Source organism: Protopterus annectens, chromosome 9.part0 (genome assembly GCF_019279795.1).
Source record: "Protopterus annectens isolate FY-2018-M chromosome 9.part0, PAN1.0, whole genome shotgun sequence".
Classification (NCBI taxonomy): domain Eukaryota; kingdom Metazoa; phylum Chordata; order Ceratodontiformes; family Protopteridae; genus Protopterus; species Protopterus annectens.
The window spans coordinates 1,115,764,866-1,115,836,954 of record NC_056743.1 but is presented as its reverse complement, the minus strand read 5'-3'; the positions used below and the strand labels follow the sequence as shown (position 1 = coordinate 1,115,836,954).

Genomic DNA, 72,089 nt, shown 5'->3' with positions numbered 1-72,089 from the left:
AAAAGACTAGAACAGAATAAACTGGTCAGGTGGGAGACAAGACCAATAATCTTGTATAGCAATGCTTGTAGAAGACAGTTCGTACAGTAGTAGCAGGTAGTGACATTGTATACAATGAGTGCAATTATGATACTTAGTCGTATATACAGGTAGCATAGCAAACTGAAGACTTAAAATCTGATAGATATTAACAGTGAGAAAGAAAAAAAAACAACATAAGGTAGTCATATGGCTTAAATTCAGTGCTCATTACATATGCAGTTAAAATTTTAAAATCATCTAGTTCCATGGTTTGAGCTACCCATGCCCAGTACATGTACAAGTCCAGGAATTGGTGAGGTGGGCTTTAATGTGATGAGTGAATTTTTTAAGCTAGTTATACTTCTAATTTCAAGTGGTAAGGCATTCCACAGTTTAGCAATGTAGTAGGAGTATAGAGAGTCATCTGAGCTATTTTTACTCCTGGTTACTTCCATTAGAGCTTTATTAGTAGATCTTAGTAGACGGGTACTTATATGGGGTTTGAGGAGGCCTTGTAGAGCTGGTGTTTTATCAGGTTTATAGTACATTTGGTGGGTGCTAGAGAGTTGCATAAGAATGAGTTGGTGGGGGTGGTTCTAACCAAGATAGTTGTCTTAGGGCCTTACAATGATGGGTTCTAGGAGGACAGCTAGTGGCAAATTTAGCTATCTTATTATAGCAGGCATCTTGCTTGCTTAGGTCTGATTTGGAGAGGTTGGTAAGGATGGGTGAGGCTTATAGTAAAGTTGACAGAGGATGAGTTCTGGCTGTGGTTATTCTGGAGTTTGTGGTTAGGTAGTTTTTGGATCTGTATAAGGTACCTATTTTCTTGTGTACTTTTTTTACAGTCTGGACAATGTGTAAATTGAACTTCATATTTTGATCAATAACAACACTGAGAAGTAGGGTGGATGGTACTGGTTCAATCAAAGTCTTATTAATGGATGTGACGTTGAAGTAAGTGGATTGGGTTTTGAATTTAATGGAGTGGAAGAGCATGAGTTTAGTTTTATTTGGGTTCAAGATTAATTGGGCATCTGCTGACCATGATTCAATAGCATTGAAGGATGTTTGGGTTAAGTTCTGTAGTTCGGGTAGAGTTGGGGCAGAACATATGACAGTGGATTCGTCTGAATACTGTATAAGGGTGGCTAGAGTTGTAGCATTATGGAGATTATTTGTAAACAGGTTAAAAAGGAGGGAGCCAAGAATAGACCCTTGAGGCATGCCCATAGTCACTGTTAGTAAGGGAAAAAGAGCTTTGTTCCACCATACTGCTTGTTGCCGATCTATGAGGTAGTTCTGGAACCAGGCTAGAGTGGAGTAGCTTAGGTTCAGTCTGGACAAGGCAGTCAGCAGTTTGTTATGAGACACTGTATCGAAGGCTTTTGATAAGTCTAAAAAGATTGCTGATACTAGCTCACCTTTATTTCTAAGTTGACTGATGGTATTAGTGAAGCTAAATAGGGCTGTGGTAGTACTATGGTAGGGGCGAAAGCTGTGCTGAGTATTTGTAAGTAATTTATTGTCTAGGAGATGGTTAAGTATTTGGATGTGAACACACCTTTCAAGAATTTTTGATAGGGGGGATAGGATTGCTATGGGCCAATAGTTACAGAAGTCGGTGGAGGGACCTCCTTTGTGTAGGTGCATGATGTGAACAATTTTCCAGAGAGTCGGGATGCGTTGCCCGAATATGGAATGGTTAATTAGTAGGGAAACTGGATAGGAGATGGCTTCAGCTGCTATTTTTAAGTATGGTGATGGTAGGTTGTCAGCTGCCAGGGAGGTTCCTATCAGCAGACTGAAGACGCATGTTTTCAAATGCGTCTTGGTCGAACTGACAAAACTGAAACTGCAAAATATCGAAGTGGCATGTAATCGAATTCTTTCCCTGGGAAAGAATTTGCTTGGCTGCTTCGGTACTTTGCTGTTTTCGGCACTGTAGTGCAGTCTCGGAGTTGGTATATTTAAGTGGGGGGGGGGTGTGGCGGCGAAGCCCCCCACTTAATCTTATGTTTTAATGTGCTTTCTTTTTTTTTTTTGTTGGGCCTGACAGTTCGGTTTTGTAAGCTTTCGCTTACATAGGGTTGATTAATCACTGTTCGCTTACCTAAGCATTCGGTGATCTAATACAGACCCTGCCAGGGTTGTGGGTTTTAGCCTGAACAAGTATTTGTGTATGTTGTGTGTTGGGACTGGTTTTAAGGAGAATGTGTTGTTATTATCTAGTAGAGAGGTTACAAAAACAATTTAATACAGTACAGTAAGCGCTTTCGTAGGTACAGATGCTCCCACTTCTTCAGATTGAATTACAAAGTTATGAGAAACTTTTAAATACGATTCAAATAAACACATGACAATCAGCTGATCAATGAATTCCAATAAAACTTAAATAGTGACTTAAAAACATTAATTAATCAATATACATATATATATATATATATATATATATATATATATATATATATATAAAAATATATATATATTATTTCCTAAAAGATATTTCAAATTTGAACCTCTTCTAAAAACAACTGTAGGTGTTATTGGTAATCTCTTCCTTATGTTCTCATCTGCTGTTATAAGGTTCCAATTTATCTCCTTTTAGAGATCTATTCAAGTGACTGTTTAATCCTGCAGATGGATGTTTCCAAACATTTTGTTATAGAGTGGCTCTACAATAGAAAGTTAATTTTTGTTCCTAACTTTGATTTATTTGTTAGTATATACTTAACAACTACCCATATTACGAGATTGTAAAAACATTCCCACATTACATTGTTAGTAATAGTGCCTATCTCACCTTTCTTATCCTGTATTACTTGTGAGGCAAGGTCATCTTTTGCACTGAAAAGTTTCTTGACTATCGGCTGCCCGGGTCTTGCCATTTTACATAATAAGATAGCTGTTTGGGCACATGTTGGTGTTGTTGTGTCTTTTGGCTTTTCCCAGTTAGGGGTCGCCACAGTGGAACTCCGGTCCGCTAATAATTGGCAGTTGATTTTTACGTGCTGAGTTGCTGGCCCTAACACACAACCTTCAACGAAGGTACACCCATTCATGCATGTCTCCACAGAAGACGCTCTGGCTGAGAATCGAATGGGACAACGTCTTGTTGTGAGGCGACAACGCTACCATAGCACCACGCATAGTTGGAATATTCAACTGGAAGAATGGCCAAGACATTAGAAACTTCTAGATCTGGGTTAGTATTAACCATATCTAGTATGTTTGATCCTCTGGGTGGAAATGTCACATTCTGAGTATAATAGAAGTCTATTACAGCTTCTAAATATCAAATTCCGAGTGTGTTGTAATCAAAATGAGAGTTCAGTCTGTATGTGAATAATTGGAAATCTCCAGTTGTATAATTAGATAACTTTTACTTGTTGCATTGATCAAAAAACTTACAAATTTATCAAGTTTGTCAAGGGACAAATGTGGGATTTTATAAAACCCTAAAATACACTTACAATATCTCCAGTAATTTAACAAACCTGGCTATTCATCAAAATAGTATATTAAAATCTGTTACTGACATAAATAGATGGTCCCACCTCCACTAACACCAATCTTAAAAGTATGATATTCAGTAAAACCTAGCAAAGATAATCAGAAATTATTTAACCTTTTACTAAGTCTCAGTGAGAAGTAATACATCAGTATTCAACAGAATGTCACATTCTAAAATTCCCTCATCTTCCTACCAGTACGTCAGAATGGATAGTGAGCCGACTAGAGAACAGTCAAAACAAACTTCTGTTCATCTAAGAAGAAAAAAGATTTCACTGTTTAAGTCATTTTGTTATAAACTGGCCTGCTGTCCATGTACCCTAAATGATAGCAATCTCATACAAAATTCTTTACTTCAGGTATCAAAAGCAAAGTAAAAGACCAAGAAAAAAGTTTTACTGTTCTGAAACTGTAGCAAGTTTGTTACAAATGCATTTGGGCAGTTTACTACAGTTATGCAGTATTTATATGCTGTACTAATTGTCCCTTAGCAGCAGCTTCTTTCCTAGATTCAACTAAAAAAACAGTTTTGAAATCTAAAGTTTAAAATACTGTCTACTATTTTTTTAAACACCTTTATTGAATTAACACTTGTGGCAGAGGCAAGCTTACATTTATGTAAAAGTAATCAAACCATATTAAGTTCACATTTACAAACATTATACATCACATATATTGTTCTATACAATATAGTCAATCCAACATTACATAAATTGTTTAGTTCCTGCCTTCTGTTAAACCTATTCCTCCAAAATATTTTTCTAAATGTATTGTTCACGCAATTTCTTTTTTTTCTGTGTAATTTACTCCTACCCTTCTCTAAAGAGCCCACTTTCTGTTCTTTTATCTCTGTTACAATATTCAGTACACTGTGATTGGTTTAGACTTTGAGCTCCATTTCCTAGTAATTTCTTTTCTGGCAGCCATCAGAATTAAACTTAACATAGCCTTACTATGTCTAGGCAATTCAGATCCTATATCCCAGCTCAAAAAAAGAATCTCCTTGCTTACACTCATTTGCTTGCCCAGTATTCCTGACAAAGTACTCCGTAGGGAATTTTTAAAGTCTGCAAAATCATTACACTCCCAAACCATATGCTCTGAGCTACTTCTTTCTTCCCAATTACACCTCCAACATTTGCCATCTACCTGAGGAAAAAAAATCTTTGAAGTCTGCTTTGAGTATAAAAGTACCTATGCAAACACTTCCAGGCAAAATTCCTAAATCTTCTTGAATTGGTTGCATATTTGGGAGCCATACATATATCCTCCCATTGCTTCTTTGTGAATTGCTTATCCAGTCTGTCTTTTCAATCCTTTCTAACCTCCCCGGATTAATTCTTGATTCTTATAGTTATCATGCAATATTTTATGTGCCCTACTAATTATCCCTTTTTAACAGCAGCTTCTGTTCGAAACTTAACTAAACCATCAACTACTGCAAGTCTTCCACTTAGTATTCCCCTATCCCTTTCTCTTTGCCTATACTCCAAAATCAATCCTTGATAGGGAAGGCAATGTCTAACCTGCAGTCCAAATGTTTTTATGGTCTTTTCCCATTCTATTATCTTTCCCTCTCTAATTATTTGTTGTCAGTACCTTAGTTCTTTTGCCAGTTTTCTCCAGTACATTCCAGCCCTCTCTTGCTTATTCTTTGTACCCCTAATTTCAGTCACCCCTACTGTCAGAATCTCCTTTTTCCATTCTCATATTGGCTTTTCCTTAATATAATTTCTGCCACTTTCTTCTAGTTTATGAATGTAGTATTCTCTATGACTATTGTTATTCTTTATCTGCCTCCAATTGTTTTAAGTTTCATAATAGCAGTTTTAGGTGGAGTACAAATACATGCCACTGTAATCCTCATCCCTTGCCTGTAGCTCCTTACTACTACAAATCCCCACATTATTATCGTTTCCCTCTTCTATCACTATTGGAGCTCCTCTAGCAATTATATAAGTACTCCACTTTTTCCTTGTTTAACAGATGGGAAAAACTCAGTGAAAGGATATAATAACCATGAAACATTTAAATTTAAATTAAACGTTAAGGCGGGTGTATTCATACCAAGTTATGGGTTTAGGAAGCTAGCGAGCCTCAGACATTATAACTGTATGACACAGAGACTGGAATATGTATCTTCTGTTTTTATATAAGTAAGACAGAGAGGGCATTTAAAGATAGGATCTATGAGCATCTCCATGACATCAAGAAAAAGGATCAGTATAATGCTTCATGGAGGCATATAAATGAATGAGAGGGGCATTTATTTGAATTTTTTGTAATAGATGTGGAACAAGATATGAAGGGAGGACCCTGGAGGATTAAACTAGAGGTCAGGGAACTGCAATGGCAACTAAGAACACATGCCACTGGACCTTGGGGTTTAAATGATTCAGTATCTATGGCATATGTATTGAAAATGAAGTCTCTGGAGTTTTAGATATTTTTTTCTGTTGATTTGTTGGTTTGACTATACTGTGTCTTATTTATTTTCAAATTGGGGTAAGCAAGAGCCATTTTATATACATATACTTAATTTATGATATAGGTAGTGTGGATGAAACAACTATTTGTGTATGCATTTTTACATTGGGAAATTACTTTATTAGGTGTATGTAATGGGGGGGGGGTGGGATTTGTCTTTTAAAAGGAGATACTTGTAATGTTTATTGCAACTCCGATGAAGTCCATAATACAGGAAGGGCAAAAGCACTTAGTTGGTTGTAGACAGCAAAATTTGGTAAATTTTATACTTACTCCAGTGCTCTCTTCATTACTGGAGAGTTATGAGCATTGCTTCCTTAGTGGGAATTTAAGTGACAGTTTGATATTGCTTGACACGCTATGGTAGTTCTGAAGTCAAGAAAGATTTGTGAATTGTATTCCTATTTTAGTTCTTGGTGCTAATGAAAAAGGCCTTTAGCTGACTAAGTTTGTTGTCAACTGCAAGTTAGGGGCAGTCAATGAATTTGCCAATGATGGAGATATCCTTCAGAAGGGTCTGAATTAGACAAATGGTTGGTGCCAGAAACATGACCTAAAACTAAACGCAAAAAAAATGCATATTCATACCCTTTGAGAAGCCAAATACCTCTGCAAATTATAATATTAATAGCACATCCTTATGAGTGGATCAGAGGTGAGAAATCTGGGTACTGAGATAAATAGCCTGAACTTTGACCACCATGTGTCCACAGTGGTGAGGAAGCCCTTCTGTGTGGCACAGCTTATAAGTAAAGGCATGGCATCCAGACCCAAGGAAGTTATAGTCCCACTGTACTTGGCCCTCATCAGACCAATAATCAAGTACAGTGCACCTTTTGGCATGCATTTGACCAGGTACTCGCAACAGCTGGAGCAGCCTCAGAGTTTTTTTTTTCAAAAAAAGAAAAAAACACTGTGCAAACAATATGTCCTATGCAGATCAACTAAAAACCCTGTCTCCTACAAGCTATTAAGGGGTGATCTATGCCCAACTTACAAGGCGCTCTCAAATCCTGCCCTGATGGAACTGTTACACATTCACAAGACAAGCAGCACAAGGACCACTCAATCTAAGGATCTAAACCTGGGCTGTGACGTGAACAAAATGTGCTGGAGAGACAGATATGTGTCTCAGAGATTACCCTTTCTCTGGAACAGGCTTCCTATTCACATAAAGCAGAGCCCTTCCCTAACCCTATTCAAATGCAGTTTGAATCAATGGATAGGGAATCATAAATTCACTCCTGGCGTAACACCCATGTTCCTTATGGACAGGGGTAGTCTTTAAAATACTCACAGGCATAGTCACAAATCTAAGCCATCCTCTAGCCCTTAGAGATCGAAAATTGGGTAAAATTTGAGATAAAATAGCTAGGTTTGTAAGAGCTCTTGAGCCATTAGCATAGCAATCTCCTATGAACCTTTCCTTTGAACTTGAAATCCTTTCTTTATCGAAGTCACATGCTCATTTCTTTCTAAATGCGTCTCCTGTAGCATTGCTATTTGCACTCAGTAATTTTAATATAATTAAATATTCTTTCCTTTTTGTCTATACCTGTGAGAACATTCACATTCCTAGATAATATGGAAAATGTTGCTGTTATGATAAGAAGTCATTATATATGATAGATTTAAAAAAAAAATGTCTACTTCCAGCTTTTGTGATACATGCACCAACTAATGTTTGGCTAGTTGAGCATTTATACAGTTTTTTTTTCTTATCATCAACATTGGAACCTCTGCCATACATTAGAAGACTTTATGTTTTAATGAAAACCTTCCAAAAAAAGTAAAAATAAACCCACTCCCAGAACACCCCATAACCATTAATATAAACACATCAAACTGTATACATCTTGAAATAAGTTGAAGGTATCCATGCTAAGATGCATGTTGCCTGTGCTTCTACTTACACTAACTGGTGTCTATTCTTTTGTAATCTTTATTCCCTTCCCAGATGTGAAAAACAACTTGCTTGCTTTCAGAAAACATTAATGTTTAGCCTTGAAGAAACAGTGCTTTGTCTTTTGTATTGCCCTATAATCGGCTCCATGGAAATGTAAAAGAAAAAAATGTAGTCCTCAGCTGCAGGCTTATAAAGACAAGCTGAAACATTTATTGCTAAAGGAATACTTTTCTTTATATTCAGTGTTCTCTTATTTATTTGCTTCCACTTGAAACCTGTTATTAGACTAAGCCAAGGGTCTAAGTCCAGGCATTCACCTCTGTGTCCTTCCAAACATTCATCATCATCTTTCGGCTGTTCCCGTTAGGGGTCACCACAGCGGATTATCTGTTTACATTTCTTCCTGTCCTCTGCATCTTGCTCTGTCACACCAACCACCTGCATGTCCTCTCTCACCACATCCATAAACCTTATCTTAGGCCTTCCTCTTTTCCTGTTACCTGGTAGCTTCATCCTTAGCTTCTTTTTCCAATATACTCAGCATCCCTCCTCAGCACATGTCCAAACCAACTTAATCTTGCCTCTCTGGCTTTGTCTCTAAATCTTCCAACCTGGGCTGACCCTTTAATATACTTATTCCTAATCCTGTCCACCCTCATCACACCCAGTGCAAATCTTAACATCTTTAACTCTGCCACATCCAACTCTAACTCCTGCCTTTTTGTCAATGCCACTGTCTCCAACCCATATAACATAGCTGGTCTCACTACCCTCTTGTAGACCTTCTCTTTCACTCGTACTGGTACTCTTCTGTCACAAATCACTCCTGACACTCTTCTCCACCTACTCCATCCTGCCTGTACTATCTTCTTCACCTCTCTTCCATACTCACCATTACTCTGTACTATTGATCCCAAGTATTTAAGCTCATACACCTTCGCCACCTCTACTCCTTGCATCCTCACCATTCCTCTATCCTCCCTCTCATTCACACACACACATTCTGTCTTAGTCCTGCTGAACTTCATTCCTCTTCTCTCTAGAGCATATCTCCATCTTGCCAGGGTCTCCTCCACCTGTTCCCTATTCTCACTACAGATCACAATGTCATCTGCAAACATCATGGTCCACAGGGACTCCTGTCTGATCTCGACTATCAACCTGTACATCACCATTGGAAATAAGAAAGGGCTCAGAGCTGATCCTTGATGTAATCCCACCTCCACCTTAAACACATCCATCACCCTCACTGCAGACCTCACCGCTGTCACACTACCCTCGTACATATCCTGTACCACTCTTACATACTTCTCTGACACTCCTGACTTCCTCATACAATACCACAACTTCTTTCTAGGCACCAACAAAAACACAATGCAACTCCTTCTGACCTTCTCTGTACTTCTCCATCAACACTCTCAGAGCAAACATTGCATCTGTAGTGCTCTTTCCCGGCATGAAACCATACTGCTGATCACTAATCATCACGTCTCTTCTTAACCTGGCTTCAGTGTCCTTCCAAATATTAATGACATGAAATAAGGCAATTGCCTTTCAGTTCTCCACAAGTTTAACAAAGTCAACAAAAGTCCTTAATTTCCACTTTTTCTTATTCAGCCATATTTCATAAATGAAACTATTTTGCACTTTGACATTTATTCACTAATTTGCATGTTGTTGGTTTTCTTTCTGTCCATCTCCATCTCTCAACTCCAGACTCAGGTTGAAATCCAGAGTACTCCCGATTCTTCTAGTCAACTTGTCTACTTTTCTCTGTGTCTCAAGCATTTTCCTTTGGAGCAATGGAAAAGGTTTCACTTGAAAAGTCTCTTTGTGTGCTTTATTATCAGAAGAATGAGAAGGAGAGTCCCCTTCTGCTTAATGGCTCACTTTTTGTGTTTCCTCCTCAGCATGTTCTGCATCAAAAATGACTCTGATCCACTAGAAAAATATTCTGAAGACCGCTGGATACAGTACCAAATAAGGTGTAATGATTACATCCTTAGAACTGGATGCCATACCCTTTCTAATAAGCTTCAGAGTGAAGAAGGACTTTCTTACAGTAGTGGATACATGGTGATCGAAGGATGGTTAATTTCCTACATAGATTCCCAGGTCCCTCACTACTGGATTCATTTTCAGGGGTGTGTTTTCAATATGATAGTTACAGGGGATATTATGCTTGCCAAAGGATGCTATTATGCATTTTTTGGCATTTAGTTTAAGTCATATTTTGAAACTATTTTTTTTTTGGGGGGGAGCCTCCTTTTAAGTGGTAGCCTGGGGAAAAATCTCCAAGTTACAGCACAAGGGATATTATAAGGTATCACAACAATACAGAATTTAAACAATATTGCAATAAAAATGGAGAAGAACATTTTGTAATATTGAGAGAAAAGGTAGGATAAGGTATTTAAAACCATTACTATATAATAGGGTATGAGTGTAAGCAAGAACTATATATGGGTATATGCAACTGACATTTTTATAGCAAGTATAGACAACTGATTATTTTTATATGCAGTATTTACAGTAATAGGTTTAGGAGGATGAGACCAAAAGTAACAAACAAGTTGGAAAGACAGTAAGAAGAAAAAAACAGATGTTAGAGTAGGAGAAGAATGCCATTAAAAGGGAAACAGAGAAAGAGGAACATGGGAAAAAGAAGACTTAAATAGAAGAGGTTGGTAGGGGGTTAGATGAAGCCATGGGGTGTTATAAGACTGAAAGAGAGCATGGGGGTAGAGGGGATGAGATTGGTGGGGATAATTGCAGAATATGCTCTGGAACTTAAAAATGGTTTGATAAGTTGCCAACCAAATATGTGGGATGTATTTTTGACAAGAATGGGATACACCCATTATAGAGCTATTGAAGTCCATTCAGGGGGTGCCTCCTAAGAGCTGCAGTTAGTTCTAGGCTTAATTAGTTATTTTGGAAAGTTTATTCCTAAACAAAGTACAGTGTTAGTACTGTAGTATAAATTGACAAAGGATAATGGGCCAGATAGCAGATGATAATGCAGAAGGATGGGGCCGTGATTACAGTCCAGGAGACCCAGGATCAAATAGTTAACTGTTTTTCTGAGAAATCAGCTGGGGCGAAAGTGAGTGATAATTTGGTCATTTGCCTGTCATGGGGGAAGGAAGTGATTCTCAGCTAGGGCTGCAGCCTTCAGTGGAGACAGCTCTACAATAAAATATGGGGAATGCACTAGAAGATCATCTTCTATCTACAGTGGTGAGGAAGTCCTTCTATGTGGTGCAGCTTATAAGTAAAGGTATTTTATTTATTTATTTATTTTATATTTGTTGACCGGGCTAGTCTAGCTGGATACATGTCCATTTTAAGTAGAGGCCCGGGGAGAAAAGCTCCAGGCATAAGTAAATTACGGAATACAATAATTAAAAAATGACTAGATTCAAATACATTAGAGAGCAAAAATGCTTGGAAAAAAATAAAAATTGTTTTTGTGAACAATAGTACAGAGTCTTTGCATTGGTTTAAGAAACAATCAAGTACAAAGTCTTTTGTAGGTTTAAGATACAATCAAGTACAAGTTTGCACAATATTTGAAAATTATCATTCATTAAGTCAAAGAAGGAGAAAGAGAAAATGCAGGAAAACATAAGTACTAGTATAAAGTTAGCTTCTATTGATTAATGCTGCAGAGGGGCCATAGCCCAGGAGGAAGGGGTATAGCATGAAGAGAAATAAGAGGATAAGTATGATTCGGTCAGGCTTAGAGCAGGGACAAAGCCAATGTATTTTTAGATGTTCTCTGAGATGTTTCTTAAAGAGTGGTGTAGATGAGAGAGAAGTGAGCGTTTTAGGAAGCTTGTTCCAGATTCTGCCCACAACATTGGTAAAGAGTGAGTCCCCAGCTTTGTTATTAGATTTAATGTTGGAAATTAGTAGCTTATTAGCTGAGCGTAGAGTTGTAAGATTTTTATATGGGGAGAACAGGTTTAGAGAGGATAGGGGTATTATTTGGGTGATAAAGAATTTTTTGTGTGATCACAAGTTGATTAAATAGTAGTTGGTTTTGTAGTTCTGACCATCTGAGTTGTTTAAGGTTGAGACAATGGTGGGTTCTATAAGGAGAGTCAGTGGCAAATCTGACTATATTATTATAGCTAGTTTCAAGCTTGGTAAGATTGTGCTTTGATAGATTGGTATGTATGGCAGAAGCATAGAATAGGGTAGAAGTGAGATGAGTCTGGGCAATGGTGGTTCTAGCTAGCGGTGTGAGGAAGGGTATGGCATCCAGATCCAAGGAAGTTATGGTCCCACTGTACTCAGCCCTCATTAGACCAATAATTATATACAATGCACCATTTGGCACATACAATAGCTGGAACTACCTCAGATGTTCCTCACTAAGAAAATACAGGGTGTCAACAGCATGTCCTATGCAGACTATCCCTTTACTTTTGTCTTCTACCGACTATTAAGGGGTGTCCTATGCCTAATCTACAAGGCACTCACAAATCCAAACCTCATGGAGGTGTCACATATCTGCAATAGAAATAACATGAAGGTCACCAGATCTAGGGATCTAAACCTGATCTGTGACTCAAAACATGATAGAGAGACAGAGACTAAATGAAACCTCACTTGAATGTGATGCTTCAAAAGAAACAGTACTTGTAAAAGTTTCAAAATTATACAATAGGTATTGGTCGAGATTGTGTATATGTCAATATGGGAAAAATGTCCTCTTCCTGCCATCAGGTAGGTGTGGTACAGGGAGGCCTCAGTTCCTCTGCCTACTCTCTCAGAATTTCATGATATTCTCTTGTTCTTTGCAGCCCCCATCCAAGGAAAAAGCTGTTCAGTGATCACAGGAGGGAGTTGTTTAGTTATGGAGAAGGAACTTTGGGTATATGCAGGATAGGAAATGGCAGAACAAAAAAAAATCCATTCTCCTGCTTAGAGGAACTATTTTCAGATACTCAGAAAACAAGAAAGAAGAACTTGCTTTAACTTTTGTTGTAAAGAAATGTTATCTAGTGCGTCTTGTTTAGAACATTTACATTGGTTACTGACTGTAAACCTTTATTAATTTCATATTGTCAGCATGAGAGGCTGTCTATTATGACACTGGCAGGAATCCATAGACACACTGCAGTATCATCAGTTTATGGCCATCAAATAGAGTGTGGCCTTTCCAGCAGTCATGCCAGTGCTAATGGACTCTCTAGACTTTCTTTACTGGAAATTTTAGTTAATGTTACAAAAAGAATTACATAATATGCAAATTTTTTAACCGAGGAACACTCAAAGGTTAGTCCTATTAAGGAAGCTTTGATAGCAAAAGTTAGTATAACAAACCCAGAACTGTGACTGGTGTTTTAAGTTTTATGATAGAATGTTGGCCAGCAACAATCTCAGGAACACCAAATGCTGATGACAGTTTGACACCGTTTTTAAAAGAAATATTCAAACTTTCACTGGGAACAGGATGCACCTTATGGGGCACTTGAATAATAGTTCCCTATATGATGAGAAATGCTATACTGGAAGAAGTCTAAACAGGCCACCCTGATATGTAAAAAAATGTAAACACTAGCTGGAAAGGTAACCTGATGGACCAGAGGTAGCTGAAGAGATGGATATACTATGGAAGGCTTGTTGTGCACTAGGGGGGTGGGGGTTGGAGACTGGTATAATGGTTAAGGTGTTTACCTTACAGACATAAGGTACAGGGTTTGATTCTCACATGGCCTAATTAGCTAGGCTTAGCCTAGTACTAATCTATGACCCTATGAACCTATGTTTGATTGAGCATTAAATAGCTAGATCTGTATCAATGAGAATTCCTACTTGTATGCTTTAAGAATTTGCAAATTGATTTTGAGGACCATTTCTGAACAATTTATTCATGATAGTGTTGGATGCACATACAAAAAAGAAGTGTTTTATGTACCTGAAATCATATTTCAAGCTACCATTACTGGTCAGTTATGGCTTTCCTGAGCATATTGCCACTGATAAGAGAACTTGGTTTACATCAGAACCATCTCATAATTTTGTTAAGTAAAATATATTATACGAGTCCTCATTAATATTCCAAAATGTGCACGCTGATTGGTCAGCGTGCACGTTGTAAATCAGACTTATACTAATGGAAAAAGGTCTGGTCGCCCGGAATTTTTCCATTAGTATGTTTTTTTTTTTTTTTTGTTGGACAGCAACGGAGAAAGGAAGAGCTTAACATAGTGAGATATCTTAAAAAAAAGCTACAGAGATCTTCCTTTTTCCATTGCTTTTTTTTAAAGCTGTCTCGCTATGTTAAACTCTTTTAACATAGCGAGACATGTTTTTAAAAGCAACGGAGATCTTCCTTTCTCCATTGTTTCCACACACAGTTCTGATGTACTGCGTAACCATACGCATGCGCAGTACATCAGAACTGCCAAAGAATACTGGACAGCTGCAGAAGGGCAGCAAGGAGGCATTATACAATGCCATTATTTAAGAAAAGTAAGTATTTTTTTCCTTAAATAATGTCATTGTATAATAGCAATAACCCACTTTTGGGTGTGGGTAATGCTGGATTTACCCACGGTTGTCTTTGTTGGGCCACTCGGGCTTCGCCCTCATGACCAAACCACATAAACCATGGGTAAATCTAGCATTACCCACACCCAGGCGTGGGTTATTGCTTAAATAGTTAATTCCATTAGTACTCCTGGATACTCAGTAGAAAATTGGCTTCTCTGAAAGATCTGCACAACCCTCTAAGGCAGGTATGAAGAAATGATCAAATGACATGTCAGAAACTGAAAGGAAAATTTGACTTTTTCTTTTCCAATATAGAGCATCCTTGAACTGTACTGTGGGAAAGACACCTGCAGAACTGTACACCAGTAGAGATATCAGAACCAGAACGGACTTAATGATACCTCACCTGAATTGGATGGTTCAAAAGAAACAGTACTTCCAAAAGTTTCAAAATTATGAGCATACAAGGGACTGATTATTAACTGAAGAACATTCAGTTTATCATGGGAATAACACTGGTGAAAGCTAGTGTATTCCAGATCTGTTGTGAATAAAGCAGGCCCACTGAGTTCAAAGACCTAGTTCAGGGATTTCCTACAGGAGACATTTTCAACAGCTGAGATCTAGACCAGCAGTGACAAAGGACACTAACTCTTCTGATGATTCTGGAGTTTGGGACCGTCTTGATATGCCAAATGAGGAATATGAGTCTCCATTTTCCAGTCCTGAGTTGTCCTCTTGCTATATGAAAGTCTTTTGTGCAGAATAATGACTTTGATGCAATATTAAACCAAGAACCAGTTCTAGAACTGAAAAAATCTGAAAGGATTAGAAAACCTTATTGACATCTGATCTACTGAATAGTGAGGCTTATGACAAAGGTTTTAAACCTGTGCATTACTGGGACTGGTTGTGTTCCAGCATAGCCTTAGCTATCACATCTATTAATACTTTATCCCCTGTAAATTATTAATGGGGTCTGAAACAAAAATAAGGGTGGTGTAATTTAAGTATTACATGTAGCTGCGTCAACACAAGCTAGTGCACTGCTTGATAAAGTGAATGTGCTGTGCATTTGGTGTGTATCAGACTGTTTGCAATTTGTGATCAGCTTGTGCTTGGCAATAAAGTGGTTTCAAGGATGTTTCTGGTCTCCATATAAGTTTATTTATCACATAACAAGGGCAACATTTCCACTAGTAAGCAGCAACAATAATACATATTTCAGTGCAATGGGCTGGTTATACACTTAGCAAATAAGATAAACCTTTAAGATTTTACATATTGAACTGCATTCTGAAATCATGCAAGTAACAAATTGTTTGAAATGTCATATTTTATCATAAAATGTGTAAGTTATTCACACTTCTTCTGAAAGACTGCTTTAAACATAGATACTAAAATACAAATGAATGACCATTTGTACAATGCAGTAATATAGTGATCTGTGCAGACCAAGTAGGAAAACCCACATCTGTTTTGTGTCTTTCTAAGTGAGTAACACAGCAAACTGATGTCAAGTTTCCTTTTTTTGCATACATGATTCAGATTTCCAGACTGATATGTAAGGTGCTCAGATTTTTTGTCTCCATTGTCACTCCAAGATCAAGATGCCTAAAACTACATGACAGAAAATGACGTGAGCCTGATTTAATAATCTCTAAGAACTATATGAAACAGGCAGCCATAATTCTGCCTAGAAAAGGAAGCCTGGCTAATACTGTGCAAAACTGTTCTGACAGATTGCATTTCATCTAAAAACACCAAGATATAATGTATAAAATGTGTGCCTGTCTTAAATGTTATACAAACAATATTCTTAAACACGGAATGTCTTTTAAAACTATTACCGTGAGGTCGGTACAGATTATTCTTTTAGAAATCTCCTGAGTTCTTTTACAAGTACAGAGTAATGTTACTGTCTAGATCCTAGGTATACGATCGAATTTGCCTCTTTGTTGTTTTTATAGCCTGCACAGGTTAGGGATTGGTGCTTCCATGTTGTGTCTATTGGCAGGTCACATGCAGTATTATTTCTCTGTACTCAGACAGAGCTCTCTCTGGAGAACTGACCACTCTGGTAACTTACCTCAGTCTAGTTATGTTGACAGACTAGTAAATTATTTTGCTGAGGTGCTGGTAAGAATTCCATGTTGTGCTTGGAAAGCATGCCAAATACCTCTATTTCAGGATGACAACTGTTTTTAATGGCATTATTTTAAATACTTACTAAGACAATATAAGATAATCCTGTTAAAATCAGGCCTTCACTTCAGAATTGCTACTGTGTTTTTATTTCAGTTTTTTAAAAAATGTTTATTAAGGCAGAACATAAGGTGAAAAACTACTAGTAATAAAAAACTGGCATTTGTGTGTTAACTATTTTGCTGATGCACACTGACAGTACATTGTGAATTTCAACCACTACTTTCCAGGACATATATATTGCTTATATTCAGATGTGCCACTGAGGTAAGGTTAAAATAAATTAAGAACTGGAGAAGACATAAAATGCACAGATGAATACTTAAAAACTAGAATATCAAATATACATTACAGGTAAAACATTCTGAAAACAAGGATGCAGTGTTTGTTGTCTCCACTGAAGCCACCTCTGTGCCTCCTTGTTTGGAATATTGCCTAGAATTTTATATTAATAAAGGTATTCTGCACACCTTGGCAACATGCCAAGTCATTAATTTCAAATTTCTAAAAGTGTCCGTCTTCAGAAATGCTATTTTCTTTCCACCAAGAAATTATTCTTTTGGTGATGTCAGCTGTAAGTGAGGCTTTTGCAAGGCACACTTCTGTTCAGAAGTTTCATCCTGACATGCCCCAGAGCTAACAAAACCAATATTTCTAGCATACTTATAATGACAGCGTTCTGGACTGCTTTTTTTCAGTGGTCCTGTAAGGATATATCTAACTGGTACATTGCAATGTAATATTCTGTAACTGTTGCCTTTATCTCCCCACCTTTCTGTGTGTCTCTTAAACATGCACACACACATACACATACACACACAAACAAACTATGTATTGCTAAAACTGCTTTATGCTAAGGCACCACAGACTGGCTTGACATTTTTTAACAAAAGAGAGAAACCAAAGCTCATTTCTTCATATGCCATCAGAACCTTTCCAATACCACAGGCTATTCTGAAGTTCTAATAGCGCACTTACTTGATATAAATGTATTGCTTATTCCATCAGTCTTATACATAACAATAATCCTAATTTTATTCTTGGGGATATCTGCTTCAGGTTTTCATGAATTGACAATAAGTTTATAAGTTGTATAGTAGTGTTCAGGCCATATGACCATTAAAGAACACTGATTCTGGAATACTATTACCAACCACTTTTTCCCCAGACCAGGAATCCAGTCTTTGTTGTTGCAATCACTCAGTTATTGCAAAATAAATCCTTCTGGGAAGCTTATTAGTAAAAAATTAACTTAAAAATGCAAATAATACAAATGGAGCCTGGAGGCTGGTTGGCCTACCTGTTCAATTAGAACATCTGTCACGACATACTGATGTCATTATGTCTGTCATGACATACTGATGTCATTATGTCTGTCACGACATACTGATGTCATTATGGGACTACTGCTTATTTTTTTAACTGAAATGTACAGTATAGTTGCAAGCAGTTAGTTATCTGCAAATTAACAGTTTGGCAGATAACCACTTACTGTAAAAATGTTAAATACTCTTGCAGGTTTCTGCCTTTTCACATTTTGGGGGGGGGGGCACTGATGTTTCCGACATCTGAGAGAGAGAGAGCTCAGCTGATTTTTATTGATCACCAAAAGGCATCATTAACATGATCCAAATGTCCACCAGAAAAGCATGCCATAGCAGAAGTTCGAGCTTCATAGTCTAGTATTCTTGTTTTTTTAAGTTAATTTTTTGCTGAAGGAGCATGCCCCCCCCCCCCAAATAGCTAGTTTTGAAACACGACCTAAAACTAAATGCCAAAAAATGCATAATAGTATCCTTCGATAAACACAATGTTGCCTGTAACTATCATGTTGAAAACAAACCCCTGAAAATTAATCCATCGGTGAGGGACCTGAGAATCTATGTAGACAATGAATTGTCCTTCGATTGCCATGTATCCATTGTTGTAAGAAAGTCCTTCTTCACTGTGAAGCTTATTAGATAGGGTATGGCATCCAGGTCTAGGGATGTGATCATTATAATGTATTTGGCACATATTATAGGCCAATCATAGAGTATAGGTTCATAGATTCATAGGATATTACTAGGCTAATGGCTTAAGAGCCCTTATGAGCCTAGCGAATACAACTTGATTGTACCTGAAGGATTTACTTTTGCAATAATTGATTGATTGCACCCACAAAGATGAAATTAGCAGAAAGGTAAGTGTTTTTATAACATCCATTCACCACTTTAATCTCAACCTTTAAAATGTCTGCATCTGCTGTTATAGTCAAGGTTTATATCTGACAAAACCCTTTTAGTGAACTTTCTTTGCAGAGTTTCTAAATTTCTCATTTGACCCACAGTATAAATACAAAGGATGTTGTTATACTCTGAGTGGTATAAGATGGGTTTTGTATAATAATGTAAGGGCCTTCTCATTTCTTGTAGTTAGGGTTACTGTTATTTAACCTGAAGGTTATTATCTACAGATTTTTACTAAATGTCTTACATGTAGACTGTATTAAGACAGAGGTAATACTGTTAATTTGCTGAATATATTTGGAGGTGAAGAACAGTATCTGTTGAGTATGTGTCAGATGATGGTATGCAGCATATCTCTCAACTGTCCAGACTTTCACCTAATATTTTTGGTATGATCCTCATAAGATTTGTGTTTTTTGGAAAATCATTGAGGACTGAAACCAATAAATAATGACATATAGGTTTTAGACTTCATATCCTTCAGAATCAGTTTCAGACTTCATATCCTTCAGAAAAATGCATTGCTAACACAAATCCTATTATTTTAACAACTTTCTAGGATTAAAAGAGCAATATTTAAAATCTGTCTCTAGTTGTGGGCCCTTGTCTCCCCATTATTGTATGCTTTGTCCACATTTCTTGCGGTAAAAGGTTGAGAGGCATGATATGCTGGGGAGAAATATTAAGGGGGTAGCTGGACTTCCTTAATGATTTAAGTGACCAAAAGTTTGAGGTACAAACTCAAGAAATGCAGTCAAAGAAGAAAAAACTTCAATTTACCCTGTTTGACTTGTCTGACCATTAAAATCCATGTGGATATATATTGTGCTCCTACTCTCACTACAACACTATACATTTTTTTTTGTTTTGTGTGATCTATCATAGATTATAAAGAGGGACTTGCTGGTTTTGTAATTACAATTAAGCTGTGTTTAACTGAACTGCTGTTAATCAATTCACGGTCCACTGACCCTGCCTAATTGAACAAGCTCTCTTTGAAGAATTAAGTGAAGCAGTAACTGCCTCATACCACTGACATAAACTAATATAACAAACTCTGTACTCATGGTACCCTGGAGCTAGAACATTCCTTGATGTAAGCCTATTCAATTGGTAAGGCTTGACAGACTGTTGATCATTTAAGAGTGACTCATAAGTAACCATGTACTGTGAATAAATATGAGATATCAATTTTCCAATTTCTTGGTTGTCAAAATATCTTACAGAGTTTGCATCGCATTGAGTGTTTTCAGAAAATCAGAAGAATATGCAGTACATTTTCTATATTGCTATTAACAGCTTCATTACGTACCCTTTGTATAACAAGAACAATGAAACGCTCCCAAAATGGTTTAAAGAAATAAATATGACTTTTCATTTACTGAAATTTTACCTATTATAAAATCTTACCAAAATGAAGATTTTATCAAGAGGTAGAAAGACTGTTTTATGTACTTATTTGAACAAGTTTACTTGCCCTTCTGTCAGGAGACAATACCTGAAGTTGGTGGTGGGGTTAGGGTATATCACTACAGTGGTCCGAGGTGTCTGTGGTGGGAAGACAGCATGTTGGATGAGCTCTGGTCAAAGGTGTGAAAGGTATTGCTCTGTTTTGGGTGACCTCTTCAGTGGAGCACAGAAGACAAGGGCAGTACTTCTGGACTGGCAAATTTATGTGGTGGTTTCCATATTTAATGTAGAGTGTATGTTTTTTCTATGGAGGGACAATGCTGCTGAGCTTTCATCAAATACCTTGTGCCACAGTTCTTAGAGGAGATACTGGCCAGTTACTGAATTCTAAATTCATTAGGAAAAATATGCTTTTCTAGAGGCTTTGAAATTGTGAACATGCTCTTTTGTCTTGCATAATTGTGCAATTGTGTGAGGTTTGGGTAGTTTAATTTTCAAGATCATAGTTGTTTTGTGGACTAGAAAAGGTTGATGACTGTGTGTTATGGCATGCTGTGTCATTTCCGGGAGGATTACAGAGAAATATGCCATTACTACATGCTGTCCTGTCCCTGTATGCAGTGCAATGAGATTATGTCCGTATTACTGGTATTAAGTCAGATTTGTTCAGACTTTGCCAGGGATGTGTCTTGACACTACTATTTCTAATTTTCAGGGACAAAATGTCAAACTACATGAGACTATGAAGTTGTCCAATTTGGAGAACAAGAGGTCATCTCATGATGCTTGTGGATGATGATGTTCTTTGGCCTTATTCGTAGATTCATAGACTGCTACTAGGCTAATGACCTGGGGCCTTTTTAAGCCTAGTCAAGTTTTCCTGAAAGAATAATGATGTCCTGTATCCAAATAGGACATTGAGGGTCAGGCATTTATGAACTACCTCTGTCCATAAGGCGCATGGATGCCAGGCCCAGTTAAAATTTCTTATTCCCCATCCACTGGTTTAGGTTGTACTTAAATTGGGTAATAGAATAACTCAGCTTCACTTGGGCGGGAAGCCTGTTTCATAGGAGGGCCAGTCTCTGGGACAGATATCTGTTTCTTTAGCATGTTCAAATAAAGTCACAGACAAAATTCAGGTCCTTAGACCATGTATTTCTGTTACTATTTGACTTACAAATATGCAGGAGATTCATAAGTATGGGGTTTGTGAATGCCTTGTAAGCCAGGCATAGATCATCCCTCACCAGTCTATAGAATACTGAGTACAGGGAAAGGGCTTTAAGGTGCTCTGCATCAGGCAAGTTTGTTATACCTTGCATTCTCTTTGTAAGGAATCTCTGAGGTCGCTCTAATCGTTGCATATTCCTGGTCAGGTACATATTGAAGGAAGCATTGCGGTCTATGATTGGTCTGATAATGGCAGAGTGTAGTGTTTGGACCTAGTTGCTATGCCTTTAAGTTGTGCAGCATAAAATGATTTCTTCATCACTGTGGCCATGTGATGGTCGAAGATAAGGCTATTCTCTGTGTGAATACCCTGATCCCTGACCACTGGTTCACTTCTTAGGGGTGTACTCTTCTTAAGATTTCTATGGTAATTAGCTGGGATGGTTGGCTTCTCAAAGGATACAATTATGCATTTCCTAGCACTGAGTTCAAGAACATGGCTTTGGCACCATTTGTTAGAGAGAGGCCTTCTTGAAGAATGATAGTGTCTGCAGGGGAGTTGATTATAACCCCCAGCTTGAAATCATCTGCAAACCTAATCAGCCATAAACTTTCAGCATTTGCTTCCACTTCAGAGAAATTAATGCCAAAAAGGAACAGGTCCAGTACCAAGCTCTGGGGGAATCTGCTAGTGACTGGCCTCTACTAGTTTATATCAGTGAGCCAACTGGCTATCTTGAGGGTGATAAAAGGGTTTAAACCTAATTCAGTGAGCTTCTTTATAATGTCTGAATGGTATATTGCATCAAAAGCCTTGGTCAGGTCAGAGTAAGCTGTGTGCACAGTCTTGCCCTTATTCATTGCTTTGGTGACCCTCTCAAAGAAGTCCACCAGATTTAATAGGCATGACCTTCCTTTAACAAAGCTGACTGTAATGGGCCCAACGTTTGCAGGTTATCTATGTCCTCATTTATCATGTCCATTATGATTCTTTCCATGGCCTTAAATATGAGGCTGGTCAGACTTATGGGTCTGTAGTTACCCAGATTGGTGGTTGGACCTCCTTTATGCAATGAAATGATTGTAGCCATCTTGTGTTCCTTGAGCATAAAACCTGACTGAAGGCTTCAGTTGAAAAGTTATTCAAGTGGATTATGTTTCATGCTACTTAATAAGCATACCAGGCTGTTACTGAGGCCCATTGATGCAGTAGTACAAAGGCCTTGAAAAGTGCATTGAAGACCTGTTCCCTAGTAATGGTTGGGGGGATTATGGGAAGCAGTATTTCCTTTGGACTATCAGGAGGGGAGAGTGAGGGGAGAAATTAGAACTGAACCTATCAGCCATTGTACTACACAGATGTTTACACTCCACAGGGAGAGGAAGGTTTGCAGGCAGTGCGGTTTCTTGTTAAGACTTCTAGCATTGGGCAGTACCACCTTCAGATGTTCCTTTGTATGCTCAGTTGATCTGGGAGGTTTATCAGTTTGGCATTGCCTAAACAAGGTACTATGGAGGTGGAAAAGATCTTTGCCAAAATCCGAATGCCTAGAGAGGATAAGTACAGACTACCCCTCACAAAGCAGCATGGTCTATCAACCATGTCCTCCAAGGTTGTCAGATGTTTTACCCCCTTGGATTGACACCAGAAACTAAGCTGATTGTTAAAATCAGTCATTTTCTGTTGGTAATGTGGCATAATCCTTGGAGAAGGTAGAATGCTGCTTAGTGCTAGGCTCATGTCTGCATGAGACACATAATCAGCAAGATGGATCATTTCTCATTTCATATAGTCAAGGGAGGTACATCTCAGGTCACTAACACCCACATGGACTATGACAAGAGTCATATTGGTACCTGTGATTCAATGACCTGAGTGTCTGTGTTACTTGATGGATCCTAGCCCCTTAGAGACAGCTAACCCCGGCTCTTCCCTTACTCAGTGCGGTGAGGGAGACATTGGGGTACCTCACTATAGAATCACCAGTGACCAGGAAATTTGGTTGTGCACGGGTTTGCCTTAACGGCTAAGCAGCAGAGACATTGGATACAGTTTTACTATGTGTAGCTGTGGGTGGTGTTTTAATGGACTGTTTACATGATGGCTAAGGACCCGTTTTTGATAGTGGGGTTGCTGGAGGTCATAGTATTTTAGTAAAGTTAACTGTAAGCATCTCAGCATATGTAGTTTTATGTGTAGGGTCTTTACACTGTGCAGTAGGTATGGTGCAAGTCTCACTGACAACCTGTATAGGATTAGTTTGGCTGTATGAGAGAGTTTTGCCTCCAGTATTGAAATGTATTTACACCTCTCACATGCTTTATCTGTTTTATTAAGAATAAGTGAGTTGTCAGTGTACATGAGTCAGTTGCTACAGTGCCTCAGAATACACATCTCAAGCAGATTGGGCATAGAGACAGTCAGGAAATGCATATCCATGGTTCCTGATTTACTAGGGAGGAGTGAGGGAAATTTAAATATTGAATAGATCAGTAAGACAAGCAACATGATGATCAACGCTCAGCTATGTGCAAAATAGATACTCTGGTAGTTAAAAGAAATCTGTCTAGACAGTGAGGGTATTTTAAAGGACTGTTACCTCTAACAGACACTTGAGTGAGTCACTGCTGAATGTGAAGTGGACGGGATGAAAATCAGCTATCCAAACCTGTGGTCACGGTGCTGACCAGAAAACAATGCATTACTACCTCAATGAGGAGGTGGTTGCACAGCTGGCATTAGTGCAACAGTTTGAGTATTTTTGCTTTTGTTCCAAACTGATGAGGGCTGAGCATAATATTGTTAAGTGGAATTGATCAGAAAATCATTCTTACTAGTGCCAAATGGATTTATGGTGGTGACGTACAAGCTGAATTCTCTGTCAGAGTATTTAGAACCTGTTTTACTTTCTTCATTCTCATCTGTGGTTATGAGTTGTGGGCAGTGACTGAAACATAGAGATTATCAGTATAGATGGCAGAAATGAGGTTCCCTTGCCAGATCACTGAGTTTCCTTCCCTTTGAAGGATGTAGTAGTCTATAATCTGGGAGAATGGCAGCGTTAAATTCACAGCTGCAGTTGAGAGGTGTTTATGGCTTCCTAAAACAATGTCTCTCGGATAGTTCCCATTTGAGTTGTTTCAGGTATACCCCATTGGGAGAAGGATCCAGGACAATGAATGCTGGCTGGAATCATATATTTCTGCTGGCCTGGGAATGCTTGGGATGATATGGAATTTGTAAATATGGAAAATAAATTTTGTTATACCCTGTTTTGTCAGCTGCCACCAGGAGAAAATGATAAGATGTGAGTGAGCAAAGTGAGTGAAATTTGGCAGGAAGTATTGTTATGAAATTAAATATTTCAGCTACTGGTTGTGCATATTAAGTCTACCATGAAGCATCTCCAAGGTATTTATTAGGCAGCATTTATTGTGATTGCACACTGAAACACATGCTATTTATGTACAGGTGCCCCTATGGATGCAACACCATAATGGCTGAAGAAGCAAGTAAAGGCCATGCAAATTGCATTCTCAGAATATTTGTTATGTGTTGGCAATGTAAAGTTATGCTGTGTGCATACACATCAAATTTATTATGAGACCAGCTGACATGAGAGGGCCATCTCTGCATTAAGTAGGTTGCAGAAATTAGACAAAAAGTTTGAAAATGTTCTGATGGAGCAGATGAAAACCATGTGCAAAGCAACACGGTATGGCTGAGCAAATTAAATATGGGAAGTAAAGGAATTATAAGTGATTGTTGTGTCTTTCGGCTTTTCCTGGTTAGGGGTTGCCACAGCAGAACTCCGGTCTGCTAATGATTGGCCGGCCCTGATGCACAACCTTCAACGAAGGTACACCCATTCACGCATGTCTCCACACAGAAGATGCTCTAGCTGAGAATCGAACAGGACAACGTCTTACTGTGAGGCGACAATGCTACCACAGCACCACCACCACAGTGTAAAGGAATTATAAGTGATTACATATACAAAATGCAACTTAAAATCTTGAAAGGGTTGCTAGAATAAAAAATTAAAAAAAAAATGATTTTGTACTGATTTTATACATATACAGCATAATCATCCAATGTCAACATACACAAACTTTTCAAAATACATTGCCTTTGAATGAAAATAAGCTTGGACATAATTTAACAAATCACACCACACACTTGCTTGAAAGAAATGGTCACAGCCATGTATTTATTATGCCAATCAGATTGAATTATGCATCTAATCAGTACTATATCAGAAGTCAGTGCCAATCAGATCAGATCAATACCAACCAAGAATTTTCAGATGTGTGCAAAGGGTAGAACTTGGAAGGAAATAAAATTAACCAGACAATAAATATCACTGCAGTCCCTTTAAATGCTCAACCAATACCAATGGCTGAAGGGATCTGCAACCACACACTAACAGTCTCCTGTCACCAATCAGTGGATGAAGGGGATCTGCCACTTGTGGGGCCAAAATACTACATCATGGGATGGCCCACCCAGCGAAAGTCCAAGCTGTCCAAGTCTGCACCCCTCCCCACACCATGCACAGTCCTTTGCAGTTTAGCCTTCCAAGTCTGCCCTTCCACCTTCAAGCCTGCAACATCTAGCTAACCTACCTACCACTTGCTGGGGAAGGCAAAAACCTGAAAAACCCAGTGGGACAAAACAGGAAATTCCTTCCTGACCCCTAGCATGATTCCCCTTATGGGTTAGCAAGCACCTACATACTGTTATGAATCAGGCAGTGACTGAAAATTCTAATCCTATGCTGTCTACACCTCTTCATGCTTTTATGAGGAAGGGTAGGAGGGTGGGTGTTCTGCTCTATCCTCCTAAGCAGTTTGAGAAGAGATCTTGGCTTGCTACCTGTGACTTTTTAAACTCTTCCCCCACCCATTTATCTACCTTTACATGAACAACATCACCTTCTTCTTTCTAACAAACTTCCCACCTTCCTAGTCCCATCACCCCCTGCATGGTATTTACCCCATGACAATATTGCTGTGACTGTGATGCCTTTGATATACCAAATGTCTGAAACTGCAGTTCCTCTCGTACTGAGCAGGATTACTATCGCAACAGCACATCATCAGTAGGGTAAAACTAACTTGTCTCACAACGGTCTAACCCCAGCTCACATTCCCTATTAGTGGTTGAACAATCCAATGCTTGCTGAATTCTGCTTCACAATGATAGGAAGAGCTGACATGGAATGCTTGGCCACCACAAGCCAGTTATTGCTATAGCAATTTTTCTGACACCTCCTGCTTAAAATCCAAAAAGCCAGAAGGATCGCGAGGCCCCTACTTTCATGGTCTGTATTCATGCTGAAAATCAAGATTAAATGAGCTTTTGCCCTTCTGCTCCATGGGAGGTTTCTGTCCTCCCTGAGCTCGCTTTAGGACAGGGGTTCCCAAAGTGTGTGCCATGGTACCCTGAGGAGCCACGGCTTCCTCACAGGGGTGCCACAAACTAGCAGAACTGGCATAAAGTATACATATGTAAGAGACTACAGGAAGAAAATACAAAGAAAACTCTTCAAGAATGTTATTTCAAAGTCCCAACATAGATTATATATTTAAAAAAAAACGCATTAAGACTCTCCCACTACTTTGGTAATTGCTACAGAACAACAAACGGGAATTAATGTGAATGGGGATTGGCTATAACTAAGGAAGTAGTGAGTGGTACTGTTTTAGAGTCTGTGCACAAAGATGACAGCCAGTGGAGCCAGAAAACACATAACGGCTCAAATCTATTTTATACCTTTTTGCTGTGATGGTCTGAAGTCAGTTAATGTTCCCCATACAAAGCTGCAGTACCAGCAACTTACTGTATCTGTCCAATCTGAATTTTGAAGTATAATGGCTGCCTCTAAGTGTGTAAAGCTTACCGGGGCCCTGACCCAGGAGCTGCTGAAATCTGTGGACAATGTCCTGTTTGACTGTGATGGTGTACTATGGCATGTGGACTCGGCCATCGCTGGGGTGTCAGAGGTCGTTAAACTGTTAAGGAAGAAAAACAAGTGGGTATTTTTCATGACAAATAACAACACTAAGACTCAGGAGCTATACGCACAAACGTTATGTAAAATGGGGTTTGAGACCATGAAGGAGGAGGTGTTTGGCAACGCATACTGTACCACATTGCACCTCAAGCAGGTCACCTGCCTTAATGGTGGGAAAGTTTACTTGATTGGTGGAAAAGCACTGAGTGAAGAATTGGCCAAGGCTGGCATCTCATATGTTGGTCCTGACCCTGTCTTTGGTGCAATGAGCGATTGGGGTTCTGTTCCTTTGGATCCAGATGTGAAGTCCATTGTTGTGGGCTTCAGTGAACATTTCAGTTACCTTAAACTAACCAAAGTCCTGTGTTACCTGAAGCAGCGGTCCCCAACCACTGGGCCACGGACCAGTACCGGGCTGTGGAGCACTTGGAACTCTGCTGTCAGTTAAGTGAATGCCTGTATGAATGTGTGTCTGTCTGTCTGCGTGTGTGAGTGAATGCGTGCATGAAAGCAAAAGAGAGATATTGGGAGAATGAGAGCGATGTGTGAGTGAATGCAGGAATGAATGAAGAAGTGGCTGTGTGTGTGTGTGTGTGTGTGTGTGTGTGTGTGTGTGTGTGTGTGTGAGATCGGGAGAGTGAGAGCAGTATGTGAATGAATGCAGGTATGAATGAGGAAGTGACTGTGTGTGTGTGTGTGTGTGTGTGTGTGTGTGTGTGTGTGTGTGTGTGTCTGTGTGTGTGTGACAGGGGGAGAGAGTGAAGAGTGAGAGTTATCCCCAGCAGCAGCAACAATGAAGTCTGTGTAAGTCTGGACCATACCACTGGACACATGCCTGTCATCCTCTTAGATCAAAAAATCTGGACAAAGCCAAAAATAGTGGGGATACAAAGGCACAAAATAGGGACACTTTTAAGTACTGCTCTCATAAACTTAGAAGGTTGATAGAAATGCAGGTTTTGCTTTAGCATGAATTTTCTGAAGGGTATGAAGTATGAAACTCAACTGTCTGTCATTATTTTCTGACTTCAACCTCAATGATCTGCCAGTGATTTGCCAGAAATGTAACACTTTTATGAGAAAAAGACCAAAAATATGAGGCAAAAATCTGGACATTCTGCAAAAATCTATACAGTTGAGAGGTATGCTGGACAGAGCCAAATAATAGGGACAGATTTTAAATATTGCTCTTATAAACTTAAAGTTAATAAGGTTGGCATTAGGTTTGCTTACCTCTCAACCATAGTAGATTGTTATGCTGTTAAGCAGAATGTACACTTTTTTTGGTAATTGTCTTTTTATTGTACTTTTCAGCTTTTCTCCCCAGGTCTCCTAGTCCAGTCGGGCACCCTTGTTAAACAACTGTCAAATAAATAAATAAATGAAATATGCACTTTATGTGTGTCACGGGGGTGGGGGCGCCTTGGAAAAACCTGGATTCAGCAGGTGAGACAAGAATCAAAAATGTTTGGGAAACACTGCCTTAGGACATCTGCGTTACTCTGACAGGTGTACCACCCCAGTCAAACTCCCCACCTGACACTGTTCCCGGAGCTGTGCCTGTGATCCCTTGACACACTCTCAAAACAGCTGTAAAATGTACTTATTTGAAAGGGAAACTTAATGAGCAAATATTGCACTGATTATATGAAATTTCATACTCAATTGTTTTAGTTTAAAAGAGGACTAGTTGTGAGGCGTCATGTTTTAGTCAGCATACCTCTCAACTGTACAGATTTTCACAGAATGTCCAGATATTTGCCTCAAATATTTAGTCTGTTCCTTATAAAATATGTGGTCTTCTGTCAAATCATGGAGGATTGAAGTCACTAAATAATGAACAAATAATTAGAGCATGCAAAATGACTGCTCAAAAGTGAAGCTATGACACTTAAAATGTTAGACATAGCAGTATATGTGATAGTAAAAGCTGAAAGATGCATTATATTTACAGGAGTCTCTGAAGATGCCCTATATTGTAAAGGGAGAAAGCGCTTAGTACTTTTTGTTGGTCCTATGCTGTTTCATTAAAGGCTTCATGTGTGGTCTATCCTGGCTCAGTTCATCTTTACTGGTCAACTATATTCTTGTTGTTTTAATCTTAGGAACTAATAGTTGCTTCTGTTCCTCTAGACAGCAGTTTTCTAGTATCATGGTTACCCACACATTTATTTACAGATTGCAGATGTAGTTGCCTTTTGAGTATTGGGCTAAGTTAGTTTTAATAATCACATGGAACAGATGTTTTATTAGTTTTTCCTCATGATATACATTGTTCTATAAAAGCTCTTTAAGTTTTTGTTTCAATATTTTGGGTTCATTTAGTTATCATACGTCTTGTGGCATTGAGTTCTAAACTTCCAGGCCATTGGAGAAATTTTGCTGAAGGATTTTTCTCCTGTTGTAAGGTGGACTTTGGGCCTTAGGAGTCTTTGGGCCTGTTCTTTCTCTTGCAATCCATTGGTTTAATGAATATCTTTGTTATGAGAGAAAGGCAGTAAATATTCAGTAATGTAAGTCTTAGTGAGTTCGTCATCAGTGCAGTCCTTGCTGTTACTGATAGTTGTTTTATTTAATGTTATGCAGTAGTATTTTTATTATAGAATGGTGAAATAAACACTGTATTTTGCTCTTGGTTGTTTGTGTAGCAACTGCATTTTATGAGAAGAGTACAGTAGTAATAGTGAGGAAGTATTTTAGGGGTTCCTATTATTTCCTCAAAGAGGTGTTCTATCGAACACCTTTATTGAATTTTAAACCGTGAAATTTGAAAACATTGAACGTCCACATAAGCGATTTCTTTCCTTGGGAAAGAAATCCCTTGGCCATCCTCGTCAGTTTGCCATTTTCTCCACTGCTGGTATATTTAGTTAGGGGTGTGTGGGGGCATAGCCCCCCATGTTGTAGGATGTGGGGGCGAAGCCCCCCACTTTGTAGTGTTTGTGGTTATTTGTTGGTGCTTGTAGGGCAAGCAATTTCTTTCCAGCGGAGGTTCGATATTTTGAAAGTCTGCGGTTTTAGAGTCGATGAAGAGACGTTTGATTGAACACCTCGTCGAGGAAATAATATAGACCCTATTTTAGACTGGGATTTTGGTTCATCTAGCTAGTATATGTATACCTTATTTGATATATTGTTTGTGTAGAGAATTGTTCTGTGTGGGCAGATAAGGTTAGATGATAACTGAATAGTAAGCCAAAGGTACTTCTGTTGTGGTGCTATATATAGGCTTGTTTTTGGTGGATCTGCTCTGCTTATTGTTAGGGTGTTAGTTTTTTTATCAGGTTCCAAACAGAATGCTTTGTCTAAGGTTTCTGTATGGGAATAAGAAAAAATATTCTCATGCATGCCACTGACTGAAATTTACTAGCATAAGATGAGGACTTTAGGTCATCTGGTTTCAAATGCTACTTAATTAGAATATCCGTAGAGATAATGATGAGCTGCTTTCAATTTATCCACCTTCAGCGTAGTTTGAAGTAATTTTGTGGCATTCCTGCAGTCTTTAGGTGAATTCTTGGATTTCAGGAATATTACGGTATCTGTATGCATTGTTGGATTAAGTGCTGGGATGTCTTAGAAAATGTTATTAAAGATAAAACAATAGCAGACCATGGAGTGGACCTGTGGTATACCAGCTGCAAGAGTTCCTAGGTATGAGGAATTTTGCTGCATTTTCAACGTGTATTTATTTTATTTATTTATTTTACATTTGTTGACTGGGCTAGTCCAATTGGACATATGTCCATTTTCAGTAGAGGCCCGGGGAGAAAAGCTCCACAAAACACAGTGTTATTTATATTAAGTGACATTTTACAAATGCAGGTACATTACAGATTTTTGCCAGTCTTTACATTTCATTGCATTTCTGCTTACAGAATCATAGTACATATAAGATATGGTTAGTCATACAAAGATATCTCTAATAACATTAGTTTAAATATAAAAGCACACTCTCTTTATAGTTAACAGAAAAGTAACTAGCTTATACAGGTATGGTGATTAGTACCCAGAGATAAGTGAGGTAGTTAGGGTTAGCACAAAGGCATAACCAATGTGATTTAAGGTATGGTTGCAGTTTGCAAATTACTACTACACATTTCTAAAAAAAAGTCTGGCAAAGTCCTTAAGAGTAAGTCACTGTGCAAATGGGCAGAATACTGTGGGAATTCCTTCAAGCAGATAAAGGAAATGATCTTGTCAGTTGATGTGCTTACCGCTTTGAGCCTTCTCTGTAATGATGTGATTCTTCATTATACAGAATCAGTGCTGTTTGACTACATGAACTCAATAGAACTGATGCACTTGCTTTAAAGTTACTTACCAAAGCTAAATGAAACTATTTTCAGACAGAAGCCCTAATCCTCAACTGGGGAGTAAAGGAATACTTGCACAAAAAGGTTTATATTGGGTTTGGATTGATAGGTTCTGCAAAACTGAGCCCAGGAAAACATAATCCCTGTTGACTACAGTTTTCAGCAATGGTCCCCTTATGATACTGAATGCAAAGGAAAAAAAAGTAACATTGTGACACTGAGGGATGATCATGTCTACCATATGAAAGGTCCAAGGAGCTGGCAATCATGAATCCACTGAATGAATACTTCACGTCATGTGTTTAGCAGTTACCAGTGATGATTGCTGCTATAAAGAGAGAGACCAGAAATGATCCATTCCTGCCATAAGAGTATGACTTAATAATAAAAAGAGCCAAGATGCGAATCTTGAGTCAAGAGGTAACTGTTCCTGAGTCAAGGAACTTTATTGATAACTGTAACAAAGCTATATCCCAGAAAAATGAAAACTATACATGTGGAGAATCTAGAGATTAGAACGGTAATGTCCCTGCCCAAAATTTCATATGATAGCCTGGCATTAGTAGGGAGATAGGACATAGCCAGAAGCTGGTCTGAATGTCAAATGGTCTAAAATGTATCTTTGAAGACCTCTTACTTCTTTGGCGATGGCTATCTGTACCATGGAATTTTATCTATATTTACTTTGTAGGTCCATACTTGTACTCGGGGTTTCAAACTGAGTATTTGCTTACTCATACTACCTGAAGTCATTTATATAGAATCAACAGTTTTAGAGATGGCAGCATCAGTATTAAGATCCATGTTTGCCTGGCATGCTTACCTAAGCAAATTATTTAATTTATTGATTCATCCTTTGTTAACTGCATTAGCCCACTAGGCTAGCAGCCCCTTTTCTGAGGAGACTCAAGGTAATATTTTTACTACTCGAGGAAATTTGGCCAGAACTTCGGGGAACTTCCCCCACTCATAATGAGAGTGCTTGTTCTGTTCCTAATGCAGTGGTGGCTGGGAGAACAGCACTCAAGGAGCTACAAGATGGCAGATAGCACAGAGGTGTTTGAAACTCTACAAGTTTCTGAGGAGCTGTTTCAGCAGAATGTGTTTGTTTCATTGAAAGCAAATGTTCAAAACAATGATAGATGTGTTATTACAACCCCCCAGTCAGGAGGATTACAGCATGATAGTTTAGGTGACTTGTTTCAGAGTAAGACATAGAGTGGAAAAGATGTTTTATGGGGTGACATTATAGACAAGAATTAGTCAGAGGAATCGGAAGCTATTTTGAAAGAGGATTGCCAGACAAAGAAATCATATGCTGGGACTGTTAAAGAATCTGCAGGGAAAGCGATGAGAGATGAACAGAGGAAAGGAAATATCAACAATTAAAGGAAATTCATGGTGAGAATTCAGAACAAAGAAGAAAAAGAAATGGACAGGTATGACATTTGGGATAATTTAATGGTTCTATTGGGAGTGAAGGTTCAGGAGGTAAGAGCTTTTACTCTTATTCATAATGAAATATTTTCTGACATTATTTTTGAGACTTTTTCTGAAAAGTCTTTTGCGGTAGTATTTGAAGGAAAGGAACTGTAATCCAAAGAATTCTTATGTGGTTAAAGCATTTAATAGAGAAGCAAAAAAGAAAATACATATTCAGTTTCGAACTGAAGATGAAAAAGAGACTTTAAAGAGACATTTAAGCAAAGTTTGTGAAGAAGTTATGGACATTAGCTAAGTCTGTTATAACAGAGGATTATGGACATGGGATGGGACTGTCGTATTCTACTGAAATTGGAAAAAGAAAAAATGTTTATATTTTTGTATGATAAATGTAAAGGGTAACAGGTGTGTAAAATATTGGTGACAACAGAAAATGTTTTTTTTTTCCTATGGAAAATATGATCATTTGATAAGTAACTGTGATAAGAGGAAAATTATATATTTGTGACAAAACAAGTCATGATGCAACACAAATGTGAAACTGTAAAAAAAAAAAAATGGGCATTTATGGATGGCATTCATGGCTGGATTGTAATCTAGAGATAAAGACTGAAGAAGAAGAAAACAAAAGTGAGGAAGTATACAAAGGGAATAAACAGTCCCAATAAAAGATAAAGAAGGGGAGTAAAAATAAAGATAAGGGTAAAGAGAACAATGAAAGAAAGGATAACACAGAAGATGGTTCTGAAATAAGTTATGAGGAATCTATAAACTGGAAAACAGTAAAAAGAGAGACAGAAAAAGAAAGGTTAAAGGGATAAGTGTAAAAGAGAAAAAGAAAGAAAATGGATAACACAAATGTGATAAATACTTCAGATTTACACAGTGTCTGGTAAACTACAACATAGGTAAAATGGCAACTTTAGAGGGCTTTCAGTAAACCTAAATAGTACCAAAAATATAAGTAGAAGAAAAGGCATCCTAAATTTGGTGTAGTAAATGTGTTGTTAATGTAATACTATTGGAAGATGTAAGATTTTTGACACCAGAAGAGAGATTGCAGTATGGAAGGAAATAATAGTGTGGAACCTAGGAAACCCAGGAAAGGAACTATGTTCAAGCATACTTGTACTTTGTACAGGGTCAGCGAAAATATACTGAACATAACACTGGCAGCAATGCGTAGATTAACTGTTGTAAAACTCAGATGGCATAATCTGGTATAAAGAATTATATGACTATGTTACAAGTAAAAAGGGAATCATATAATTTTATATTATGTAGTAATTAATTTGAATATAATTTTAATGGGAGATTTTAATTGTGATTTGAAAGAAAAAAAAAAGGAGAGAGGAAATGACATTAAGAACATTTTTGAAGTTATAAAATGAGGCAATTTAAAGATCTGGAATAACAATTTGTGGACATACAGTCAAGGTATATATAAGATGGAAATAGATTATTTTATTAAATCACAACGTTTAAATATAGCTAAGGGAGAGACCCTTGTAACAGGCTTTTCAGATCGCTCAGTCATATGGATAAAAATACAAGAAGATGAGTATATCAAATTGGGAAAATAAATATTCATTTTCAATGCTGTTTCAATGAATGTGAGTTTCAAGGCTAGAGAAGCTTACTGCTTATACCAAGTCTGTTTTCATTGTGAGACTGTATTGTTTTGTTTAGTAAATTGCTATCAGTATTTGTGCTATAAAATTTGAAATAAAAGTTTTAAATATCTCTAATCATTGTAGAAGTAAAGAAGAAAACAGTCTGTGCACTGCCAGGTTTAAACAGTGCTTATGGTAACTGGGGAGAAATAGCCACGTAATGTGACTCTGGAATAGCTGGGGGGGGGGGCTGCATTGGGCACAGCCCTGATCTATTACCCTTCTTAGGGCCCCATTTGACCATGATCCAGCTCTGTCTCAAGCAGATGGGACTTCGGTTTAATTTCTCATCTGAAGGACAGTCAACTTAGGAGTGCATCACCTTCCCCCCTAATGGACAGCAATCCATTCACCTGGAGTGGGAAAAGAACCCACAACCTTTTAGCCTTCCAACATCTAAGAAGAGTGTGATACCTATTGTGCCACTGACATACCAGTAATGGTTCACAGTTCATATCAGGAGAAAACTGGTATTGAGCAGTTTATATCAATACTTCATTATCCAGTTTCAAATAGGCTGGATGAAAGTTTTTTATATATTTTAAAATAAGCTGTTAACTCAGTGAGCCTTGATTTCAAGCCTGCACAGCATAAGATAGATAATTTCAAAGTCAAAGTAAACTTTATTGTCATTTAGATCTGCACATAGTGCAGTTAAACAAAATTATGTTGCTTCATTCCCAGTGCAAGAAACATATATACATACATACATACATACGTAGAGTTACTATTTAGAAAACATTGGAAAGAGACTTACAGACATATATATAAAAGTGTACCATTTAGGGTATTGCACAAGTAGATATTGCACAAACTTGAATTTTCACATTGACAGGTACCTGTGAAACAAAAATATTGCATAGAATATCGCACATTCGGATTTCAGGACAGATGAAGATTTGAATATTGCACTAAAGTATAAATGGACATGAGAGTATTTCATTTACTGGATTAGACAAGAGAATATTTAGTTAACTGGTTGAAAGAGCAGAATGGCATCCCTGTTGTTAGAGTTCAGCAAGCTGGTGGATAAAGGAAAAAGCTTCTTTTGCATTTGGATGCCTTACATTGCATGCTGCAGTCACTTTTAGCTGAGAAAAGGTAGGAGAACATACCACAAGCAGGGTCAGTATAGTCATTTATCATCTTTCTAGCTTATCCAGTACATCGAGATTTGTGTAAGTCATCCCAGGATGCCAGTGGAGAGACCATGATTCTTTCCACTGCTGTTACTACTCACTGGAGATCCTTGTGATCTGAGGCATTACAGCTCCAGTACCATACAATAATGTTGTTTGACAGTACACTCTCAATGGTTCCTCTATAGAAGGCTTGGAGGATGGATTGTGACAAGTTTGCTTTCCTCAGTTTCCATAGGAAGTGCAAACATTGCTGCACAGTATGGTTGGTGTGCACTGACCAAGACAAGTCATCTGATATGTGTATAGCCAGGAAATTAGTGCTGTTGACTCTTTCTCCTGCTACTCTCTTGATTTCCAGAGGTTGATGTGCTCCCTGAGACCTCCTAATGTCCACAATCAGTTCCTTGGTCTTGCTGACATTCAATGTCAGATTGTTGCTGTCACACCAGCCTAGCAGATGTTCCACTTCACTCTTGTATGCTGTTTCCATGTCTTTCCTGACAAGACCTATAACTGTGGTGTCATCTGCAAACTTGATAATTCTGTTGGATTCATATCTGGCTACACAGCCATGTGTAAGCAAGGCGAATAGTAGAGGACTCCGGACACAGCCCTGTGGTGCACCCAGGTCAGAGTTATGCTTTTAGAGCTATTATTTCCCACACATGCCTTTTGGGGTCTGTCTGTGAGAAAGTCTAGTATCCAATTGCACAAGGGGGTGTTGATGCCCATTTGGATTAGTTTCATCACTGGGTTCTGGGGGATGACAGTATTAAAGGCGGAACTGAAGTCGATGAATAACATCCTACAAACACTCTGTGGCCCAAGCCTGGAACAAACTTCCCCTTGACATACGCTCAATCTCTCACACCCCACTATTTAAAAAGAAACTTAAGACACATTTACTCAACTCCAGAATCTGTCCCTGCTATGACCCTACATAGTTCTCGCCTCCCCCATGTTGGAATCACTCTCAGTTGATCCTTCTCACAGTCTGCACTCTGCCTCACTAGTTCTGTTACATAGTATTTTCTTGGAAAAAAAAATGTTGCTGTCATTTAACTGTTGTTAGTGTTGTTTTCTATTGTTTACTACTGTAATACTAGTTTTATTTCTATTGTTTGCTGTGCTTGTCTACTACTGTAATGTTTTATTGTACTATCTGGAGCTTTTCTCCTTGGGTCTCCACTGAAAATGGGACAAAATCCCAGTTGGACTAACCCGGTTAACAAATGTTAATAAATAAATAAATCCTGACATAACAGTCTTTATTTTCCAAGTGAGTCAAGGTTTCATGAAGTGCGAAAGAGATGCCATCTGTTGTGCAGCGATTTGACCTGTAGGCAAACTGCAATATATCTACTGTTGCAGGTATGCTTGCTGAGATGTGGTCCTTGATCTGCTGCTTGAAGCACTTCATTACTGTAAATCTTAGGGCAATAATCATTCAGACTTGCTGGTTGTGGTTTCTTGGGTAAGGGGATTATTAAAGCATCTCGGTACTATGGTTAATCACAGTGATGTATTGAAAATGTCTATGAGTACCAATGCCAGCTGTGCAGCGCAGGCCCTGGGAACCATGCCCATAATGTTATCTGGACCAGCTACTTTCCTTGGATTAACTCATCTCAAAGTTTTTAGTACATCAGCTGTGCTAAGGTATAGCATTTCCTCTTACTAACTGACAGGTAGTTTATTTGTCACAGTTTTGTTGTCTGCATTGAACCTGCTGAAGAAGTTGTCTAATTCGTGTAAGAATTCTGTACTATCATCACACTGGGCAGATGCAGGTTTGTAGTCAGTTATGGCTTGTATGCCTTTCCATTGATGTCTAGAGTCCCTTTGGTCATTAAAGTGACCCTGAATTTTTTTTCCATAGGTTATCTTTGTCTCTTTTATGTCTTTGTTTAGGTTTGGTCTGGATACCCTTAGGGCATCCTTGTCTTTAGAGCTGAATGCTGCATTATGTGCCTTTATAAGCTCATACACCTCACTGGACAGCCATGGTTTTTGGTTTGCAAGTATGGTGATGTCTTTGATAATTGAATACACCAAAAAATGATCCAACGCGTCACTGAAGGCTAAAACACACAGGTTTATTTCAAATAAACGTTAAGCGCTTTTCGTCGCTCAATGTTTGAGCGACTTCTTCAGACAAACAAATCCTTAATTGATAAGATATTTATACATTCACGTCACTAAAGTAATTATCAATGAGTGTCAATTAACAAGTTAATTATTTTTAAAAAAACAGTAAGTAAAAAAACAGTAAGTAAAAAAATAGTAAATAAAAAACACTCAACTTGCAGCAGCAATTAACCAATATGTATACAGAAGTGTTCTATGTTTGTATACGATGGAAAGTATATATACATATAGTAAATGAATTAAATTAAAATTTAGAAAAACACTTATTTGTTCATAAATCTTGATCAAACCTATTTGCGTCAATTCTGAATTCATTTGCAAGTAAAACAAGCCAACAAAAAATAAAAGTTAATTTGAAGTGTAATACGGAATACTGAAATACAGTTTGACCAAGTCAGTTGTTCATCTAAATACGGCTGACTCTAAGTGTAAATCTAAAACAAGCTTGTATATAGTAACTATGACTATATGAAATAAATCTTGATCAAACCTATTTGCATCAATTCTGAATTCGTTTACAAATAAAACAAGCCAACAAGACATAAAAAGTTAATTTAAAGTGTAATACGGAATACTAAAATACAGTCAGACCAAGTCAGTTGCTCAGCTAAATCAGACTGACTCTGAGTGTAAATCTAAAACCAGCTTGTATATAGTAACTAAAACTATATGAAAGTAATAGTTAAACTAAAACCTTTGTGGTTTGAAAATGTTGTTCAAAACTGAATATAAAGACAAGTAGTAGTTATGTGTCATGATTGTAAAAGTAAAACACTTGTTGAAAGCAATAAAAGTGAACCTAAAATGTAAACTGCTTGATATGCATATAAAGTATACCCTTATAAATATAAACATAAATATATGTGGTGAATTAATGAAAAAATGTGTGTATATAAATATGTATGTAAATAAATAAGTATGTGTAGATATGTATAAATAATGTTTAATAAATATATTGAATGTATAAAATAAATGTATGAATAAGTAGATATGTGAGTAAATATACAAGAGTTGCCAAAACTGTAATGTGTGTATATTTATATGTGTACTTCATAGATTTGATATATAAATAAAGTGTATGTTATTGTAATATTTTTTTGTTGTTTTTTATTTGTAATTATTTATCCTAAAATATAAATAAATATAAAATAAATATGCGTATCAATTAAGGATTTGAATGTCTGAAGAAGTCGCTCAAACATTGAGCGACGAAAAGCGCTTAACGTTTACTTGAAATAAACCTGTGTGTTTTAGCCTTCAGTGACGCGTTGGATCATTTTTTGGTGTATCCAGTTTGTTTAAAGTACTCAGTTTGTCTTCCATGTCTTTGATAATTGTCAAATCATCCACACATTTTAAGATGCAGGCCATAACAGATTTTGTATATTCTTCCAGGCCTATTTGATGATTCATTGTGGCTGCCTCCCTGAACATCGACCAGTCCGTGCTCTTGAAGCAGTCTTGCAGTGCTGTGACCGCACCCTCAGGCCATAACCTTATTTGCTTCCTTGATGGTTTGCCTGATTTTAGCAGTTTTTCACTTTGCTACTTAGTTTAGCCTCCATCTTATAAGGCAGGTTATCTTTTTTTCACTGTGTTACCTAGGTTATTCTTTGTTAGAAATGTATAACTTTGGCCTTGCTTAAACTAGATGCATATAGACAAGTACACAGCAAACAGTTTCAGCCAATAAGTGAGAGGACATTAAGATATTGTACAACAGACTAGCAGGTGTTAACTGGAGATTACTGTGTTGATAACTGGCATCTCGACCAAATTATAAAGGCCTGGGACTCTGTTATATACTGTTCATGTGAGATATGGTTGACAGACAAGTGATACTGACCATCAAAGAAGTCGTCAACAACCACAAGGTCTGGAGCCATGAGCTAGGTGATTTCGATTTAATAAACTACCTAATGAGCAAGGATAGATGTGGTGACAGCTCAGCAGCAAACCCTAGTCAGAATAGATAATAATCCTCCCCCCTAGAATGAGCAGTCTGTAGCCATACTCCAAGACTGATGTCTGACCAAATCCTTAACCAAAGAAGGACTGTTAAGCAAAAGTGTTCCCAGAGGGAAATAAATGAACACTGTCAGACCCTATAAGGTCTGGCTCATCAGCTCTTTGATTAAAAAAGGATAGATAATTGAGTGTTTTGTGCAGCACTGAGTGATCAGGGTGCTGGTGCATTCCCAGTAGTTGACATCGGGTCTATATTATAACAACAAAAGTTTTAAATTGTGAACACTCTAAATATCGAAAATAATGGACCTCGAACTCGCTATTGTGTGGGGCTGCTCCCCCCATACCCCCCACTAAATATCTATATACCAACTCCGAGAAAACACTACAGTGAGGAAAGGGCAAATATTCCGATCTTCACTGTACTGCGATCTCACAAAAAGCATTTTGAGGTCCGGCATTTTCAATATTTAGAGTGTTCACAATTTTAAACTTTCATTGTTATACTATAGACACATTGACATCGAGAATCGCTGATGCAGGTCACAACTCTGAGCCCATTAATGTAACTAGTATGCTCTCTGCAACAATCCACTCAGAGGCTAAATTTATGAAGCAGATGAATATATACACAATTGTAAAATTACAAGTTCTGCTGAAATGAGTATTAAAAAGTATCTTAATAATTAGCACTACTAAGCAAGATATTTATTCTGCACACTGCCATTTACAGGAAGAAAAAAGTAGTACTAAGTGCGGTAACTTACCATTATAATATCTGGGATTCAAGGGCTTTGGTTCAGAAGTTATAATGTCACCTCCAAGCTGGATATAATCTGTATCTTAGAGGCCTACAATGAAACATACAGTATGGGGCAAGAACCTTCTACTGATCTGAAAAATGCAAATGGAAGTGCATGCCTAGTGCTAACATTTTTTTTTTCTTAGTTAAAATGAAAGAGGAGGAATGAAAGAGGGCATGCATGTTGAATCTAATGTGGAACTGCATGTATCTCAGCTCTGACTCTTGACTATTAATTACTTATTGGCAGCATGACATAATGTTTTTCAAATGCACATCTATTCCTTCCTCATATATTACTTTTGACATGTTACACCCTAGTAACAGAGTACAAGAGCATTTAAGCCAGTTGGAATGATGTACAGCAGGCAGTTAGTAGAGAATTACTCTTTTTTGATTATTTTCAAAGGTGTAATAATATTCTGTGTCATTATTCATCTCCGAATTTAATACTGGTAATATCAAATTCAAAAATTAACTAATGAACTGCTTGCACTGATGAGGATTTCAGTGGCAGCAAGTTGTGAAGAGATCAAACTCATTCACTGCACTCTCTCTCTCAATGTGTGTGATCTACAGTCATATTAAGATAAGTTGAAAGGCAAAATCCTTCTAAGGTAACCAGGGTCTGCCTTGTGGCACTGTTCCAGCATGCCATGCCTAGTGTGGCAAAATCCTTCTAAGGTAAAAAGGGTCTGCCTTGCGGCACTGTTCCAGCATGCCATGCCCAGTAAAACAAAATCCTTCTAAGGTAACCAGGGTCTGCCTTGTGGCATTGTTCCAGCATGTCACACCTAGTATGCCTCCCATGGGAGGTGCCCATACCAAATCAGTTGGCTTTTCCCAGCATGGAGATGCAGTGACTATACATTGCTGATCTCTTCACTGTATCACAGAGAATAAACGCAACTGTCTTACAAAGAAATCTTAATTCTGCCACTTGTGTCCATCGTATCATTCTGTTTGTCACTATCCAAACCTCAAAACCATGGGTGAGAAGGAGGACATAAAATGACCAGCGAATTAAGTGCTTTATGTTATGACTTTGCTTTCACAGTCCTATGCAGTGGGTATGATGCCTGCAGAACTGCCAGTGCTGTACCCATCCGCTGGTCAGCCTGCCAGGCCACTGTTCCTTCACTTGTGAACAGGATCAAAAGATATCCCCACTCCTACTTACTTCTCACTCATCTCTGGAGGACAGTCTACTCTGTTCTGAGGTGAGAACCATGATTTCTGATATGGAAGTTGTGATTTTCATCTCATCTCCTTCACAATTAGCAGGAGATCACTCTGGTGCATGCTTGAAGTCACAGTGATTTGAGGCTAATATGACAACATCATCTGCAAAAAAACTACATGCCCTCCTGATCATAGCTGCACCTTGATATTCTGTTCATGAAAATCAGAACTAGAAGAGAAGACAAAAACAATCCTTGACAGAGTTTTACTTCCAGCTTGAACTTATTCAAGTTAACACTGAGAATGTGAGCACAACACTAGCTCTCTACAAATGTGGGGATTAAATGACTTGCAGCATGAAGCAGTGTCATTGAGTCCTGTACTATTGTAACATTTTCCACAAAGCATTACAGGGTATTAGGTAAACAGTCACATGCTTGCATCATCTCCACAAAACACATGTACTATCTGTGTATTGACAAAGAGCTGATCTACTATTCCACGGCCAGAATAAAATCTGCATTGATCCTTCTTATTCAAAGGCTCAACCACTGGATGAAATATCCTTTTTAGTACTCTGAATGTGCATTCTCAGTGAGGCTGAGAAATTTGGTCCATCTATAAATAGAATGCCTCCTTCTGTCCCCTTTTTAAAAATATTCAGTAAAAACTGCAAGAATGACCCTCTCAAGTACGAGTCTTCACTGTGTAATACCTTAAACCTCCTGTAATGGTGGCCCATGGAATATTTGCAAAAGCCCTTTAAAAACAGAGAGCACTACCCCAGTCTCAGTTGGAATTATTATTGTGTCCTTCACACAAAACTGACCAGTAATGAAACTTCTCACTGTTGAAATTTCAAATGTAATTACTCTGCTCTTCAAAGCAATGCCAGGCTTATTTGCAAATTCTGCATGTTTGCCTCACGTCATGTCGTAGAGATTGTAAGTACTTAATATGCAATGAATATTCTGTGTTCATTATTTTATGTATATGAATGTACATTTACTGGATGCAGAACTGGTTTTATGACTCAGTCTGTTTGCTGGAGGTACAGGATTTATTTTCTCATGTGAGATTATAAGGAGAAGCCAAAGAGTTTACAAGCATTAGTGATGAATCTATGCCTTGTCATTGCCTGCTTTTTCATGAGATCATTCTGTTTTGTCTTGAAGGCTGGCTCTGAGGTGGTAGTTTCTAGAGTCATTGAAAGCCAATTGCATGAGATAATATCCTTTCTGAATGGTTAAGATTAAGCAGAGAGACAACACCTGGATAGTCTGGAAATAGGAGCCAGCGAGTAATCAATTGCATGACTCTTCTTTATCTTATGGAAAAGGAACCAAGATTGCCACTAACAGTACAAAAGTATTATACCTAAGATGAAAACAAACCCCATTTCTACTCAAAGCCAAAGCAAATCTGGAAGGAAATCAAATAATGTGTAAGACAACTTAACAGCACCTCTGCTTTCATTAAGTCTTCTACCATTACATTACATTTTGATGAGAATAACAGACAGTTCCTTCTGTCCTCTTTACAGATAAATTCTCGTCTTTCACATTTACTTTCCAAACTCATGACATGGCCTGTTTTGCAACTACCTTTCACTTCTCTGTCACAGCAGTTAAGCAAAGCAAATTGCTGTTACTCAAATTTAACTCTACAGGTTCCAACTTCATCAAACTTCATCCTATATTCCTCAGACTTGTAGCAGAAAAAATATGCAAACTACTCAGTCACATATTTATTCTTTCTATGACCACTGGACTTGTCTACTCTGCATTTAAGCACTCTGTCATTATTCCATTGAAGAATGATCATCTCCTACCAACCCAAAGGACTACCATCCTGTATCCAGTCTATGCCCCATTACCGAGACATTTGAGAAATTACTGTATGAACAGCTATTCAAATGAGTGAGTGGTTTGCTTTGTTATCAACAACATAGCTTTTGTAATGCTTTCCGCACTACAACTACCTTTGTTACTGCTACTGATGCCTCACATAATCTAAATGAAGGACTTAGTACAAGTGGGGTCATCTTTGAAATGACTGTGACATTTAAGACAATTAATCGCACCATCCTACTGAACAAACTGACAAAGCTTAGCTTTGGTGGTAATGTACTTGTGTATTTCCAAAATTACCAAAAAGTTAGAATCTGTCATATATACTCAGATAACTGCTTTTCTACTAACTCTACCCTAATACTGGCATGCCTCAGGGTTCTGTATTTAGGCACCCTATTATCTTCCCCTTTTATCAATGACCTTTCACTGAAACATATCATTTATAATGATGACGTTCTACTGTTTGACTCTAACCATTCATGTAATACCCTACAAGCCAAACTACATGCTAACGTCATCGAAATCTGTTTCAAATAAGCTATTTGTTATTCCCCAAAAAAAATGTTATGCTCATCTCAACACCAGGCAACTTATCCTAATTGCAACATTTGACACTAATATATCATCATTCCTAATATGACAGAACAGAAATATCTTGGACGTATTCCCTTGCCTACGCTTTACATCACACACTGACAAAATTACACATTCCCCATATCGAGGACTTAGATAGCCATATTCTTAAACTTGACCAGAGTTTGCCCCTACAATGCTTCCACACAGTCCACAGCATATACAAACAGGCCAGCCAAAGGATAAAGAATCTTCTCTTTTACCTGCTTCCTGAAATAATCTGTGAAAAGAAGTATGAAATCAAAAACCTGGCAGCTTTTAAAACTGCATTAAAAGACTACCTTCAAAGGAAGTAATTTGTACCTGCTTATTTGATACTGAATGACTGTCAGTTTGGCATCCTTACTTGAAATGTATGCTTTACACATGGAGTTGTTGAACTCAACCAAGAAATAAATATTGTAGAAATATGAAGATATTTCATATGCTGTAATGCTTTATTTTATTTATTTATTTATTAAATAAATACATAAGTAAATATTGTAGAAATATAAAGATATTTCATATGCTGTAATATTTTATTTTATTTATTTATTAAATAAATAAATAAATAAATAAATAAATACATATTGTAGAAATATGTAGATATTTCGTATGCTGTAATACTTTCTACAGTATTATTGTGTTACTACCTTTCTTCTTTTATCAGTATTGTTAACAATACTTTGTACTGACACTACTAAATTGTATATCATCTGCACTCTGAGCCCAGGTCATGACAGAAAAGGTTCAGTAGACCAGCTCTCCTACCCAGTTAACAAATGAAACAAATAAATAAATAAATCTTTACTCCTGAGGATCTACCAAAATATGTAAATATTTTCTCCAAATCCTCCAATTTAAGCCAGTGCTTAATTATGAGAGTTTAACTCCTTAAAGTGATCCTTACCACAAAAGTGTCTCTCACATTCTTTTACATGAGACTGTTTTCATCCATTAATAAGAAACTTAATCATGAACTACGCAGTCATAACTTGCCCTTGTCATGCATCTCATCATCCTTTGGACCACTTTAGACATATTATGAGGACTTCATCACTGAAGATTGCATCTAAACCAGATGCTCACTATCTGTTGCCCATCTTATGGACTATACCTCAGAGGTATTGTTAATCTGAGGTTTTTGGCAGTTGAGGTAGAAACTCTGTTGGGATCTACGTTGAGTATAATTTACATTGCATTCACAGAACTGATTTCTAAGGCAATGCATTCTAAGGACATCTAGCGGTGGCTTCATCCTTGATACAAGGACTGAGGTGCACAATAATCCTTGCCTTCAGATCCGTCTTTAGATTGGTGTTTTCCATTTTGGACCTTGCCTTCCTCCCAGCAGTAGGAATAATGATAGCTTTAAAGTCAGTTATGGCACACAGCATGTTGCACCTTTTACTTCTGAGTGTCATTACACATTTTTCTAAACACTTACCAACAACTGTAGAGCCCTTTTGACACCCCTTACCTTGTTCTTGCTGCTTACTGTTGCCCAGGTTTAGGCTTATGTTTGCTGTGCTTTTGGTCATAACCGCTGAAACAAGTATTAATCAATGGACCATACACGGAGTCTCAGGTGGCACCAAAGAATGTTTAATGTGTTTTCATTAATATGCATTTAATCATTGCAACCTGAGTCCTAACTATTGTTTTTGAAAATGTTCCACTATGAGGAAATGCCATAACTTTATATGTGGACATTCGGATGATTATTGCAATCTTTCTGGTCACATCCCCAAAGTAAAAAAAAGGAATATAAGGTCACAGCTAATAATATAACACACACATCTGAATTCTGGAGTAATAAAGAAAGCAAGGAAATGATCAGCAGCAAAACTTCAAATGAATTTTATTTATTATTTATTATTTCAGCTTGATGACCAGAGAAGTCCATTGGGACTAGAAGAGCCTGTTTTCAGTGGAGGCCCAGGGAGAAAAGCTACAGTAAAAAATAAATTACAAAACACAAATATATATTACATATATATCTATATTACAATTTAACTTAAAGCATGCCGTGTATATCTGTTCAAAGTACTAAACAAGAAGAAAAAAGGACAAAGTAATGGTCAGAGTTTGTGACCAGATGCCTGGTAGAGAATTATAAGTGTTGTACTTTATAGTTCAATAACACAGGTGCAGAACACATGGACATACATATAAATGTATGTACAGTCATTTATTTGTTTGATCTCTGATAACCGCTTAACCTTATTAGGGGTCACAGAGGAGCTGAAGCCTTTTTTGGCATTCAGAGGATTTGGATTGCTATCAGGAGGCAGGGTTTTATTGCTTTAAATGCCCCTACGACTTATATAAGTTAAACTAAACGTCCAGTACAAGTATGTATATTAGAACATTTACATGATATTAAAAATGTAGCACAAGACAACCCAGTAGCTGTTCACGTTAAAGAATATCAAGCTTCTGATAAAGAATTGTTGAAATATTTTGCAATTTTCAAATTAATAATCTGGAGTTGTATTACAAAGTGTCAGAAGTTTTATTACAGAAAGAAGCCTGGTTTGTTTTTAGTTGTGGTAATTTAAATCAAAATTGACTAAATAATTAATTATTAATGAAGTACTTATTAATTTGATTGAGTCATTGTATTAGCTGTTTTTGATCTCAGCAGAAATGTACTATAAACTGAATTTTAATGATTGTTTGAATGTTTGTAAAGCAAGTAATGCCAAGGTACTAGTTCATGAATGTATTAAGTTTGAAAAATTTCCAACAGTGTGAGATAGCGCAGTAGATGTTTTTTAAGATGGCTATTTATTTATTTGGATTTGGTTATGAGGAAGGTCCATCTGGGTTAGGGAAACCCCTTTTTAGTGGTGGCCTGGTGAGAAATGTTATAGCAGACCTTGTGAGAGTACAAACATTATCTGAAGTGTAGCGATTACAGATTCAGCATAGAATAGGTGTTTAGCTGTGTGTGTGTGTGTGTGTGTGTGTGTGTGTGTGTGTGTGTGTGTGTGTGTGTGTGTGTGTATGTATGCGAATAGCAGCAGTTATCAAAGAAGGAAAAGGTAAAAAATGGGGTCTGGTTGCAGTGAAGAGGGAAGTAGTTAGGGGTACACCAGCTGTAGAAGAGTAGGAATAGGAGTACAAGATGAGGAAGAGTACAAATTACATTTTTTGTTTATTTTTGGTCCATGTTTCAAACTGACTGCTTCTTCAAACTATTTTGGCTTATTCTCATCAGATTCTTAGGAAAGCAAAATGGGATACTTAACCATTGAAATGCCCTTTCAGGGTGCTGTTAGCTTCAGAAGCAAAGGAACAGCTGCATCTTGATTTTTTTAAAAAGCAAAAAGAAAGTCAGAATGCTATTTTTCTGCTACAACATTTAGAAAAGTCTGAACATTTCATTTTTTTATGTAGAAATGCATAGTCTTTTTAGGACATTTCCAACAGCAAGGATACATACAGTTATGATTTTATGTTTTTGGCAGCTTATAGCAGTACTTTAGTTTTAAACTGAAGGTTTGAAAATCTTTCAGTTTGTCAATATCTAATGACCATTCTAAACTTAATTTAACCCTTTCAATGAATGATGTTATTTCTGTGATGATTTTTTATTTTTTTTTGTTACATTTTTAGGACAAGACAGTTGAATGTTTACTAAACATGGAATGAGCTAATAGCCTTAAAGGAAAAAAAAACAGTGTCATGAATGTGTGGCCATCAGGCTACACTTGTCATTTTTTTATTATTTGTTGTAGTAGGTAAGAAAAACTCAATTGTGATTATCTGTTTGTCAACCACAATACATGCTGTATGTATTACATGTGTTGTGAATGGAATGGCACAAAAGTAAACAGTTTAATGGCTGCATAGGTCTACTGCTGGAAGAATTATATCTTTAAAACTGCAGATTTTTGCCTAAATTCTTAGGAAAATGTCAGATGACATTCATATACTAACAGTTTAGTTGGTTATATTAAGTATAAAGGCACCGTTAATTTGTTTGGTTTGTAGTATACTGACCAGCAGATATAGTACAACATACACAGAGACTAGATGGCATAATGGCTAAGGTCCTCGCCTCCCATGTACAAGGTATAAAGTTTGATCCTGAAGTCTGGCTAATACCTGAATGGAGTTTACATGTTTCTCCTGTGACTTTGTGGGGATCCTTTCACCTTCCAAAAACATGCTGTGTATTTCCATCTCAAACTCACCAAGAATAGAGTTGAGGGTAGCAGCACAGACTCTAGATGGTGCCTTATGGGAGAAGAAGTACAGACCAACCACCCTGGGTATGATGCGCAGTATTTTATATATGGGAGAATACACATCACAGACTATGTGCCATATGGCAGGGTGAGACACTTGATGGTGTAATAATTGGCTCTCAGTGACTTGGTCTTGTTGACTAATGTCACCAAAAAATGGGGCATGGGTATTTGCAGGTGATAAGTGGGTTGAGGATCTGGCCTCCTCTGATCTACTACAGGGACCCATGCTACTGGTGGGAGGGGAGTATATGTTCCTGTTAGCACAGTGTGTGCCCACCATAATGCCCAGCAACCCTTGATCAATAAGCTACTGACCGGCCAGTGTCCGGTTGCGTAACTTGGGTTACCTGGGATAGCAATGTTGCGTGAAACCTGGATGTAAAACCAATCAACCTGCCAATCATGAGCTAAGGATTGCTGCACTCAACGTAGGTTCACTGACAGGATACAGCTTAGAAGTGGATTACATGATGGTTAGGAGGAGGATGGACATCTGATTTAGTCAGGAGACAAGATGGAATGACAGCGAGGCAAAGTCACTTGGCATGGGATCCAGAGTCTACTACTCAGGAAGTGGATGGACTAGAAATGGTGTGGGAATTTTGGTAAGACAGAGGCCTCAGAAGACAGCGAGAAATGCAATCCGACACCAGTGTAAAGATAGAGTGCATTCAGATAGAAGTTCTAGGACCTACAAGATAAATCATGATAACATGAATTGGTGCTGATAATGCATGAAATTAATGCATTGATTGGGACAAGCAGGACAGAATATGAGGACTGCCCAGGTCCACATGGGTATGACAGAAAAGAATAAGGAAGGAGAGGTCATTCTAGACTTCTGTCTGGCAAATGACTTGATGCTGAATAACACATTGTTCAGTAAGAGAGACAGTCACAAGATCACATATAAGAATGGCTAACATGCAACTGAGACTGATTCCTTCTATTAAGAAAGAGACATTGGGGTAGAATCAGTAATTCCAAAGTCATCCCCAGTGAAACATTCAGTTACAGCATAAGCTATTAGTTGCCAAAATCAGCTATAAGCAGTTGTCAGAAGTGACTCTTAGATCTGGATGTTGACTGAAGAGAAAGTACAAAAGTTCAAGAAAATACTCAGGGCTGTAGCACCTCAGGAACCATATGTTGGCTAGCATTATGTCATTTGCCAGGCAGACGTCTAGAATGGCCTCTCCTTCTTTATTCTTGTTGTCATACCCTTATGGACCCAGGCAGTCCTCATATTCTGTCCTGCTTGTCCCAGTCAATGCAGGAAAAACTGGGAGATATAAAAGACAGACTAGGCAAAGAAGAAATACTGCTTGGTAACAAAGAGGCTAAGAGAAGAGTTTCAATAGCAAAGTAGAAAGTATCAGGGGCACTCTACAGGGGCACTCTACTATCTTCTGGGAAGTGACTCACTAGCTGGCACAAAGAAACTCTATTAGACTGTAAGACAAAGACAGAAAGATAAAGAAGATAGTAAGACACCCCTCATAATGGATGCCAGCAACAAACTGCTCACCAGCCCAGAGGACATCAAAGGTAGATGGAAGGAATACTTCCAACAGTTTCTGAATAAAGAAAACCCCACAGAACTTGTACTGCCCCAAACACAGCCTACATTGAAAGATGAAGAGGAGCCCACCCTAGAAGAATTGAAAAACAGCACTAAGAAAAATGAAATTAGGGAAAGCAGCAGGCTCAAATGAGGTTACAGCAGATAATATCAAGATGTTGGGTGCGCTAGGAGAAAAATGCCTCCTGAGGGTACTCATAGCAGTATAAGAGAGAAAGGCATATCCCAGATCACTGGCATGACTGGCGAATAAGCACACTAGTGTCAGTGCACAATAACAAAGGGGGCATTCATGATTATGGGCAGTACAGAGGTATCAAACACCTGACATACTACATGAAAGTTCTGGAGAAGGTGATTAATGCATGAATATGCCTAGTCGTAGAAAGTAAGACTTGAGAAGTACAGTTCAGCTTCAGAAGAGGATGCAGCACAACTGACCCAATGTTTGACTGGGACAGAAGGTGCCCATTTTCAGCAAAGGCCCAGGAAGAAAAGATCCACAATCACAATTTTTCAAAAAGCAAGTACAGATATTTTAAATCACAAACTATCATGTTACAGTACAAAACGTAAGAGTGAAAAAATGTAATGAAAAAACATAGAACATATTGTATGTTTCATAGTAAAGTGCAATGACAAACAAAAACACGAATCGTTGAAAATATGTGAGGAAAAACTCAATAGTCACATTATTTTTTACATAGATTAGTATGTGATAAATAAGACCTGAACCAATTCTAATAAGATATTTAAAGAGATGTTATAGATAACATGATTAGAGACAGAGAGGGGAAATTGAATGATGCCTTAGTATAAGAGATGGTGTTCATATTGTAGTTATAGAAGGAAGAAGGATAGTTCCTAGAGCAGCAGAGACCAGAAAAGACAAACTTTCCAGATTCTAAGTATTTTTTCTGCATTTTCGACCTTTTGTGCCTTTCGACAACTGTTTCTGCCTATTTTATAGAGTTATTACCTGTTTTTCCTGTTTTTATAAGCCTGAATTGTTTGTTGCACTTCCTAGTTTAAGTTTGCTTAAAAGTTAAACTACAGGCTAATACTCTCAAGTGTACTAGCTTTTGATAGCATTTAATCGAAAATCAAGCATTTACTGTGTTTTCTGTCCTATCTGTGTAAAAAAACTTGAAAAAAAAACAAAAAAATATTCTTGTTTTCCATACTTTCCTGAATAGTTTGTTCCAGTGATCAGATTTTGCTGATCCCTGGGCTTTGTCTTGGTTCCTGTAATTCTCCATTTTCCTTGTTTGGTCAGGGGGAAGTTTCTTTACTCACCAGTGAGAGTGGGGAGTACTGAGCTGCTTGTTTGTCCTCAGAGGAGTGGTTTAAAACAGTAACTTGTAGTTCATTGGCCATTTTGGGTCATTTCCTGCCTTTTCCAGCCCTCTGCTATAAAGCACGCTTTGGCGGGCTTTTCTGGCTGTAGAGAACTCAGCACAGCTCCTCATGGTATCCAGCAGAGTTCCTAGAGCAGCAGAGACCAGAAAAGACAAACTTTCCAGATTCTAAGTATTTTTTTCTGCATTTTCGACCTTTTGTGCCTTTCGACGACTGTTTCTGCCTATTTTATAGAGTTATTACCTGTTTTTCCTATTTTTATAAGCCTGAATTGTTGTTGCACTTCCTAGTTTAAGTTTGCTTAAAAGTTAAACTACAGGCTAATACACTCAAGTGTACTAGCTTTTGATAGCATTTAATCGAAAATAAAGCATTTACTGTGTTTTCTGTCCTATCTGTGTAAAAAAACTTGAAAAAAAACAAAAAAATATTCTTGTTTTCCATACGTTCCTGAATAGTTTGTTCCAGTGATCAGATTTTGCTGATCCCTGGGCTTTGTCTTGGTTCCTGTAATTCTCCATTTTCCTTGTTTGGTCAGGGGGAAGTTTCGTTACTTACCAGTGAGAGTGGGGAGTACTGAGCTGCTTGTTTGTCCTCAGAGGAGTGGTTTAAAACAGTAACGTGTAGTTCATTGGCCATTTTGGGTCATTTCCTGCCTTTTCCAGCCCCCTGCTATAAAGCACGCTTTGGTGGGCTTTTCTGGCTGTAGAGAACTCAGCACAGCTCCTCGTGGTATCCAGCAGAGTTCCTAGAGCAGCAGAGACCGGAAAAGACAAACTTTCCAGATTCTAAGTATTTTTTTCTGCATTTTCGACCTTTTGTGCCTTTCGACGACTGTTTCTGCCTATTTTATAGAGTTATTACCTGTTTTTCCTGTTTTTATAAGCCTGAATTGTTTGTTGCACTTCCTAGTTTAAGTTTGCTTAAAAGTTAAACTACAGGCTAATACACTCAAGTGTACTAGCTTTTGATAGCATTTAATCGAAAATCAAGCATTTACTGTGTTTTCTGTCCTATCTGTGTAAAAAAACTTGAAAAAAACAAAAAAAATATTCTTGTTTTCCATACTTTCCTGAATAGTTTGTTCCAGTGATCAGATTTTGCTGATCCCTGGGCTTTGTCTTGGTTCCTGTAATTCTCCATTTTCCTTGTTTGGTCAGGGGGAAGTTTCTTTACTCACCAGTGAGAGTGGGGAGTACTGAGCTGCCTGTTTGTCCTCAGAGGAGTGGTTTAAAACAGTAACTTGTAGTTCATTGGCCATTTTGCGTCATTTCCTGCCTTTTCCAGCCCCCTGCTATAAAGCATGCTCTGGCGGGCTTTTCTGGCTGTAGAGAACTCAGCACAGCTCCTCATGGTATCCAGCAGAGTTCCTAGAGCAGCAGAGACCAGAAAAGACAAACTTTCCAGATTCTAAGTATTTTTTTCTGCATTTTCGACCTTTTGTGCCTTTCGACGACTGTTTCTGCCTATTTTATAGAGTTATTACCTGTTTTTCCTGTTTTTATAAGCCTGAATTGTTTGTTGCACTTCCTAGTTTAAGTTTGCTTAAAAGTTAAACTACAGGCTAATACACTCAAGTGTACTAGCTTTTGATAGCATTTAATCGAAAATAAAGCATTTACTGTGTTTTCTGTCCTGTGTAAAAAAAAACTTGAAAAAAAACCAAAAAAATATTCTTGTTTTCCATACTCTCCTGAATAGTTTGTTCCAGTGATCAGATTTTGCTGATCCCTGGGTTTTGTCTTGGTTCCTGTAATTCTCCATTTTCCTTGTTTGGTCAGGGGGAAGTTTCTTTACTCACCAGTGAGAGTGGGGAGTACTGAGCTGCCTGTTTGTCCTCAGAGGAGTGGTTTAAAACAGTAACTTGTAGTTCATTGGCCATTTGGGTCATTTCCTGCCTTTTCCAGCCCCCTGCTATAAAGCACGCTTTAAGCCAGCGATTTATGTGGAGTGCCACAGGAGCACACAAGAGCAGCGGCGGTTAATCAAGGTTAAACTATTCGGGCTATCTAAAGTCCACTCTTCATTTTTAACCTTAGAACAGCTCTTCTTGAACTGTACTGCTAATCTAACCAGCCTATTCTCTAACTAAAAAGTTCATATCTACTTGATTCCTAAGTAGACTATTCTCTACCAGTAAAGCCTAGGACTTGCTCCTAAAGTACTTTTTACTCTGATATAGCACTTTTTATTATACATAGTACCCCACCAGCCTAAAAACACCACATCCCCCGAAGTCCTTTTCAAACTCATCTACATAAAGTTTTTGTCTATTCCTTCTAGCATGGCGAGGGATCAGTTGCTAGTGTCCTCTCCTGCTCAGCTGGTGAATCTGGGAATATTGAGGCAATGTTACAATTGCCTCATGTACACAGAAACCCTCTCCTTCTCCCACAAAACACAAACACATGCGAGAGATGCAACTATATAGCCAAACTGGAGGCTGAGCTCAATCAACATAGGACTGGCAAGACCAGACAGGAGGAGAAGGTAACCACACACACCACAAACCCAGTCTCACATAGCACTATCACAACTTCAAATCATACACATAAACACACAAAGACATACTCGGGCTCTGATCAAAAATCTAGCAAAACAGCAGAGGCTACTAAAGCAGACACCCAAACCACTCCCTCCACAGAGCACCTCACATGCAACACATAGACCACCGAGTCAGTGTGCCAAACAGTCACAGCCCTTAAGGCCAAACACAATGCCAGACACACTCGTCATAGGTGACTCCATAGTCAGACACACTGACGTCCTGCTCACCAGATTGAGTAAGGAGAAGGTCACAGTAAGCTGCCTATCGGGCGCTAGGATCCACCACATAACGCAAGCACTCAGGTCACTCAACTGCAGGTACAAGTATGACTCAGTCATTGTCCATGCTGGTGTGAACGACCTGAGATGTACCTCCCTGGACTACATGAAAAGAGACATAAAGGAGCTCTCTGATCATGTAGCCCAGGCAGGTATGACCCTGACCTTGAGCAGTATCCTACCTTCACCAAGAATGATGCCACAATACAGAGACAAGATGATCAGCTTTAATAATTGGCTTAAACTATGGTGTCATTCAAAGGGGATCCAATGTCTGTCTGCCTGGGATGACATGCTGGACAAGCCACGATGCTTCGCAAGGGACGGCTTGCACCTGTCACCCCTGGGCTTCCGGATTTTGGCCAAGGCTTTTGCCACCCCCATTGTGCCTTTTTTAGGCAAGGCTCAAATTCTAAACCTACCACCCTAGAACACAATAAAGGAAAAAAACTAAGGGTAATGCTGCTCAATGCCAGAAGTCTCAACCTCAAGATGCATGCACTCAAAGCCCTTCTCAGTATGGAGAACATCAATGTTTGTGCTGTGACTGAAACCTGGTTTAAGGCTCCTGAGAGCACCCCGGCACTATCAGGTTTTACCTCATATCATGCATTCTGGCCCCAAAATCCGGACAACACCAAGAAAGGAGGGGGGGTGTCCATATTCATCAAGGACACCCTCACCTCAAGGTTGGTGGCAACGCACGATGCATTGGAAACCATCCAGGTGCAATTAACCGTAGGCAAGACTGCTCTGCAGTTTGTAGCATGTTACAGGCCACCCTCTCAAACTCAGGAACCTCACACAGCTTTCCTGAAAACACTGGAGGGGATAAATGTATCTCCAAACACCATCATACTGGGTGATTTCAGCTATCCAAATATAGACTGGGATCACTACTCAATAACACTCTAGCCCAAAGGTTCCTAGAGTTCATAAACTCAAATGCCATGGAACAGCTAGTCACAATCCCCACAAGAGGAGAAAACATACTAGATCTCATCATCACAAACATGGGGTCACAATGTTCAACACCAGAAGTATACCCATCATTGGTGAGATCAGATCATAAACTAATCTCACTGGAAGTCCTCATCCCCCCCCCCCCCCACATAAAAAAGACCACAGTGAAGAACTTCTCAAAAGCCGACTTCACACTTCTAAAGACTGGTGTGGTCTCTTTCAAGGCCCCCGAACCAGCGGAAACCATTACTCAAACCGCTGAATCACTTACAAATGCCTTCTACCAGTACCTCCAGGACTGCATGGATCAGGCAATCCCAAACAAAACAAAGACTCTTTGTACCAAAGGCAAGCGTCCAGTCTGGTGGACCCCAGCCATAAACAAGCTCTACAACAAAAGGAAGAAGCTACTACAAGATAGAGCAAAATCCGTAAAAGGGAAGACACCCTTGATCATTATAAGTAAAAAACTGAGATCTCTCATAAAAGCATCCAAGGCAAATTTTGAGAGAAAAATCGCTAAGGACTCAAAAGACAATCATAAGGCCTTTTTTAGCTATGTTAGAAACCTGGGAGGAAACTCACAGATATGCTCAGAATTAGTTCAAAATGATGTAAAAAATCACTGAACCTACAGACATTGCCAACATACTGGCTGACAGGTTCAGTGCAAATTCCCCCCCCCAAAGGAGAGATATCTATACCAGAGGATTGTAGTCCCCGAAACATCTCAAATGCTCAGGTGAGAACTGCTCTCTCCAAGGCAAAAAACACAGCATCCATGGGACCAGATGGTGTCCCCAGTTGTGTGCTCCACGAACTTAACGAGGAATTAAACCCACAGTTAGGGCAGCTGTTTAATCTTAGCCTCACCTCAGGATCATTGCCCAAGGTGGGCGTGCAGCGACAGTGGTCCCACTTCACAAAGGAGGTGCCTCCACCGACCCGATACCGTCCCATCAGCTTGACAAGCCTGATCTGCAAAGCTATGGAGAGGATCATAATGGAACTCATAAATAAAGACATAGGGGACTTGCAGACTTTGGATCTAACCCAGTTTGGCTTTGTCAAGGGCAGATCATGACTTTTAAATTTGGTTGACTTTTTCGAAACAGTCACCAAGGCCATTGACGAGGGCAAGGCAGTCCACACAGCCTACCTTGACCTGGCAAAGGCTTTCGACACAATACCCCATTCGGGTATCATTGCAAAACTCACCAGCTTAAATGTAAACCCATACGTCACAAGATGGGTTGCAAACTGGCTAAGTGACAGAACCCACAGGGTCAGAGTTGCTGGCGCCATGTCAGACTCCAAGCCTGTCACAAGTGGTGTCCCACAGGGCTCAGTCCTGGGCCTACTTTTGTTCGGCATCTACTTTTCAGAAGTACAAGCAAACACAGGAGGATTATGGCTGACAAAGTTTGCAGATGACTGCAAACTGGGCACCATAGTTGAAAACCCATCGGACACAGACATCCTTCAGAAGGGTCTCATAGAAACGGATAACTGGTGCCAGAGCCATGGCCTAAAGTTAAACGCCAAAATGCATAGTCATACCCTTCGGGAAAAACAAGGTTACCCCTAGTTACCATATAGGTGGCAATCCACTAAGCACAGAAGAGATTATCAAGGATCTGGGGACCCAGGTTGACAGTAACCTTTCGTTTGACACTCACGTTGCCAAAGTAATTAGGAAGACCTTCTACATTGCCCACCTGATCATGAAGGGATTCACATCTAGATCAAGGGAGGTCATCGTTCCCCTGTACTCATCACTCATCAGACCAATGATTGAGTACAATGCCCCATTCAGAATGTATCTGACCCGACACCTGCAGCAATTGGAAAGGCCCCAAAAGTTCCTCACCAAAAGGATAAAGGGTCTCAAAAATATGTCTTATGCTGCCCGACTGAAGGAACTCCAGCTCTATTCAGTAAACACCATCTGCTCAGAGGTGACCTGTGCCTTACATACAAGGCCATGTCCAACCCAGAATTAATGAACATGCTTCACCTCAAAAAATCGAAATCCATCAGAACTACAAGGGCAAGAGACTTAAACCTCAACACGGCTATTAATAGGATGTGCTGGAGGGACAGATTCATCACCCAGAGACTCCCTATGCTGTGGAACAAAATTCCAGTACATGTGAGGCAGAGCACCTTGCTGGCCTTGTTCAAGAGAAATCTTGACCAATGGATGGGAGATCGCAGGTATACCCCAGGGATAACCTCAGTGTCACTGCTAGACAGAGGCACAGCAAAATAGTGGGCATAGTATCCTTCAAACTAAAGGAGTGGCGAAAGCCACAAAACTCTGGGCTAAGCTTATAAATGCCCTAGGGCAGATAGCCTAGTATGAACCTATGAACCTATGAACCTAAAGGAGCTTATAAGAAGAGTGCAGTGTAGGGTGTCTTCAGGTTGCTTAGTTGAAGAGGGAAGAAAGAGAAAGGTAGAGGAAAGGTCTGCAGAAATGAAGTGGATAAGGTAAGGTACAAGGGAAAACTAAAGAAAGGAGTGGAGTTAGGAGGCTGGACAGTGTTGTGATGTGTGATCTAGGTTGAAGGGGGTGTGTAAAATATAGCAAGCAAGTTTCAGTCAGGAGTGACACAACAGCATGTCCAAAATTTTGTAACGTATCCTTTTAGGGAGCACTTAAATCTGGGTAGGTTAAAAATACTTCTGGTAGTTACAGGTAAGGAGTTCCATTTGTTTTGCTACTGAGTATGAGTATAGGCTTTCTCCTGGGGATTTATTCAGTTTATGTTGAGAAGTTGTTTGTCTTCTGATCTAAGAGTTCTTTTAGAGAAATATACATTGATTAAAGGGATGCTAGCTGTGCAGGGTAATGGTCTGTGTATGATTTTATGTATTGTTATAAGATGAATGTAGGAGAGGTGGAGGGGGAGTTCCAGCTAGCTAAGGGTATCCAGATGTTTGTAGTGATGGGTAAAGGAGGATGAATTAGTAGCATACTTCGCAATTTTGTTGTAGCAACTTTCAAGTTTGTTTTTATGGAGGATTGTAAATTGGTCAGAACTGGTGCTCCATAGAGTAGAGAGGGCAGAAGGTAAATTTTGGCTAGAGCATTTTTTTCTGAGTATGCTGAGAAAATGTTTGTTTCTGTACAGCATGCCTAGTTTTTGATGGGTTTGCTGGATATTGCTTTGGATGTGGAGATCAAATTTAAGATTGTCATCTATTATGACTCATAATAGTTTTTTATGGTGGACTAATTCAATTTCAGTGCCATTTGCTAAAAAGATTGTGAAAGATGCTTTTTTGGGGTGTGAGTTTTGGGGGTAAAGAGGAGGAGTTTCTTTTTTGGGGGGATGAGTAGCAGTTGTGATCTTTTAAGCCAGGGATCAATGGAGATGACAGCTTGTTGAGTGATTTCTTGGAGGTGACTCTACCATCATCTGCACATTGAATCAAGGTGCCTTCATAAGAAGATTAATGTATTATTGATAAAAACATTGAATAGTAGAGGGCCAAGGATGGATGCTTGTGGGACTCCTGTAGAAGTGTGAAGGTATGTAGAGATGGATCCTTGCCATTTTACAGCTTGTTGCCTGGCAAGGTGGCTAGAGAACCATTGAATAGATGGAGATTATAGACCCAGAGTGGAAAGTTGATTTAGGAGTTTACTTTGAGAAACTATGTCAAAGGCTTTTTATAGATCTAGAAATACTGCAGATACAAGTTTATTAGAGTTGTGTGCTGTAATGACAGTGTCTGTAAATAATAGCAATGCAGTGGAGGTGGTGTGGTCTGGCTGAAATCCATGTTGCGCATTGGTGATTAGCTTATTTTGTAAGTGATAGTGGAAAAATTCTTTATGTATACATTTTTCAAAGATTTCAACAAAATTCCTGCTTTTATGTATATATTCTGTATAAATAACTGTAATCACTATCTGTAACACTGTATCTACTTTTGTACCAATTAATATTTTCTGTATCTATGTTCTTGTCGGAACTTTTCCTCACAGGGCCTCCACTGAAAATGGGCTCTTTTAGGCTCAGTGGACTTTCCCGGTAAACAAATGCAATAAATAAATAAATACATTTTAGAGAGGTGAGGCAGGATGGCTATGGGATGGGAATTTGTAATGTCAGTATAATTACCTCCTTTATGTAAGGAAATAACATGCACCATTTTCCACAAGTTAGGGCTTCAGGATTCTATTATCGATCTATTACTAAGAATGCTGATTGGGTATGCTATTGCATCTGCAGATAGATATGGGTATTCTGGGGGAAGGTTGTCGGCTGAAGAGGAGCAAGGTTTTAGTTTATGTAAAAGCTTTATTATGAGAGTTATATATACTGGTTGAAAGGTAAAGTGGGTGGAGTTGTCTGTATGTGCATTGGAGAGGTCGCAATTAGGTGAGTTTTGTGAAAGAAATGTGCTGGGGTCTAAGGTAAAGGGAGTTGGCTGTGTGGAAGGGGGTGTGTTAGGTGAGTTTGAGGTTAAGTTGGCTGTGCATTCTATGAAGTATGTATTGAAACAGGTAGCTGTTTGAAGAGGGGAAAATGTCTGGGTAAGGGCTGGGAGAATTTTTTTGCTCCTGGGTTGATGACATGGGTTACCAGAATTTTTAGTGTTCTTTTTATGGCTATTTAGTAGGTGAGTATGACTGTTCTCTTTATTAACTTGTTTCTTGACTTGGTTTCACAGCTGTCCGAATAGTTGCCAAATTTTGTCATTTTTTATTCTTTTGCCAGTTAATCCATTCTTTGTCTCTGTCTTTCATAAGGAGTTTGCATTGGTTGGTGAGTCATGGGGGTATGGCTGAATTTAATTCTTTTTGTGCTTTTTTTTAAGATGCATAATTAATGTTTTTAATTATTTTTTTACTAATATTCCATTGAATTCTGGAGGATAGTAGAGGAATATGAAACGAGTCTTGACTTTTGTTTTAAAAATGCATGTAACACTCTCTGGTATAGCTGAAGTGCAAAGGCTGAAATGCATCACTTAAGGAGGTGTGCATTTCGTTTACTGCAGAAGTATCTGATTTATAGTAAGTAATGCTGAAGTAAAACAGCATGCACTGAAAATGTCTGTGCTGCTCATTCTCTTAGCAAAGTACCCCCCCCCCCTCCCCAACATGCATTCTAACTAAGGTATGGTGAATGTCATTTAAGCCAAGTTGTATGTGCAGCGAGAAATACTTATGGAGAAACAACTAAGTTAAGCAATTGTTTTTAGTTATATTTATGCATCTCTCACAAAAGTGTCTTCAAATAATATTTATCTGTTACAACTTTTTCTCTGCAATTGTAAACAATTATAAACCTAAAACTCCAACTTTTATTGTATAACTTTATTATATGTAGTCAGCAGTACTGATACTTGGACAGTAGTAAAAGATTTACATAGTTATCTATACATAATATTATTTTAATAATCTTAACTGGCATTTCTGTTTATTATTGTAACCTGTTAACACAGTACTAGTATTCCTCTTTCTTCAAAAGATGGATGTCTGATTACAGATATGCTACCCATTTTTTATGCATTTCTTAATGTCAGTACAAGTACATATTTTCAGGTATTGGTATTTGAATCTGGAAATACATGTAGTTATGCAATTTTTAATCCCTTTTTTGATTTATATATATATATATATATATATATATATATATATATATATATAGGTATCTGAATCTGGAAATACATGTAGTTATGACCCTAGCCCTGAGTTGCATCCTGCCATCACCCAGAATGATACCGCAGTACAAGGACAAAATGATTGACTTCAAAAATTGGCTAAGCTTCTGGTGTCATTCTAAGGGGATCCAGTATCTGTCTGCCTGGGATGGCATGGTCGACAGACCACGATGCTTTGCCAGAGATGGCTTGCACCTGTTGCCCCTGGGATTCCGGATACTGGCTAAGGGTCTTGCCACCCCTATAGTGCCTTTTTTAGTCAAGGTTCAAATGATAAATTCACCACCATAACAAGAACAGGCAAGCAAAAACTGTGGGTAATGCTACTCAATGCTAGAAGTCTAAATCTCAAAATGTACTCACTCGAGGCACTCCTTAAAATGGAGAACATTGATATCTGTGCAGTGACTGAGACCTGATTCAAGGCTCTAGAGAGGACCCCTACATTACCAGACTGTAACTCATACCACACTTTTCGTCCATCTAACCTGGACCAGAACACCAAAGGTGGAGGTGTGTCCATATTCATTAAGGATATCCACACCTCCGGGATAGTTGCGCAGCATAATGCATCCAAGGTTATCGAAGTGCAACTAACTCTGGGCAAAACTTCAATCTAAATTGTAGCTTGCAACAGATCCTCCACCATGCCCCAAAATTCCCACTCCTCTTTTTTTGATATACTGGAAAATATTAGGGTTCAACCAAACACCCTAATAATGGGCGATTTCAACTACCCCACCATTAACTGGGAAAACTACTCATGTACCAACTCCTTCACTCAACAGTTTCTGGAATTCATAAATTCCAATGCCCTGGATCAACTTATCCACACCCCCACCAGAGGCAACGCTATCCTAGACCTAGTCATTACCAACATGAGTGACCAGTGTTCCACACCTGAAGTCAACTCCTCATTGGTCAGATCCGACCATAAGCTAATCACCCTAGATATCTGCATCCCGCCCCCACCTACCATTAAGGAAACCATGGTAAAAAAATTTCTCCAAAGCCAACTTCATGCTTCTTAAGACAGAAGTGGCAAACTTCATGACACCCATGCAGATGGACAATACAGTTATGACTGCTGAATCCTTCCAAATGCACTCTATAAGCACTTACACAAATGCATGGATTGTGCTATCCCAAGCAGAACAAAGCCGCTATCTTTAAAAAAAAGGAAGCCAATCTGGTGGTCCCCTGCCATAAACAAACTCTACAACGGAAGGAAGAAACTGTTGCAAAAGAGAGTAAAATCCCATGAGTGGAGGAGCTCCCTGGTAGCCTCAGTAAGAAGCTGAGATCCCTTATAAGATCCTATAAAGCTAGCTGTGAAAACAAAATCACCACTGATTCTAAGGGCAAGCACAAAGCATTCTATAGCTATGTCAAGAATCTCAATGGCAGCACCCAGATCTGCTCTGAGTTACAGCACAACGGCACAAAAATTACAGAACCAACTTATATTGCCAACATCCTGGCAGATAGGTTCAGTGCTAACTTTATCCACCTCTCACCCCCTAAAGAGCCCATATCAATACAGGAAGAATGCAGAGTCCCTATAATCACATCTATGCAGGTAAAAGCTGCACTCTCTAAAACCAAAAACACAGCATCCATGGGACCGGACAACATCCCAGGCTGCGTTTTACATGAACTTCAGAACGAACTGGCTCCCCACCTAAGCACCATGTTCAATCTTTGTCTCACCTCAGGCTTTGTGCCCACTGAATGGCACACAGCAACTGTTATCCCACTCCACAAAGGGGGAGCCACCACTGATCCTGGGAACTACCGCCCTATTAGCCTGACGAGCCTGGTCTGCAAGGCCATGGAACATATCATCATGGAATTCATAAACAAAGACATTGGAACCTCCAAACTCTGGACCCCACCCATTTCGTGTTTGTGAAAGGCAGATCATGCATTCTGAAGCTGATCAACTTCTTTGAGGCAGTCATCAAAGCCATAGACGAGGGTAAGGTGGTTCACACAGCTTATCTTGACCTCACCAAGGCTTTCAACACCATCCCCCATTCTGGAATTATAGCTAAACTCACTAAACTAGGTATAAATCCCTACATCACAAGATGGGCTGCCAACTGGCTCACTGACAGAACTCACACTGTAAAATTTGCATACTCCAAATCTGACTTCAAACCAGTGACAAGTGGAGTACCACAGGGTTCAGTCCTGGGACCTCTCCTGTTTGGTATCTACTTCTCTGAAGTACAGGCTACCACAGAAGGCCTCTGGCTAACGAAGTTCGCAGATGACTGCAGACAAGAGCTATAGTCAAGTCCCCAAATGATGTGGACATCCTACAGAAGGGCCTCACTGAGACAGATGCCTGGTATCAGAGGCATGGCCTCAAGCTCAATGCCAAAAGGTGCATTGCCATCCCCTTTGGTAACAATTCAGTATTCATGAACTACCACATAAACGGCAGTCTACTTAATGCCAAATGTGTGATAAAAGACCTTGGGACCCAGGTGGACAGTAGTCTCTCCTTTGATAATCACATTGCCACAGTAGTCAGAAAATCTTTCTATGTGGCACACCTCATCACAAAAGGGTTCTCATCCAGGAAAAAAGAGGTAATTGTTCCCCTCTACTTGGCACTCATTAGACCCATTATAGAGTACAACGTCCCTTTTGGAATGTATCTCACAAGACATCTGCAGCAGCTGGAAAGGCCATACAAGTACCTCACAAAGAGGATTACTGGCCTCAAACAGATGCCCTACACTGACCATCTCAAAACAATTCCAGCTTTATTCTGTAGCATATCACCTACTCTGAGGAGACCTCTGCCTAACATATAAAGCTATGTTAAACCCAGAGCTGTTGGACATGCTACACCTAAAGAAATCCCAATCCCTCCAAGCTACATGCTCTAGGGAATTAACAGCACAGGACTGTGGGGAGGAGGGCAGTCTGTGTACATTTAAGTACACGAATGAACACTGGATGAAAAACAATGATACATGGATTACCATTCTTTCTGATGGCAGTCATAAGAAATCACAATATAAGGAAATGACATTAAAATAAACATCCTGTCATGCAAACTTAACTGCTGCCACTACACTCTCCTCACTGTATGAATGCTAACAGTTTCTGAAGGCAGAATTTATTTTGAGTGACATTAAATACAATCTGATGTGCAGTAGAATTCAGAAAACAAAAATGACATATATAACTGAATATTTCATTGTTGCCAGTAATGCTTTCTATTACATAGTAAATAAGTAATTAAAGCAATAGTTATTCAGTACAGTAGGTATAACTGTTGATGTATTTATTGATCTGATGCCTTTCAGCATCACTGAACAGGAATGAGTGAGCAGTCAGGCAAACATGTAGTAATACAAAACTATGTTAAGATGAAAGAGAATGCCAGATGAACAGTGATAACAGACCATGCACCAAGCAGCATAGCCCACAAATATCACTGCATGCATTAGAAATATTATCTATGTTCCTTTACAAAAAAAAAGAAAAAGGAAACAATAACCTAAATGTCCTGGTCCACAGTTCTGGACAAGATGCTAGTTATTAACCTGTACAGTTGCATGCTGTGCAAAAGCCAGCCACATGGAGTCCTTTACTACTGCTGCTGGTTGGTAATCATTAGTTAAATGGGAGCTGCAGTGACAGCATGGGTCACTTCACCACCAGACTGGTGAATGATCATATTATGCAGAATGCAACCGTCAGGAAACATCCTTCATGCAGTAGCTGGGTAATAATGAAAGGCACCTGCAGACTTATCCAGTTACCTGAAATGGCTCTTCAGGATGCCAAGACCTCCTCAATGTCAATACAGGTCCGGGACAAGGATGTGTTATATGTCTTCTCTGCAGTTCCAGAAGGAATTCTCACTGGAGTCATGAGCCATGGCTCCAGTGGATATCCGGCATCCCCTAAAAAATTAGACAGACAGGGGAGGGGAGACAAAACAGGAAAATAAACATTAATTTACATCAATGATGTTTAATATGAATAACTGCTTAATAGATAAAAAGAAATTCAGCTTACCAACAAGATGACCACTAGGCATCCTACCTTGGAGGAAGAGGTAGTACAGTGAGCTAATGTTCCAGATGTGGGAATCATGTGCTGTGCCAGGATGTTGGGCAGAGATGTTGGTGATGAACCCCCATGCATCACATACAACCTGGAAATTGATGGAATGGTAGCCCTTTCCTATTGTGGTATGCCCCTCCCCCCAGATGGCCTGACTTGCAACATGGCTACAATCTATCGCAATGAGTACTTTAGGGAAATGTGCCAGTCCACAAAAGGCATGCATAGTCCTGGCTTGGTTCTGAGGTGACACTGGGAAATAGATGTACTGACCCACATGTACCAAGAGCCTGTGAGGTCCCCATTGTGTCTCCAGTCTGTCTCTGAAAGGTCCCCATAGCAAGTATAGTGATGGCTATACATACTTTGGTGTGCAAGGAATGGAAAGTTCATGCATTCCTCCACTTCCCCCATGAGGGTCAGACATGCCCACTAAGACCCTTATAATGTCCCTCTCCACTTTAAACCTATGAAGGATTTCTTATTATCAAAGTTATAATGATAAATTCTTTGCTTATATTTTTGCCTTCTGGTTTTGGCCCTGCCAAGACAAGCAACTCCGATCCAGGAATAGCAAAGTTCACAAGAGATAGCATTTTCACCAGTTGCAACTCTGATAGATGCTTCCCTGTTTATAAGACATCTTGGCAGTGGGAAAAACTGGCTATGAATTGCAAATGGTGTAAAATAGTCTTCATTAGCATAAGATTTTTATTACTGATCAATTCCATCCCAGTATTTGCTTGTTTGCATAAGTACATTTGTGGTCATCGTTCATGGGTGTAAATGGCCTCTATGAACTGCAGCTTGGCTACTCTCATTCGCATATGCCCTTGAAAGCTTTACTGCATTTGCCTAACTTAGTATGAATATGGCCTTTAAGTTTGCGATGTTGGAGAAAGTTAATGTAGATCCTTGTGGGGGAGGCGGGGGGTTGGGCAGTAGTAAAGTAAATTGAACTATAAGGAATTGCTTTGACACTTCAAATTCAATGCCAATCCCCCATCCTGCTTTAAATGAATATGTTTCATTTGCAGTCTGTTTTAAAATTATGTTCAGCTAAATTATTAATTTTCATCTTAGAATAGTAATTGTCACATAACAGTTATTTTAAGCAATAACTTTTTCAATAATAATTAATTTAAATTTTTACCTTTTAGAAAGCCTTTATTTTGTTTTCATTGATATTAATAATGCTTGTTTTTTTTATTATTACATATTTTCAGTTCATTAAATAGTTTTAATTAATTTGGAATTTTTAAATTTATGTAATATGAATATGTTCACTTATTCTCATATTTTTTGTTCAAATGTGATTTAGGTGGAAGAAAGCTTATTTTTATTTTTTCAATGGGTTGTTAGTTTGTGCAATTATATTTATGTCGATTGATTTTTTTTAATTTTTCTTTAAGCTATGAATGTTCAACTAATGGATATGTATATAAGGAAGGGATGTCACCATGATGATGATGATTCTGATGAAGTTCCATTTTTCTCAGGGACAAAATCACTAAATCAATTAAAGATGTTTCTTGTTTCTATCTTTTAATGGTGGTTTGTGCAACTGTTTTTCTTAATTCCCATAGCATTATTTTAGTTTGCTCATCATACAAGGCCTTTACCAATATCTTAAGGTGAGTAGACCCTGTTATACTATTTTCCCACTGGGCTATAAGAGAATTAACTATTTTGAATAGACTTTTAAGAAACTGAACACTAGAATCTAGTTGGAGGAAATTTCCCTCCTTAGGGCATTCATGATATTGGCCAGCTCAAAGCTTTTAGATGAATCAGTGGCTACAGGCATGTCTTAGGTCATAGAAATGGGATCAGTTATAGCACAGTGATAGTCTTCTTTCCTGGGGACATTTTGCCCACACTTACAAGCTTCACTTTGGCAATTTCTTTCTTATACATGGTTGTTGCATGTGTCTGCCATGCTTAAATGATCTAGTTCGATCGATGGTTATTAGAGGCTAATCAGGAGACTCTGTTGACTAAATGTATAGTAAGTATCACATATAAAATGCTACTATGTAATTCATTCAAAGAATTAGATAAGATGAAAGGAATGTCAAACAGTTTCTACAGACTGGTAACTATTCCTACATGTGCTACCTGGCTTTATAAATGTATTTATTTATTTTTTTGATGGCATTGTCTCTTCATGCATTTCTACATTTCCTTGAAAATGGTTCAGATGTTTGCTATGGCTGACATCTGGAGTTATTTACATGTTTGAAGCTCTGGGTAATTCATGGAATATCTTTGGGGCCATACTGAATTGAATATTTTTGAAGAGAAGTTCCACAATAGTTATGATATATTCTGACATGGGAGAATAACTCTTGAGTGATCTGAGTCATGACCAAGAGTGCTATGGTAAGCCATTATTGGATTTCTTAATTTTGATTTCCAAAAAAAAAAAGACAATTTCTGGAAAACAAGAGGCTGGAAATCCCCTTTGAAGTGATTAAAATATAGCCATTATTTGCAAAATTAATGAGTCAGAATTAGTGAATGGCCAAATGAACTTGAAAGAAAAAATTGCTGGTAGATGGGTCCCCTGGGTTTTGTGAGGAGTTGCTCTAAGGCGATTATTTTTCATGGTCAGATTTATATGATTGTTTCATATTGTTAGCAAACTTTATGACTTGCCTAGCTTATCTTTGTCCTGTCTTAAAGTCAATAGTAGTTATTTGTGCTCATCTTTTTTCATTAGGAATTATTGTTCTTTTTTTATCTGTTATCTTAGGGTATCGGGAAGGAGCTCTGAAACCAAAAGTAGTTGACAACCATGAAACAAAGAGATCTTTCTGAAGTACATTTTTTAATCCTTACATTTATATACGTAGTGCCATATTTTATGCTGAATAGAAAAAAACCCTCTTCCTTATTTGTAGTTTTTTGTGGAGTTATCCAGTGAAATATAATAGTGCATTCATTCAGTGGTAACCACACTGCTGTAATTATGCTATTAAATGTTACCATAGATAATTAGAAACAAGTCTGTTTATACTTTCCAGTGCATTTTAACAATCTTTGTTTATTTAGGAAATATTTAAGCACTGAGCCATGCAGTCAAGACAGACATAGTATTTGGCATCTGTAAGAAGGTGTAAAATGTAAACACATGACCAGAAATGTATTATTTATGAGATGATAGAGAATGCAGATCAGTGAAAAAAGAAATCATGTCTTCTTGTGCTGCTGTTTTAATGCTCATTTAAATGTTTGCTTAGATAGATACAGTAGTGAAATTCTGTGTCTTTGATGAACCTGGCTAAATCTGTGCTCCACTCCTCACCAGGATTTCCCCAATTCTGATCTGTAGCCTTTTTAACAATACTCCATACTAGTCACTTCTCTTACATCCAACACTTTTGCATGAAGTATATTCCATGAGTCCCATGTACGGAATCATAGTTCAGAGGATTCTAAGTCAGGTACATTGAAACAACAATAACCTGTGAACGGAGCTATGCGACCGCTATAGGCTTATCCTGAATAGTAGGGTTCTATAAAGTGTGAGCATACTCTTATTTTCACATGCCCCAAGCATTCATTATGACACATTGCAGTAAACTGCTCTGGAGAGTACATTTTGATGCATGGGATGTAGTCTGCAGAGCCAAGTACCACTAAAACTGGCAGTTACTGTGACTGGATTTGTTCTTTTGTTCTTTGTACTTATTGCATTCATAACACTAAATGGCATCTAAATAAACTGAAGTTGAAATTGATGTAATGAGATTACTTGAAACTGTCCTTTGGACTCCCTCAGGTCTGTACAGCTTGCATAGGTGTGCTTTGGGTAATGTATACACTTGTATTGTAATGTGTAAGGATTTCAGGTACCTTTGCAAACATTTTTTATTTCTCTGTCATTGGCATTGTCCCTAATATTATTATAGTGTTTGTGCAGACCAGTTTATAATAGCAGAAGAGCATGTATCTTACAATATCTGACTGTATTGTGTCAGCAAGAAGCAGTAAAGATATGACCAAAGCTGTGTCATATCAAACATTACTGTTGCCTACTCTTATCAAGAGCTTGACACCCTGTTAGTAGAGCTAGACACACAGTTATAATACATGAGTTACCATTATCTAAAGTACCTGTGGCATTTTCATTGACTCTTCTACAGTGGCAGTTTTGCTGCATGGACCTGTTGCATCTGTCCCAATATTAATGTGACATGCTGCTGACTGGTCACCAGTTGTATCATTTATGACATCACTGTAAATGTACACACAGGTTGTTGTTTTCTTAGCTATGGTACATTGAGAAATACCTGTAAGCTGTTTTTGTCTCTATCTTATACTGTGGCTAGTGTCGGACACTCAGGTATACTGTACTACTGCACAGGGCCTAATATGTTTAAAAGGCACATTATGTGATTTTGACTGCCTGGCTTATTGAGCATGTTGAAGACTGAAGCAAGATCTTTTCATCACCAAAGTGATGAGCCCCATGTCTAATTGCCATAATATAGCCAGAAACATGTCACTGTAACCATTACAGTTGATGCATGCTAAATATCACATAATGTTTAAATTGAACATACATGTATGCTGTTACTGCTTCTGCACATGTGTATTTCAGTAACAGCTCCTACTAGCTGTGCCTTTAATTTGTGTGTGTGTCGAGATGTGATACTATGGACATTGCCCACCGTGGTATGAAGGCTTGATTCGGCACCTTTCTGGGCATTAACATTGTTCCCCAACCTATACAGTTGTATTGGCAATTGTTATATAAAAAGGGCATCTGCACTGTTAATGTTTCATCGTAATGCAGCAATGACACATAAAATACATTTGCTCAGAAATATTGCAGTTCTTATTTGGAACTATGTTATCTTTTTTTAAACTAAATTTATATGTAGTTGTGATGAAATTCACCACCAGTGTCATATGAGATTGAGGAAAAGATGAAATACAAAGGCAACAGCGGACTGTAACTAAACATGTTAGTTTTGCAGATATTCTTCAAAACCACTGGCAGCGTGAAAAAGCCCAACATACCAAAACTTCTAATCCAAAAAAACAGGGCTCAACAGTGTGGACAACCGGCAAGCTATAAAGCAAACATTTGTTAATCTCGATCTGAAAAAATGGTCTGAAAAGTTCCTCAATAAAAATGCAACTTTTATTAAAATCACAGAAAAAGTCACCCTACTGTACAAAGGATGCTGGGAGTTGTAGTCTAGTTAGAACCAAGCTCATCTCGATAATCTGTTGTGACAGAAATACGACTAATTGTGTTAAATTATATTCAGAGTTAAGACCCGTGTAGTTCACTCCTTGATTTGTATTATTAAGCACTAGAGCAGCAGTACACAAAGAGTGTAAAAAACATGCACTGGTGTTACCATCCATTAGATTAATTTCAAGTAGAACAATAATCGCACCATAAATAAACTTGAATGGCAAGGTTCAGTGAAAACAGCTGGTGCCACAACCTATGCTGAAATGTAAAACTTTTGAAAACCACCCACAGCATGAAAAAGACCAACAGACCAAAACTTCTAATCCAAAAAAACAGAGCTCAATAGTGTGGACAACCAGCAAGCTATAAAGAGAAGATTCGTTAATCTCAATCTGGAAAAATGGTTCGAAAACTTTTTATTGAAGAACTTTTTGGACCATTTTTTCAGATCAGCATCAGAACAAAATCACAGTCAAGTCATCCAGAATATATATATATATATATATATATATATATACACACACACACACACACACACACACACACACACACACACACACACACACACACACACACATACACACCTGCCCCACCTCCCAATAAAACCAATTAACAGTAATTGAACAATGAACAATGATATAATTGTTTAATTCAGTCCCAATATATAAAAATCATACAAATTACATCAAAGAATAATAATAATATTTAAGTTACAACCAAGTCATCCTATGGGCCAAGAATATAAAATATATCTGTACATATGAATATGTACATAATTTCCTAGAACCACAAGTTTAATAACCTCATTACACTAGTACAATAAATTATATAATAATTTACGACAGGCCTCATTTGAAACCCCATCCCCATTCCCTTAATATGAAGTTAAAAGAAGTTATGATGTAAAAATCAAGAAAAAAAGGATGCATGTACATTGAATCACATACAATGTGCACATTTTTGAGAGGTTTAGAAGATCACCAATGTACCTGTGATGTATTTTGGGATGTGGATGCAGCTGACAAAAGTCCACATGGGCACAAATAGGACATGCAGGCTCCACACAGAAGGCACCCCAGGTTTGCATTAAACTAGGGAGCCAAGCACTGTGAAGTAGCAATGTGAAATCTCTGTGCTTTTCATCACTATATTTCATCTGAGTTACTGTGCAACACTTGTCTTATGTTTCCAGCCTACTTTCTGCAACACCTGTCTTGAAGCAATGCTTTTTTCCTCCAAAAAGTGATTTTTAATATGTTATATGAAATCATCTTCAGCACAAGAAGTAAACATATTCCTGACTTCGATTCAAGAAGTAGATCTAGAAATGGAACCAGAATGCATGCTGATTCATAAGTCCATAAATCGTGTATCTGCAGACCCTGCTTGCTGAAAACCTGTGTTAAGCAAGGGAGTCGTTTTTACGAAGAAATACCTGTAAGGGTAAAGTACACATTTTCAAAAATTAATTGGTATCATAGATTGCTGTTTTAGCCCAAGGAGTGCGTGTG

General features: G+C 38.4%; 1 protein-coding gene across 1 annotated transcript; it reads left to right on the top strand.

The window, feature by feature from the left end:
- The first annotated feature begins 27,324 nt into the window (after positions 1-27,324).
- LOC122810624 (glycerol-3-phosphate phosphatase-like) lies at positions 27,325-68,186 on the top strand. The gene is made up of 2 exons (XM_044082200.1): positions 27,325-27,874; positions 68,122-68,186. Exons 1-2 carry the CDS (start codon positions 27,325-27,327, stop codon positions 68,184-68,186), a joined length of 615 nt encoding a protein of 204 aa, XP_043938135.1.
- The last annotated feature ends 3,903 nt before the right edge of the window (positions 68,187-72,089 follow it).

What these genes read in the sequence shown, in the direction of transcription:
- LOC122810624 (XM_044082200.1), top strand. Translation starts at nt 27,325, where the DNA reads ATGGCTGCCTCTAAGTGTGTAAAGCTTACCGGGGCCCTGACCCAGGAG. An exon ending in AACCACTGGGCCACGGACCA is followed by an intron (nt 27,875 to 68,121) that starts GTACCGGGCTGT and finishes CTGTTATCTTAG; the next exon opens with GGTATCGGGAAGGAGCTCTG.